Below are 72,089 nucleotides of genomic sequence, written 5' to 3'. Positions count from 1 at the left end.
ATTCTTTTCCATCCCACATTCCTTTACATGTTCCATTCCATTCCATTCCACATTCCATTCCACGATCCATTGCTCTTTCCATTCCACATTACTTTCCACGTTCCATTCCACATTCCATTCCATTCTATTCCATATTGCATACCATTCCATTCCATTCCTTTCTACAATCCATTACATTCCATTCCACATTCTATTACACACTCCATTCCACATTCCATTCCACATTCCATTCCGTTCCATTCCACATTCCATTTCTTTCCATTAAACATTCCTTTCCGCATTCCAATCCATTCCATTCCACATTATATTCCATTCAATTCCACATTCCATTCCACATTCTATTCTACATTCCATTCCATTCCATTCCATTCCACATTCTAATCCACATTCCATTCCACATTCCATTCCTTTCAATGCCATGTTCCCTTCCACATTCCATTCCACATTACATTTCACATTCCATTCCACAATCCATTACATTACATTCCACATTCTATTCCGTTCCATTCCACATTCCATTCCACATTCCCTTCCACTTTCCATTCCAATGCATTCCACATTCCATTCCACATTCCATTCCACATTGCATTTCAGGTTACATTCCACGTTGCATTCCACGTTTCATTCCACGTTGCATTCCATTACTTTCCACGTTCCATTCCATTCTGAATTAAATTCCAGTTTCCAGTACACATTACATTCGGCATTCCATTTACATTCCACTCGATTCCATTACCCATTCCATTCCACATTGCATTACAGATTCCATTGCATTCCTTTCCACATTCCATTTCACATTCCCTTTCACGTTCCATTCCATTCCATTACACTTTCCATTCCACGTTCCATTCCACGTCCCTTTCCATTCCATTCCACGTTCCATTCCACATTCAATTCCATTACAATACACGTTCCATACTACATTCCATTGCACATTCGATTCCGTTCCATTGTACATTCCATTCCACACTCCATTCCACATTCCATTCCACTTTCCATTCCACATTTTATTAAAGGTTCCATTCCATTCCATTCTCCATTCCATTCCACACTCAATTCCACATTCCTTTCCACATTCCATTAAGTTGCATTCCACATTCCTTTCTGCTTTCCATTCCTCATTCCATTCCACATTTCATTCAATTCAATTGCGCATTACAATCCACACTTCATTTCATTCCATTCCATTCCTCATTCCCTTCCACATTCCATTCCACGTTCCATACCATTCCATGTTCCATTCCATTCCATTCCAGATTCCATTCCACATTACATTCCACATTGTATTTCACGTTCAATTCGACATTCCATTTCGTTCTGTTCCACATTTCTTTCCACATTCCATTCCACATTCCATTCCATTCCAATCAACATTCCATTCCACAAACCATTCCTTTGCATTCCACATTCCATTCCATTTTTCCACTTTGTATTCCACATTCCGTTCCACATTCCATTCCATTCCATTCCACATTCCTTTCCACATTCCCTTCCAAGATCCATTCCACGATCCATTTCATTCCATTCCACGTTCCATTCCATTCCATTCCACATTCCATGTCATGTCGTTGCACGTTCCATTCCACATTCCATTTCACATTCCATTCCACATTCCATTCCATTCTATTCCACATTCCATGTCATGTCGTTCCCCATTCCATTCCACATTCCATTTCACATTCCTTTCCACATTCTATTTCACATTCTATTCCATTCCATTCCATTACACATTCCATTCCATTCCATTCCACATTCCATTCCATTCCATTCCACATTCCATTCCACGTACCATTCCATTCCATTCCACATTTAATTGCGCATTGCATTCCATTCCATTCCACATTCCAATCAACATACAATTCCACATTTCATTCCACATTCCATTCCACATTTCATTCCACTTTCCTTTCCGCATTATTTCCTTCCATTCCTCATTCAAGACCACATTCCATTCCACGTTCCATTCCACTTTCCATTCCATTCCATTCCATTTTCCTTTCCACGTTCGATTCCATTCCGTTCGACTTTCCTTTCCACATTACATTCTACATTCCATTCCACATTCCATTCCATTCCATTCCATTCCACGTTCCATTCCACATTCCTATCCTTTCCATTCCACTTTCCTTTCAACATTACATTCCACATTCAATTCTGTTCCATTTCACATTTCATTCCACATTCCATTCAACATTCCATTCCACATTCCCTTCCATTCAATTCCATACCATTCCACATTCCATTCCACACTCTATTCCACTGCATTCCATTCCAGATTCCTTTCCACATTCCATTCCATTGCATTCCACATTCCATTCCACATTCCATTCCATTCTGTTCCACATTCCATGACACGTTCCATCCCATTCCATTCCACATTCCATTCCACATTACATTAAACATTTCATTTCACATTCCGTTTCACAGTCCATTCCTTTCTATTTCACATTCCAGTCCACATTCCATTCCAATCTATTCCACTTTCCATTCCACTTTCCATTTCACATTCCATTCCACATTCCACTCCATTCCGTCCCACATTCCATTCCACCTTCCATTCCATTCCATTCCACATTACATTCCACATTCCATTCCATTCCTTTCCACGTTACATTCCACGTTCCATTCCATGTACCATTCCATGTTCCATTCCACATTCCATTATATTCCATTCCACATTCCATACCATTCCATTACATTCCATTCCACTATCCATTACATTTCCTTGCACATTCCATTCCACATTCCTTTACACATTCCATTCCAAAGTCCATTCCACGTTCCATTCCAAATTCCATGCAGTTCCATTCCACATTCCATTCCGTTCCATTCCATATTCCATTGCCTTCCATTCCACATTCGTTTCGACATTCCAATATATTCCATTTCACTTTCCATTCCATTTCATTCCACTTTCAATTCAAACTTCTTTTCCACATTCCATTCCACATTTCATTCCATTGCATTCCACATTCCATTAAACGTTCCATTTCACATTTATTCCACATTCCATTCCATTTCATTCCACACTCCATTCCACATTTCCTTCCATTCCATTCCACATTCCATTCCATTCCATTCCACTTTCTATTCCACGTAGCATTCCACGTTCCATTGCACGTTCCTTTCCAGGTTGAATTCCACATTCCATTCCATACCATTGCATATTCCATTTCACATTCCATTCCACAATCCATTCCACATTATATTCCGTTATATTCCGCATTCCATTCCATATACCTTTCCATTCCATTCAACATTCCATTCCACCTTCCATTCCACATTCCATTCCTTTCCACGTTCCATTCCACGTTCCACTCTATTCCTTTCCACATTAAATTCCACGTTTCATTCCATTCCATTAAACGTTCCATTCCACATTCTATTCCACATTCCAATCCACATTCCATTACACGTTCCATTCCATTCCATTCCACGATCCATTCCGCGTTCCATTCCATTCCATTCCACTTCCCATACCTTTCCATTCCACGTTCCATTCCGTTCCATTCCACGTTCCATTTCATTCCATTCCACATTCCATTATACCTTCCATTTCACATTCCACTACACATTCCACTCCACATTCCATTCCACATTGCATTCTACATTGCCGTACATTTCATTCCACATTCCATTCCACATTCCATTCCATTCCATTCCACATTCCATACCATTTAATTCCATTCCATTCAACAATACAGTCCATTCCTTTCCACATTCCATTCCACATTTTATTCCACATTCCATTCCGTTCCATTCCACATTCCATTCCACATTCCATTCCACATTGCATTGTCCATTGCATTCCATTCCATTCCACCTTAAATTCTATTGCATTCCTTTCCACAATGCATTCCATTCCATTCCACGCTCCATTCCAGTCCATTCCACATTCCATTCCACACTAAATTCCATTCTATTCCACACTCCATTCCGTTCTATTCCTTTCCATTCTACATTCCATACCATTTCATTCCATTCCACATACAATTCTTTCCATTCCACATTCCATTCCATTCGTCTCCACGTTCCATACCATTCCATGCGATTCCACGTTCCATTCCACATTACTTTCCCTTTCATTCCACATTCCATTCCATTCCACCTTCCATTCCACGATCCATTCCACATTCCATTCCATTGCATTCCACATTCTATTCCACATTCCATTCCATTCCATTAATCTTTCTATTCCACATTGCATTCCATTCCATTCCACATTCCAATCCATTCCATTTCACATTCCAATCCACTCTATTCCGCATTCCATTCCATTCCATTCCACATTCCATTCCACATTCCCTTACACATTCCATGCCATTCCATTCTATTCCACATTCCATTCCATTCCATTCCATTCAACGTTCTGTTTTACTCCATTGCACATTCCATTCCACATAGCATTCCACATTCCATTCCACATTCCATTCCAAACATTCCACATTCCATTCCATTCAATTTCACATTTCATTCCATTCCATTGCAATCCACATTTCACACCATTCCATTCCTCATTGCATTTCACTCCATTCCACTCCATTCGATCCCATTCCACATTCCATTCCGCATTCCTTTCCATTGCACGTTCAGTTCCACGTTCCATTCCATTCCATTCCACGTTCCATTCCGCCTTCCATTCCACATTCCATTCCATTCCACATTCCATACCATTCCTTTCCATTTCATTCCACAATCCATTCCATTCCATTCCACATTCCATTCCACATCCCATTCCACATTCCATTCCACTTTCCTTTCCTTTCCATTCTACTTTGCATTGCACATTCCATTCCATTCCATTCCACATTCCAATCCACGTTCCAATCCGTTAAATTCCACATTCCATTCCACATCCCATTCCACATTCCAATTCGCTTAATTCCACATTCTTTTCCATTCCAATCCACATTCCATTTCACATTTCATTCCATATTACATTCCACATTCCATTCCGCATACAAATCGTTTCCATTCCACATTCCATTGCATTCCATTGCACTTTCCATTCCTCATTCCATTAAACATTCTATTCCACTTTCCAATCCATTTCCTTCCACATTCGATTCCAGTTCATTCCACATTCCATTCCAAGTTCTATTCCATTCCATTACACATTCCTTTCCATTGCATTCCACATTCCATTCCACATTCCATTCCACATTAATGTCCTTTACATTCCACTTTCCATTCCACATTCCATTCCACATTCCATTCCATTCCATTCCACTCCATTCCACATTCCATTCCTTTCCACTCCAAATTACGTTCCGCATGCCATTTCATTCTATTCCACATTCCATTCCACATTCCATTCCACATTCCATTCCATTCCATGTCGCATTGCTTTCCACTTTCCATTCCATTCCATTCCACTTTTCATTCCACATTCCATTCCATATTGCATTCCACATTCCAATCCGTTCAATTCCACATTCCAATAAGTTCCATTCCACATTCCATCTCACATTACATTCCATATTCCATTCCACATTGAATTCCAATTTCCATTCTACATTCCAATCGTTTCTATTCCACATTCCATTCCACAATTCATTCCACATTCCATTACATATTCCGTTCCACATTCCATTCCACATTCCATTCCACATTCCATTCCATTCTATTTCACATTCCATTCCATTCCATTCCACATTTCATTCCATTCCTTTCCGCAATTCATTCCATTCCATTCCATTCTATTACACATTCCATTCCATTCCATTCCACATTCCGTTCCACATTCTATTCTAAGTTCCATTCCATTGCGTTCCACATTCCATTCCATTCCATTCCACATTCCAATCCATTCCATTCCACATTGCATTCCCCATTCCATTGCACATTGCATTCCACATTTCATTCCATTCCATTACACATTCCATTCCATTCCACATTCCATTCCACAGTGCCTTCCACATTCCATGACATTCCATTCTATTCCACATTCCATTCCATTCCATTCACCATTGCATTCCATTACATTCCACATTCCATTCCACATACCATTCCATATTCCGTTCCACATTCCATTCCACCTTCCATTCCACTCCATTCCACATTCCATTCAATTCCATTCCACATTACATTCCATTCAATTCCGCATTTCATTCCATTCCATTGCAATCCACATTCCATTCAATTCCATTCAACATTTCATTGCACATTCCATTCCACATTCCATTCCATTAAATTCCACAATACATTCCGCATTCCATTCCATTCCAGGTTCCATTCCACGTTCCATGCTGTCTCTCATTCCACATTCCATTCCACATTCCATTCCACACTCCATTCCGTTCCATTACACATTCCATTCCACATTTCATTCCACAATCCATTCCACATTTCATTCCTAATTCCAAACACGTTCCATTCCATTCCTTTCCATTCAATTCTACATTCCATTCCATTCCATTTCACATTCCATTGCACATTCCATTCCATTCCATTACAAATTCCATTCCATTACGATCCACATTCCATTCCATTCCACATTCCATTCCATTCCATTCCATATTCCATTCGATTCCATTACATGTTCCTTTCCATTCCACATTCCATTCCATTCCACATTCTATTCAACGTTGCATTCCATTTCATTGCACATTCCATTCCAGTCCATTCCACCTTCCATTCCACGTTCTATTCCATTCCTTTCCACATTCCATTCCATTCCATTCCACATTCCATTCCATTCAATTCCTCATTTCATTCCATTCCATTGCATTACACCTTCCATTCCACTCCATTCCACATTCCACTCTATTCAATTCCTCATTTCATTCAATTCCATTGCATTCCTCATTCTATTCCATTCCATTCCCATTCCATTCCATTGAATTCCTCATTTCATTACATTCGATTGCATTCCACATTCCATTCCATTCCATTCCACATTCCATTCCATTCCATTCCACACTCCATTACATTGACTTCCTCATTTCATTCCATTCCACTGCATTCCGCATTCCATTTCATTCCATTCCCATTCCATTCCTTTCAATTTCATTCTATTCCACATTTCATTCCATTCCATTCCACATTCCATTCCATTCCATTCCAAATTACATTGCACATACCATTCCGTTCTATTGCACAATCCATTACACCTTCCATTCCACATTCCATACCATTACATGCCGCTTTGCATTCCACTTTCCATTCCTTTCCATTCCACGTTCCATTCCACACTTCATTTCACATTCCATTCCACATTCCATTCCACATTCCAATCCGTTCAATTCCACATTCTATTCCGTTCCCTTCCACATTCCGTTTCAGATTTCATTCCATATTCCATTCCACATTCCATTCCACATTCCATTCAAAATTCCAAGCCATTCTATTCCACATTCCTTTCCTTTCCATTCCACGTTGCATTCCACATTCCATTCCATTCCATTCCATTCCACTTTCCATTCCACATTCCATTCCTTTCCATTCTACTCCTCATTCCATTCCACATTCTATTCCACATTCCATTCCATTCTATTCCATTCCGCATTCCATTCCATCCCATTCCACATTCCATTCCACATTACTTTCCACATTACTTTCCATTCCATTTCTCGTTCCATTCCATATTCCATTCTACAATCCATTCTGCATTCCATTCCACATTCTATTCCACATTCCATTCCACATTCCATTCCACATTCCATTCCATTCCATTCCACATTCCATACCACATTCCTTTCCACATTCCATACCATTCCATTCCATTACATTCCACATTCCATTAAATATTCCATTCCGTGTTCCAGTCCAATACATTCCACGTTCCGTTCCACGTTCCATTCCACGTTCCATTCCACGTTCCATTCATGTTCTCGTCCATTAAATTCCACATTCCACACCATTGCATTCCATTCCATTCCGGATTCTAATCCATTCCACATTCTATTCCATAATAAATTCCTTTCCATTCCACATTGCATTCCACATTACATTCCACGTTCCTTTCTACATTCCATTCCACATTCCATGCCACATTCCATTCCATTCCATTCCACTTTCCATTACACGTTCCATTCCATATTCTGTTCCATATTCCATTCCATGTTAAATTCCATTCCATTCCACATTCCGTTCCATGTTCCATTCCATTCCATTCCACGTTCCATTCCACATTCAATTACACGCTACATTCCACATTCCATTCCATGTTCCATTCCGCGTTTCATTCCAATTTCCATTTCACGTTCCATTCGATTCCATTCCACGATCCTTTCAACATTCCATGCCATTCAATTCCATTTTCCCTTCTACATTCTGTTCCACATTCCATTCCACATTCCTTCCCATTCCTTTCCACATTCTATTCCACATTCCATTCCAAATTTCATTCCACATACCATTACAATCCATTCCACATTCCATTCCACATTGTATTTCATTCCAGTCCACATTCCATTTCGTATTCCATCTCATACCATTCCACATTCCATTCCATTACATTTCACATTCCATTCCATTCCATTAAAAATTCCATTCCATATTCCATTAAACATTCCATTCCACATTCCATTCCGTGCCATTCCACGTTCCATTCCACATTCTATTCCAGATTCCATTCCACGTTCCATTAAATTACCTTCCACGTGTCATTCCAATTTCCATTCCATTCCATTCCAAATTCCATTCCACATTCCTGTGCCCATTGCATTCCTTGTTCCATTCCTCGTTCCATTCCATGTTCCATACCACGTTCCATTACACATTCCATTCCTAGTTCCATTACATGTACCATTCCATTCCCTCCATGTTCCATTCCACATTCCCTTCGATACAATTCTCCATTCCATTACACATTCCATTCCGTTCCTTTCCACTTTCATTTGCACATTCCATTCCAGATTCCATTCCACATTGTATTCTGTTCCATTCCACATTCCATTCCATATTCCATTCCACATTCCTTTCCACATTCAACTGCATTCCATTCCACATTCCATTCAACACTCCATACCATATTCCATTCCATTCCATACCACACGCCTTTCCACATTACATTTCATTCCATTCCACATTGCTTTCAACATTCCATTCCACATACCATTCCATTCCTTTGCACAATTAATTCCACATTCTAATATATTCCTTTCTGCATTCCATTCCACATTCCATTTCACATTTCTGTTGACATTCAATTCAATTACATTTCACGTTCCATTCCATATACCATTCCACATAACATTCCACGTTCCATTCCAAGTTCCATTCCACGATGCATTCCACGTTCCATTCCACGTTCGATTCCATTCCATTCCATTCCGTATTCCATTCCAAATTCCATTCCATTCCACTCCACTTTCCATTCCATTCCATTGCATGTTCCATTCCACATTCCATTCCACATTCCATTACAAGTTCCATTCCACGTTCCATTCCATATCATTCCATGTTCCATTCCACATTCCATTCCATTCCTTTCCAGTTTCCATTCCACATTCCATTCCACATTCCATTCCACATTCCATTCCACGTTTCATTCCGTTCCATTCTACGTTCCATTCCACATTCCATTGCACATTCCAGTTCATTCCATTTCACATTCCATTCCACATTTCACTGAGCATTCTATTACACAGTCCATTCCATTCCGTTCCACATTCCATTCCACAGTGCATTCCATTCCAGACCACATACCATTCCACATTCCTTTCCATTCCATTTAAACATTCCATTCCATTGCATTTCACATTCCATTCCACATTGCATTGCATTCCACATTCGATTCCACATTCCATTCCAAATTCCATTCCATTCCATTCCACATTCCATTCCATTCCATTACACGTTCCATTCCACCTTCCCTTCCACATTCCATTTCTCATTCCACTGCATTGCATTCCACTTTCCATTCCTCTTTCCGTTGAATTGCATTCCACATTCCATTCCACATTCCATTCCACATTCCATTCCATATTCCATTCATCATTCCGTTACTCATTCCATTCCATATTCCATTTCATTCCATTCCATATTCCATTCCACATTTCATTCCATTCCACATTCCATTCCATTCCATTCTACTTTCCATTCCACCTACTATTACGTTCCATTATACATTCCATTCCGCTTTCCATTCCACATTTCATGCCATTCCAATCCACATTCCAAGCCTTCCATTCCACATTCCTTTCCACATTCCATTCCATGCAATTGCACATTCCATTCCATTAAACATTCTATTCCATTCCATTAAACATTCCATTCCACTCCATTCCACATTCCATTCCACATTCCATTCCACGTTCCACTCCATGATACATTTCATTCCATTCCACATTCCATTCCATTCCATTCCACATTTCATTCCACATTCAATTCCACTTTCCATTGCATTCCACATTCCGTTCCTCATTCCATTCCATTCCATTCCACTTTCCATTCCAGTTTCCATTCCATTCCATTCCTCATTCCATTCCATTCCATTCCATATTCCACGTTGCATTCCACGTTCCATTCCACTCAATTCCACGTTATATTCCACAATCCATTCCATTCCATTTCACTTTCAATTCCACATTCCATTCCACATTCCATTCCACATTCCATTGATCATTCCATTCCACATTCCATTGATCATTCCATTCCTCGTTCCATTCCATAATCCTTTTCGTTCCATTCCATAATCCATTCCACATTCCATTCCATTCCATTCCACATTCCATTCCACACTGTATAACACATTCCATTCCAAATTCCATTCCCTTAAATTCCACATTCCATTCCCCATTGCATCGCTCGTTCAATTACACATTCCATTCCACGATCCTTTCTACGTTAGATTCCACGTTCAATTCCATTCCATTTCACGTTCCATTCCACATTCCATTCCACGTTCCGTTCCACATTCCATTGCATTCCATTCCATTCCATTCCACAGTCCATTCCACATTCCTTTCCATTCCATTCCATTCCATTCCGCGTTCCATTCCACTTTCCATTAAATTCTGTTCCACATTCCATTCCATTCCACGTTCCATTCCACTTTCCATTAAATTCTGTTCCACATTCCATTGCATTCCATTCCACATTCCATTCCATTCCAATCCACATTTCATTCCACATTTCACTGCATTCTATTCCACATTCCATTCCATCCTATTAAAAATTCCATTCCATTCCATTCCATTCCACGTTCCATTCCACATTCCATTCCATTACATTCCATGTTCCATTCCACACTCAATTCCACATTCCATTCCACATTCCATTCCGTTGCGTTCCACATTCCATTCCACACTCCATCCTACGTTCATTTCCACATTCCATTCCACGTTGCATTCCATGTTCCATTCCAAACTCAATTCCACAATCCGTTCCACATTCCTTTCCGTTAATTCCAGTTTCCATTACACATTCCATCTCACATTCAATTCCACATTCCATTCCATGTTGCATTCCACTACATTCCATTTCACGTTGAATTCCACATTCTATTCCATTCCATTCAAAGTTATATTCCACATTCCATTCCATTCTATTCCACATCCCATTCTAAATTCCATTCTTTCCATTCAGCATTCCATTCAATTGTTTTCCACATTCCATTCCATTCCATTCCACATTCCATTCCACGTTCCATTCCATTCCAATCCACATTCCATTCCATTCCATTCCACATTCCATTCCTTTCTATTCCTTTCCACTTTCCATTCCACATTCTATTCCACATTCCGTTCCACATTCCATTGCATTCCATTCCACATTCCATACCACATTCCATTCCATTCCATTCCACATTCCAGCAGATTATATTCCACATTCAGTTCCACATTCCATTCTATGTTCCATTCCATGTTCCATTCAATGTTCCACTTCATGTTCCATTACATTTGATTCCACGATCCATTCCACGTTCCACTCCATATTCCATTCCATTCAGTTCCATCTCACATTCAACATTCCTTTCCATTCCATTACACGTTCCATTCCAATCCATTCCATGTTAAATTCACATTCCATTTCACATTCCACACCACTTTGCATTACATTCCATTCTTTTCCATTCCACATTCCATTCCATTCCACTCCACATTCTATTCCATTCCATGCCTCTTCCACTGCCTTTCAATTCCACATTCCATTCCATTCCATTCCATTCCATTCCACATTCCATACCATTCTATTGCATTCCACATCCCATTACTTTCCATTCCACGTTCTATTCCATTCCATTCCACCTTCCATTCAACATTCATTTCCCTTCCATTACACATTCCTTTCCATTCCATTCAACTTTCCATTCCTCGATCCATTCCTCGTTCCATTCCATGTTCCATTCCATTCCATTCGACATTCCATACCATTTCATTTCATTCCATTCTGGGATCCATTTCATTGCATTCTACATTCTATTCCACATTCCATTCAATTCCATTCCACATTCCATTACGTTCCATTCCATATTCCGTTCAACATTCCATTCCACATTCCATTCCTCATTGCATTCAATTCCATTAAAAATTCCATTCCATTGCATTCCACATTCCATTTCTTTCCATTCCACATTTCATTCCACATTCCATTCCACATTCCATTCCATTCCACTCCACATTTCATTCCACATTCCATTCCATTACTTTCCACGTTCCATACCACTTTACATTCCACATTCCATTCCACATTCCATTTCACGTTCCATTACATTCCATTCCATTCCTCATTCCGATCCACATTCTTTTCCACATTCCATTCGACGTTCCATTTCACGTTCCATTCCATGTTCCATTCCTTTCCATTCCAAGTTCCATTGCACATTCCATTCCATTCCATTCCACGTTGCATTACACATGGCTTTCCACATTCCATACCACATTCCATTCCGCATTCCATTCCACATTCAATTCCACATTCCATTCCATATTCCATCCTCATTCCATTCCACATTCCATTCCACTTTCCATTCTACTCTACTCCATTCCACATTCCATTCCACTTTCCATTGCACATTCCATTCCTTTCCATTCCACATTCCATACCTTTCCATTTCACATTCCATTCCATTCCATTAAAAGTTACATTTCACATTTCATTCCACATTCCATTAGGTTCCATTCCACATACCATTACACATTCCTTTCCACATTCCATTCCACAATCCATTACATTCCATTGCACATTCCATTCCATATTCCATACCATTACCTTTAACATTCTATTCCACATTGCATTCCATTCCAATCCACATTCCATTCCACATTCCACTGCATTCAATTCCACGTTCCATTGCATTCCATTACACATTCCATTCCACATTCCATTCCTCATTACATTCCATTCTGTTCCACGTTCCATTCCATGTTCCAATCCATGTTCCATTCCACATTCCATTCCACGATCCATGCCATTGAACTCCACGTTTCATTCCATTGTATTCCAGGTTCTGTTCCACATTCCATTCCACATTCGATTCCCCATTCCTTTCCACTCCATTCCGCTTTCCATTCAGCATTCCATTCCATTCCATTACAAATTTCATTCCACATTCCATTCAATTCCCTTCCACATTCCATACCATTCAATACCACGTATCATTCCATATCATATTCCATACCATTACCTTTAACATTCTATTCCACATTGCATTCCATTCCAATCCACATTCCATTCCACATTCCACTGCATTCAATTCCACGTTCCATTGCATTCCATTACACATTCCATTCCACATTCCATTCCTCATTACATTCCATTCTGTTCCACGTTCCATTCCATGTTCCAATCCATGTTCCATTCCACATTCCATTCCACGATCCATGCCATTGAACTCCACGTTTCATTCCATTGTATTCCAGGTTCTGTTCCACATTCCATTCCACATTCGATTCCCCATTCCTTTCCACTCCATTCCGCTTTCCATTCAGCATTCCATTCCATTCCATTACAAATTTCATTCCACATTCCATTCAATTCCCTTCCACATTCCATACCATTCAATACCACGTATCATTCCACGTTCCATTCTACATTCCATTCCACCTTCCTTTCCACTTTCCATTCCATTCCATTCCACGTTCCATTCCACTTTCCATTCCACATTCCTTTGCCCATTCTATTCTACGTTCCATTCCACATTGAATTCCATGTTCCATTCCACGTTCCATTTCATGTTCCATTTCATTCTATTCCACGTTCCATTCCACATTCCATTCCATTCCTTTCCACTTTCCATTTCACAATGCTTTCCACATTCCATTCCTTTCCATTCCACATTCCATTTCACTTTCCATTCTTCGTTTCATTTCACAATCCATTCCGCAATCCATTCCATTCCACTCCATTCCACATTCCATTCCGCATTTCATTCCGTATTCCATTCCTCATTCTATTCCATTGTATTCCACTATCCATTCCACATTCCGTTCCATTCCATTCCATTCCACATTCCAATCCACTTTGTATTCCACATTCCATTCCACATTCCTTTCCATTCTATTCCACATTCCTTTCCTCATTCCATTCAGTTGCGTTCCACATTCCTTTCCATTCCTTTTCACATTCCATTCCATATTCCATTCCATATTCCAATCCACATTAAATTCCATTCCATTCCACGTTGAATTCCACATTCCATTGCACATTCCATTCCATTCCACTCCATTCCACATTCCACTCCACATTTCATTCCACATTCCATACATCATTCCATTCCACATTCATTTCACATTCCATTCGTTTCCACTCCATTCCACTTTCCATTCCACATATCATTCCACATCACATTCCTCTTTCCATTCCATTCCATTCCACATTCCATTCCAGATTTCATTCCCTTCCATTCTACATTCCATCCCATTCCATTCCATATCCCATTCCATTCCGTTCCACATTCCATTCCACATTCCATTCCATTCCATTCCACATTACATTCCACATTCTATTCCATTCCATTCCATGCTCCATTCCACTTTCCATTCCATTCCATTCCACGCTACATTCCACGTTCCATTCCACTTTTCATTCCCCATTCCGTTCCACATTCTATTCCACATTCCATTCCATTCCATTACACATACAATTCCACCATCCATTCCATTGCATTCCAGATTACATTCCATTAAATTCCACATTCCATTATCTGTTCTATTCCACATTCCATTCCACGTTCCATTCCACATTCCATAGCACATTCCACTCCACGTTCCTTTCCACGTTCCATTCCACTTTACATTCCACTGTCCATTCCACTTTGCATTCCATTCCATTCCATGCTCCATTCCACATTCCATTCCATAACATTTCATTCCATTCCATTCCATTCCACATTCCATTCCATTCCATTCCACTTACCGTTCCATGCTATTCCACATTCCATTGCATTCCACTACAGATTCCTTTCCACTTTCCATTAACTTCCATTCCACATTCCATTCCATTCCATGTTTCCTTACACATTCCATTGCACATTCCATTGCTCATTCCATTTCATTCCATTTCACCTTGCATTCCACTTTCCATTTCACATTCCATTCCATCTTCCATTCAATTCCATTCCACATTCCATTCAATTCTATTCCACATTCCATTAAACATTACATTCCACGTTCCATTAAACTTTCCGTTCCATTCCATTCTATGTTTCATTCTACATTCCATTCCATTCCTTTCCATATTCCATTCCACATTCCAGTCCAAATTCAATTACACATTACACTTTATTCCATTCCATTTCACATTCCGCTCTAATCCACACTCCATTCACTTCCATTCTACTCCACATTCCATTACATTTCACATTCCATTCCACATTCCTTTAATTCCACATTCCATTGCATTCCATTGCACATATCATTCCAAAGCATTCCACATTCCATTCCATTCCATACCATTGCATTCCATTCCATTCCATTTCATTCCACATTCCATTCCAATCCATTCCATTCCAGATTCCATTCCATTCCATTCCACATTCAATTCCATGCCACATTCCATTCCATTCCATTCCATTCCCCTTTCCATTACATTACATTCAAGATTGCATTCCATTACACAATCCATTCCACTCCACATTCAATTAAACATTCCATACCATTCCATTGCATTGTACTCCACATTCCATTCCATTACATTTCACTGGAATGTGGAATGGACGGTGGAAAGGAATGGAATGGAATGTGGAATATAATGCAATCGAATGGAATGTGGAATGGAATGGAATGGAATGGAATGTGGAGTGGAATGAAATGGAATGTGGAAAGGAATGGAATGGAAACTGGAATGTAGTGGAATGTAATGTGGAATGGAATGTAATATGGATTGTAATGTGGAATGGAATGTTGATTGGAACGTGGAAAGAAATGGAATGTGGAATGGAATGGAATCGAATTGAATATGGATTGCAAAGAATGGAATGGAATGTGCAATGCAAAGCAGAATGGAATGGTAAGTTGAATGGAATGTGGAATGAAATGGAATGGAATGTGGAATGGAACGTGGAATGGAACATTGAAAGTAATGGAATATGGAATGCAATGGAATGAAACTGCAATGGAATGGAATGGAAAGTGGAATGGTATGCAATGGAACGTGAAATGGAATGGAAACGAAGGTGGAATAGAATTAAAAGGAATTGAATGGAATGGGAATGCAATGGAATGGAATGTGGAATGCAATGAAATGGAAAGAAATGATGAATTGAACAGAAAGGAATTTGGAATGGAAAGGAATGTGGAATGGAACGGAATGGAATGGGGAATGGAATGTCGAATGGAATGGAATGGAATGAGGAATGAAATGGAATGGAACGTGGAATAAATTGAGGAATGGAAAGTGGAATGGAATGTGGAATGGAATGGAATGGAATTTGTGATGGAATGGAATGGAATGTGGAATACAATGGAATGGAAGTGAACGGAATTCTGAATGCAATGGAGTGTAATGTGGAATGCAATGCATTAGAATTGAAAGTGGAATTGAATGGAATGGAAAGTGAAATGGAATGGGAAGTGGAAAGGAATGGAATGAAATGTGGAATCGAGTGGAATAGAATGGTAAATGGATTGTGGAATTGAATGTGGCATGGAATGTGGAATGGAAAGCAATGGAATGTGGAATTGAAAGGAATGCAACCGGAATGTAATGTGGAATGGAATGTGGAATGCAATATAGAATGGAATGGAATGGAATGTGGAATTGAATGGAATGGAACTGGAATGGAATATGGAATGGAATGCGGAATGGAATGGAATGGAAATTGGAATGGAATGGAATGGAATGTGGAATAGAATGTAAAGCAATGGAATGTTGAATTGAATGTGGAATAGAATGTGTAATATAAAGGAATGGAATGTGGAATGGAATGGAATGGAATGTGGAATGGAATGTGGAATGGAATGTGGGATGGAACTTTGAATGGAATGGACTGTGGAATGGAGTGAGAAATGGAAAGAATGGAATGTGGAATGGAATGTGGAATGGATTGTGGAATGCAATGTGGAAGAGAATGGAATGGATACTGGAATGGAATGTAGAATGGTACGTGGAATGGAAAGTGGAATGGAGTGGAATGGAACATGGAATGGAATATGGAAAGGAATGGAACGGAATGTGGGATGGAAAATGGAATGCAATGGATCGGAAGTGGAATGTAACGTGGAATGGAATGGAACGGAAAGTGGAATGGAACGTGGAATGGAATGGAATGGAACGTGGAATGGAATGTGGAATGGACAGTGGCATGGAATGGAATGGAATGGAATTTGGAATGGAATGAAATGGAATGGAATGGAAAGTGGAACTCAATGGAATGGAATATGGAATGGAATGGAAAGGAATGGAATGGATAGTGTAATGGAATGGAGTGAAAAGTGGAATGCAATGGAGTGGAATGGAATTTGGAATGGAAAGGGAAGGAATGAAATGTGGAATAGAATTTAATGGAATGGAATGTGGAATGGAAGGGAATGGAATGTGGAATGGAATGTGGAAAGCAATGGAATGGAAGGGAATGTTATGTGGAATGGAATGTGGAATGCAAAGGAATGGAATGTAGAATGGAATGTGGCATGGTATGTGGAATGGAATGGAAAGAAATGTGGAATGGAATCTGGAATGGAATCTGGAATGGAATGGAATGGAATGTGGAATGGAAAGGAATTGAATGTGGAATGGAATGGAAAGGAATGGAATGTGGAAAGGAACTTAAAGGAATGGAATGTGGAATGGAAGGGAATGGAATGTGGAATGGAATGTGGAATTGAATGCAATGGAATGTAACGGAATGTGGAATGGAATGGAATGAGGAATGGAATGGAATGGAATGCAATGCAAAGTGGAATGGAATGGAGTGGAATGTGCAGTGGAATGCAATGGAAGGCGGAACGGAATGGAATGGAATGTGGAATGGAAAGCGGAATGGAATAGAATCGAAGGTGGAAAGGATTGTGGAATGGAATGGATTGGAATATGGAATGAAATGTGGAAAGGAATCTGGAATGGAATGGAATGGAATGTGGAATGTAATGGAATGGAATGTGGAATGGAATATGGAATGAAATGTGGAACGGAATGGAATGGAAAATGGAATGGAATGTGGAATGGAATGTGGAATGGAACACATTGCCATGTGGAATGGAATGTGGAAAGTAATGTAGAATGAATCGTGGAATGGAATGGAATGGAATGTGGAATGGAATGTGGAACGGTATGGAATGGAACTTGGAATGGAACGTCGAATGGAATGAAATGGAATGTGGAATGAAATGGAATGGAACATGGAATAGAATGTGGAATGGAAAGTGGAATGGAAAGGAATGCGATGTGGAATGGAATGTAATGGAATGTGTTATAGAATGGAATCTAACGGAACGAAATGTGGAATGCAATGGAGTGGAATGTTGAATTCAAAGCAATGGAAAGAAATGTGGAATTGAATGGAATGGAATGTGCAATGGAATGGAATGTGGAATGGAATGTGGAATGGAATGTTGAATGGAATGGAATGGAATGTGGTATGGAATGGAATGTGGAATGCAATGTGGAATGGAATGTGGAATGGAATGGAAAGGAATGTGGAATGGAATAGAATGCAATGTGAATGGAATAGAAGGTGGATTGGAATGGAAAGGAATGTGGAATGGAATGAAAACTGAAGTGAAATGTGGAATGGAATAGAATGTGGATTGGAATGGAATGGAATTTGGAATGGAATGGAAAGTGAAGTGGAATGTGGAATGGAATGTGAAAAGTAATGTGGAATGAAATCTGGAATGGACTGTGGCATGGAGTGAAATGAAAGGTTGAAAGGAATGGAATGGAACGTAGAATGGAAGAGAATGGAACTTGGAATGGAACATGCAATAGAGCATGGAATGGAATGTGGAATGCAATGTGCAATTTAATGGAACGGAAAGTTGAATGGAATGGAATGGAATGTGGAAAGGAATGTGGAATGGATTGCAATGGAAGGTGGAATGGAATGGAATGGAGTGTTAAATGGAATGAGGAATGGAATGTGGAATGGAACGTGTAATGGAATGTGGATTGGATTGGAATTGAATGTCGAAAGGAAAGTGGGATTGAATGGAATGTGGAATGGAATGGAATGTGGAATGGAATGGATTGGAATGTGGAATGGAATGGAATGGAATGTGGAATGGAATCAGATAGAATTGAATGTGAAAAGGAATGTGGAATGGAATGGAATGGAACTTGGAATGCAATGTGGAATGGAAAGGAATGGAATTTGGAATGGAAAGGAATGGAATATGGAATGGAAGGGAATGGAATCTGGAATGGAAATTAAATGAACGTGGAATGGGATGTAGAATGGAACATGGAATTCAACGTGGAATGGATCGTGGAATGGAATGTGGAATGAAATGGAATGGAATGTGGAATGAAAGGCAATGGAATGTGGAATTGAAAGGAATGCAATGTGGAATGGAATGTGGAATGGAATGGAATGGAAAGTGGAATGTAACGTTTAATGGAATGGAATTAAAAGTGGAATGGAATGGAATGTGGAATGGAATGCAATGGAACATGGAAAAGAATGGAATGCTTCCTGGAATGGAAAGCAAGGGAATGTGGAATGGAATGGAATGGAATGTGGAATGTAATGGAATTTGGAATGGAATGTAGAATGAAATGGAATGGAATGTCGAATGTAAAGTGGAATGGAATGGAGTGGAATGTGGAATGGAATAGAATGGAATGGGATGTGGAATGGATTTGGAATTTAATGTCGAATGGAAAGGATTGGAATGTGGTATGGAACGGAATGAAATATGGAATGGAATATAGAATGGAATGTGGAATGGAATGTGGAATGGAAAGTGGAATGGAATGTGGAATTCAATGGAGCAGAAAGGAATGTGGAATGGAATTAAATGGAAAGAGGAATGGAATGGAATGGAATGGAATGTGGAATTCAATGGAATGGAATGTGTAATTCAATGGAATGGAACGGGAAGCAGAATGGAATGGAATGGAATGGCATGGAAAGCAATGCGGGATGGAATTCAATGGAATGAGGAATGAAATATGGAATGGAATGGGATGCAGTGTTGAATGGAATGTGGAATGGAATGGGATGTAATGTGGAATTGAATGTGGAATGCAATGGAATGTGGAATGGAATGGAATGGAATGTGGAATGGAATGGAACAGAATGCAGTGTGGATTGGAATAGAATGGAATTTAATGGAATGTGGAATGGAATGGAATAGAATGGAATGGAATGGAATGGAAAGGAATGTGTAATGGAATGGAATGGAATGTGCAATAGAATGTGGAATGGAATGGGATGGAATGTGGAATGGAATGGGATGGAATGGAATGTGGAATGCAATGGAGCTGAATATGGAATGGAATGTGGAACAGAATCTAATGGAAAGTGGAATCAAAAGTGGAATGGAACGTGGAGTGGAATGGAATGGAATGTGGAATGGAAGGTGGAATGCAATGGATTGGAATGTAGAATGCAATCTGGAAAGGCATGGAATGTTAAATGGAGTGAAATGGAGTGTGGAATGCAATGTGGAATGCAATGGGATTGAAAGTGGAATGGAATGTGGAAGGGAATGTGGAATGGAATAGAATGTGGAATGCAATGGAATGGAATGTGGATTCAAATGGAATGCAACGAAATATGGAAGGGAATGTAATGGATCGCAATGTGGATTCGAATGGAATGTGCAATGGAATGGAATTGAATGTGTAATGAAATCGAAAGTAATGGAATTTGGAAAGGAATGTGGAAAGGAATGGAATGGATTGTGAAATGGAATGGAATGGAAGGTGGAATAGAACGTGGAATGGAGTGGAATGTGGATTGGAATGGAATGGAATGTAGAATGAAATGGAATGGAATGTGCAAGGGAATGGAAAGAAATGTGGATTGTAATGGAATGAAATGGAAAGTGGAATGGAAACTGGACTGGATTGGAATGCAATGTGGAATGGAATGTGGAATGGAATGGAATGGAATGGAAGGTGGAATGGTATGGAATTTAATATAGAATGAAACTGAATGGAATGTTGAACGGATTGTGGAATGGATTGGAATGGAATGTGGAATGGAATATGAAATGGAATGGAATGGAAAGGAATGAAATGTGGATTGGAATAGAATGGAATGAGGAATGGAATGGAATACAATGTTGAATGAAATGGAATGGAATTTGTAATAAAGTGTGTAAAGGAATGGAATGGAAAGTGGAATGCAATGTGGAATGGAATGTGGATTGGAATGTGGAATTGTATGGAATGGAATGGAATGGAATTTCGGATGGAATGGAATGGAATAGAAAGGAAGGTGGAATGGAATGGAATGTGGAATGGAATGGAATTTGGAATAAAGTGTGTAAAGGAATGGAATGGAAATTGGAATGCAATGTGGAATGGAATGTGGATTGGAATGTGGAATTGTATGGAATGGAATGGAATGGAATTTCGGATGGAATGGAATTTAATAGAAAGGAAGGTGGAATGGAATGGAATGTGGAATGGAATGGAATGCAATGTGGAATGGAATGGAATGGAATGTGAAATGCAATGTGGAATGGAATGTGGAATGCAATGGAAAGAGGAGTGGAATGGAAAGGAATGTGGAACGGAAAATAGAATGGAATGGAATGGAAGGCGGAATTGAATGGAATGGTATGTGGAATGGAATTGAATTGAAAGTAGAATGGAATGGAATGGAATATGGAATGGAATGGAATGGAATAGAATGTGGAACGAAAAGGAATGGAATGTGGAATTCAATGGAAATCATAGTGGAATGGAAAGTGGAATGGAACGTGGAATGGAACGTGGAATGTAACGGAACGGAACGTGAAATGGAACACGGAATGGAAAGTAGGTAAGAATAGAAGGGAATGGAATGGAATGTGGAATGGTATGGAATGGAATGTAGAGTGGAATGGGATGGAATGTGCAATGGAATTTGGAAGGGAATGGTATGGAATGGAATGGAATGTGTAATGGAATGGAATGTGGAATGGAATGGAATGCAATGTGGAATGGAAGCAATTGGAATATAATGGAATGTGGAATAGAATGGAATAGAATATGAAATGGATTGTGGAATGGATTGGAATGGAATAGAATGCAATGGGGAATGAATTGTGGAGTAGATTGGAATGGAATGTGGAATGCAAAGTGAAATGGAATGGAATTCAATGGAATGGAATGTTGAGTGGATTGGAACGGAATGGAATGGAATGGGAAGTGGAATGGAATGGAATGGGAAGTGGAATGAAATGTAATGGAATGCGGAATGAAATGGAATGGAATGCAGAATGGAATTGAATGGATTGCGGAATTGAATGGAATGGAATGTGGAATGGAATGGAATGGAATATGGAATGGAATGTAATGGAATGGAGTGGAATGCAATGTGGAATGTAATGAAATGGAATGTAGAAAGAAATGTGGAATAGAATGGAATGGAAATTTAAATGGAATTTGGAATGGGGTAGAATTGAATGTGGAATGGAATGGAATGGAGTGTGGAATGGAAAGGAATTGAATGAGGAATGGAATGGAATGGAATGTGGAATGGAATAGAATGAAATCAAATGTGGAATGGAATGGAATGGAATGCAATGTGGAATGAAATGGAATGGAATGTTGAATGGAATGGAATGGAATGTGGAGTGGAATGGAATGTGGAATGTGGAATGGAATGGAAAGGAACATTGAATGGAATGGAATGGAATGGAATGGAACGGAATGTGGAATGGAATGGAATGGAATATGGAATGGAATGGAATGGAATGGAATGGATTGTGGAATGGAATGGAATTGAATATGCAGTGGAATGCAATGGAATGTGGAATGGAATGGAATGAAATGCGGAATGGAATTTGTATTCGAATGGAAAGGAATAGAATAGAATGAGGAATGCAACTGAATTTGGAATTGAATGGAATGGGAAACGAAATGGAATAGAATGGAATGGAATGGAATGGAAAGGAATGTGGAATGGAAAGGAATGGAAAGTGTAATGAAACGGAATTGTATGGAATTTCGAATGGAATGGAATGTGGAATGGAATGTGGAGTGGAATGGAATGGATTGAGGAATGGATTGGAATGGAATTAAAAGGAATGGAATGGAATGTTTAATTGAATGGAAAGGAATGTGGAATGGAAAGGAATATTGAATGGAATGTGGAATGGAATAGAATGGAATGTGGAATGGAAAGGAATGGAATTGAATGGAATGGAATGGAATATTTAATGGAATGAAATGGAATGTGGAATGCTATTGAATGGAATGTGGAATGGACTGTGGAATGGATAAGAATGGAATGTCGAATGAAATGTGAAATGGAATGGAATGAAATGGAACGTGGAATGGAATGGAATGGAATACGGAATGGAATGGAATGGAATGGAATGTGGAATGGAATGGAATAGATTGTGGAACGGAATGGAATAAAATGTGGTACGGAACGGAATGTAATGTGAAATTCAATGGAAAGCATCGTGGAATGGAAAGTGGAATGGAACATGTTGCGGAACGTGGAATGGAATGGAATGGAACATGGAATGGAAAGTGGAATGGAAAGAAGAATGGAATGAAATAGAGAGGAATGCAAGGGAATGGAATGGAATGCAGAACGGAATGGAATGGAATGTGGACTGGAATGGAGTGGAAAGTGGAATGGAATTTGGAATGCAATGGAATGGAATGCAATGGAATGGAATGTGGAATGGAATGCAATGCAGAATGGAATGCAATGTAATGTGGAATGGAATGGAATGGAATGTGGGACGGATGTGGAATGGTTTGTAATGGAATGGAATGGAATGTGCATTGGATTGTTCAATGGATTGGAATGAAATGTGGAATGGAATGTGAAGTGGATTGCAATGGAAAGGAATGTAATGTAAATGGATTGTGCAATGGATTGGAATGTAATGTGGAATGGAATGTGAAATGGAAGGGAATGGAATGTGGAATGGAATGGAACTGAAAGTGGAATGGAATGGAATGGCATGCAAAGTGGAATCGAACGGAATGTAATGGAATGGAATGTAATGTGGAATGGAATGGAATGGAATGCAATGTGAAATGGATTGGAATGGAATGGAGTGGAATGGAATGAGGAATGGAATGGAATGGAATGGAATGGGAAATGGAATGGAACGGAATGGAATGGAATGGAATGTGGAATGGAATGGAATGGAATGTTGAATGAAATGTGGAATGGAAAGGAAAGGAAACTGAAATGGAATAAGGAATGGAATGGATTGGAATGGAAAATGGTATGGAATGGAAAGTGGTATGGAATGGAATTGAATGTGGAATGGAATCGAATCGAATGTGGAATGGAATGGAATGGAATGTGGAACGGAATGGAATGGAATGTGGAATGGAATTCAATGGAATGTGCAATGGAATGGATTGGAATATGAAATGTAATGGGATGGAATGGAAAGCGGAATGGAATGTCAGATGGATTGGAACACAATGTGGACTGGAATGTGGAATGGAGTGGAATGGAATGTGGAATTGAACGGAATTGAATGTAGCAGGGAATGGAATGCAATGGAATGTGGAATGGAATGGAACGGAATGCAGAATGGGATGGAATGCAACATGGAATGGAATGTAATGTAATGTGGAATGGAATGGAAAGGAATGTGGAATGGAAAGGAAGGTGAAATGAAATTGAATGGAATGTGGAATGGAATGAAGAATGGATTTGAAAGGAAAGTGTAATGCAATGTTGAACGCAAGGGAATGGAAAGTGGAAGGGAATGTGGAATGCAATTTAATGGAAAGTGGAATGCAATGTGGAAAGGAAAGTAAGGGAAAGTGGAATGGAATGTGGAATGCAATGGAATGGAATGAGTAACGGAATGGAATGGAATGTGGAATGGAATGGAATGGAATGTGGAACGGAATGGAAAGGAATGTGCAATAGAATGTGGAATGCAATATAATGGAATGTGTTTTGGAATGTGGAATGGAATTGAATGGAATGTGGAATGGAGTGTGGATTAGAATTTAATGGAATGTATAATGGAATGGATTGGAATGCAATGGAAAGTGAAATGCAATGTTTAATGGCATGTGAAATGGAATGTGGAATGGAATGTGGAATGGAATGGAATGCAATGAGGAATGGAATGTAATGGAATGTGGAATAGAATGGAATGGAATGGAATTTGGAATAGCATATCGAATGGAATGCTTAATGGAATGGAATGGAATGTGGAATGGAATGGATTGTAGTGTCGAAAGAAATGTGGAATGCAATGGAATAGAATGCGGAATGGAATGTGGAATGCAATGCGGAATGGAAAGCGGAATGGAATGGAGTGGAATGTGGATTGGATTGTGGAATGGAAAGGAAAGGAACGTGGAATGGATTATGGATTGGAACGTGGAATCGAATGTGGAATGGAACGTGGAATGGGATGTGCAATGGAATGTAGAAAGGAATGTGGAATGGAATGGAATGGAATGTATAACGGAATGTGGAATGGAATGTGGAATGGAATGTGGAATGGAATGTAATGGAATGGAATGGAATGTGGAATGGAATGTGGAAAGGAATATGCAATGGAATGTGGAAGGGAACTGAATGGAATGACGAATGGAATGTGGAATGGAACGTGAAATGTAATGAAATGGAACGGAATGGAATGTGGAATGGAATGTGGAATGGAACGTGCAATGGAAAGTGGAATGGAATGGAATGGAATGTGTAATGGAATGGAATGGAAAGTGGAATGGAGTGTGGAATGGTGTCTGGAATGGAATGGAATGGATAGGAATGGAATGTGGAATGGATTTGAATAGAAAGGAGTGGAATCTGGAATGGAATGGAGTGGAATGTGGAATGGAATAGAATGTAATGTGGAATTGAATGTGGAATGGAATGGAAAGGAATGTGAAATAGAATGTGTAATTTAGTGGAATGGAATCCAGAATGGAATGGAATGGAATGCAATGCAATGCGAAATGGAACGTGGAATGGAACGTGGAATGGAATGGAATGGAATGTGGAATGGAAAGTTGATTGGAATGTGGAATGAAACTTGAAATGGAATGGAATGGAACGTGAAATGGAATGGAAAGGAACGTGGAATGGAACCTGGAAAGGAATGAGGAATTGGAGGTGGCATGGAATGTGGAATGGAACGTGCAATGGAACAGAATGGAATGTGGAATGGAAAGTGCAATGGAACGTGGAATGGAATGGAATGGAATGTGGATTGGAAGGTGGAATGGAATGGAATTGAATGGAATGGAATTTGGAATGGAATGTGGAATGGAATGCGGAATGGAGTGGAATGAATTGTGGATTGAAATGTGGATTGGAATGGAATTTACTGTGCAATGGAATGGACTGGAATGTGGAATGGAATGTGGAATGAAATTTACTAGGAAGTGGAATGGAACGCTGAATGGACTGGAATAGAATGCAATGGAACGTGGAATGGAATGTGGAATGGAATGTGGCATGGAATGGAATGGAATGGATTGAAATGTGGAAAGGCATGTGAATTGGAATGCAGTGGAATGTGCAATGGAAAGTGAAAAGAAATGCAATGGTATGAAAATGGAATGTGGATTGGAATGACGAATGGAATTTGGAATGACCTGCGGAATGGAATGTGGTATGGAATGGAATGGAATGGAATGTGGAATCGATTGTGAAATGGAATGCAAAGGAATGTGGAATGGATTGTGGAATGACATGCAATCGAATGAGAATAGAATGTGGAATGTAATGTGGAATGGAATGTTGAATGGAGTGTGGAATGCAAAGTGGAATGGAACGGAATGGAATGTGGAATGGAACATGGAATGAAATCGAATGGAACGTGGAAAGGAAAGTGGAATGGAATGCGGAATGGAATGTGGAATGGAATGGAAGGGAATGGGGAAAGGAATGGAATGGAATGTGGAATGGGAGGTGGAATTGAATGGGATGGAATGTGGAATGGAATGTGGAATGGAATTGAAGGTGGAATGGAATGTTGAATTCAATGTGGAATGGAACGAGGAAAGTAAACTGGAAGGGAATGTGGAATGCAAAGTGGAATGGAATGGAAAGAAATCTGGAATGAAACGTGGATTGGACCGGAATGGAATTTGGACGGGAATAGATCGGAATGTGGAATGGAATTCAATGGAAATTGGAATGGAACGTGCATTTGAATGGAATGGAATGGAAAGGAATGTGGAATGGAATGGAATGGAATGTGGAATGGAATATGAATTGGAATGGAATGGAATGTGGAATGGAATGTGGAATAGAATGTGGAATGGAATGTGGAATGGAATGGAATGAAATGTGGAATGAAACGTGGATTGCAATGGAATGGAAAGTGGAATCGAATGGAATGGACTGCAGAATGGAATGTGGAATGGAATGTGTAATGTAATGTGGAATGGAATGGAATGGAATGTGGAATGGCATGTGAATTGCAATGCAATGGATTGTGGAATGGAACATGGAACGAAATGAAATGGAACGTGGAAAGAAATTCAATGGAATGAGAATGGAACATGGAATGGAAAGTGGAAAAGAATGTGGAACGGACTGCGGAATATACTGCAGAATGGAATGTGGAATGGAATGGAAAGGATTGGAAAGTGGAATGGAATGTGGAATTGAATGGAATGGAATGTGGAATGGAAAGAGAATTGGAAGGCAATGGAATGTGGAATGGAATGTGGAATGAAATTCAATGGAATGAGAATGGAATGTTGAATCGAATGTGGAATGCAATCTGGAAAGGAATGGAATGGAATGTGGAATGGAATCTGGAATGCAATGGAAAGGAATGTGGAATGGAATGTGGAATGTAATGTGGAATGGAATGGAATGGAATGTGGAAACGAATGTGGAATGGAATGTGGAATGGAATGGAATGGGATGAGGAATGAAATGTGGAATGGAATGTGTAATGGAATAGAAAGGAATGTGGAAAGGAATGGAATGGAACGTGGAATGAGATGTGGAATGGAATGGAATCAAATGTGGAATGGCATGTTGAATGGAATATAATGGAATGTAGAATGGAATGTGGAATGGAATGTGGAATGGAATGGAATGGAATGTGGAATGGAATGTGGAATGGAATGTAATGGAATGTAGAATGGAATGTGGAATGGAATGTGGAATGGAACGCAATGGAAGGATGAATGGAATGTTGAATGGAATTCGGAAAGGAATATGAAATCGAAAGCAAAGGAATGTGTAATACAATGTGAAATGGAATGAGGAATTGAACGTGGAATGTAATAGAAAGTAACCTGGAATGGAACGTGGAAAGGAATGGAATGGAAAGAGGAATGGAATGGAAAGCAATGTGGAATGGAATGTGGAATAGAATGTTGAATGGAAAGTGGGATTGAATGGAATGGAATGTGGAATGGAATGTGGAATGTAATGGAATGGTATGTGGAATGGAATGTGGAACGGAGTGCGGAATGGAATGTGGAAAGGAACAGAATGGAATGTGGAATGGAATGTGGAATCGAAACTGGAATGGAACTTCATGGATTGTGAAATGGAATGTGTGATTGAATGGAATGGACCATGGAATGGAATGTGTAATGGAATGTGGAATGGAATGGAATGGAATGTGGCATGCAATGTGGAATGGAATGTGGAATGGAATGTCAAATGGAATGTGGAATGGAATGTGGAATGGATTGTGGAATGTATCATGGAATGGAACGCGAAATAGAATAAAATGGAATGTTTAATGGAATGTGGAATGGAATGGAATGGAATGTGGAATAGATAGTGGAATGAAATCGAATCGAATGTGGAATGGAATGTGAATTGGAACGGAATGGAATGTGGAATGGAATGTGGAATTGAGTGTGGAATGGAATGTGGAATGGAAAGTGGAATGGAATGGAATGGAATGGAATCGAACGTGGAATGGAATGGAATGCAATTTGCAATGGAATGTGGAATGGAAAGTGGAAGGCAAAGTGAAATGGAATGTGGAAAGGAATGGAATGGAGTGTGGAATGGAATGTGGAATGGAGTGTGGGATGGAATGGAACGCAATGTGGAATGGAATATGGAAAGGAATTGAATGGAGTGTGGAATGGAATGTGAAATGGAGTGTGGAATGGAATGGAACGCAATGTGGAATGGACTTTAATGGAATGTGGATTGGAAAGTTGAGTGGAATGTGGAATGGACTGTGGAATGGAACGTGGAATGGGATGGAATGGAATGTGGAATGGAACGTGAAATGGAATGGAATGGAACATGGAATGTAACGTGGAATGCAAAGTGGAATGGAATGTGGCATTGAACGTGGCATACAATCTGGAATAGAATGTGGAATGGAATGGACTGGAAAGTGGAATTGAATGTGGAATTGAGTGTGGAATGGAATGTGGAATGGAATGGAATGCAATGTGGAATGGAACGTGGAATGGAATAGAATGGAATGGAATGGAATGTGGAAAGGAATGGAATGGAATGTCGAATTGAATGCGGAATGGCATGGAATGGAATGTGGAAGGGATTGTGGAATGGAATGTGGAATGGAACGGAATGAAAAGGGAAATGAAATGTGGATTTGAATGGAATGGAATGTGGAATGGAATGGACTGGAATGTGGAATGGAATGTGGAATAGAATTTAATTGATAGTGGAATGGAACGTGGAATGGAATGGAATGGAATGGAATGGAATGTGGAATGGAAGGGAATGGAATGTGGAATGAAATGTCGAATGGAATGAAATGGAAAGGAATGAGGAATGGAAAGGAATGGAATGCGGAATGGAAAGAATGGAATGCAGAATGGAATGGAATGGTACGGAATGTATAACAGAATGGAATGGAATAGAATGTGGAAAGAAATGGAATTGAATGGAATGGAATGGAATGTGAAATGGAATGTGGAATTGAATTTAAAATGCAATGTGGAATGGAATGCGAAACAGAATGAAAAGGAACGTGGCATGCAAAGGAATGGAACATGGAATGCAAAGGAATGTAACGTGGAATGAAATGTGGAATGGAAGGTATGATAAGGAAAGTGGAATGGAATGGAATGGAATGGAATGGAATTTGGAATGGAATGGAATGCAATGGAATGGAATGTGGAATTTAATGGAATGGAATGGAATGGAATGTGAAATGGAATGTGAAATGCAATGTCGATTGGAATGTGAAACGGAATAAAAAGGAACGAAGAATGGAATGGAATGGAAAATGGAATGCTATAGAATGGAACATGGAATGGAACGTGGAATGGAACTTGGAATGGAATGTGGAACGAAACGTGGAATGGAACGTGGACTGGAATGGAATGGAACGTGGAATGGAATGCTGAATGTAGCGGAATGGATTGTGGAATGGAACGTGGACTGGAATGGAATGGAACGTGGAATGGAATGCTGAATGTAACGGAATGGATTGTGGAATGGAATTTGGAATGGAATGGAATGGAATGTGGAATGGAATGTGGAATGGAATGGAATGGAATGTGGAATGGAAAGTGGAATGGAATGGAATGGAATGTGGAATGGAATGTGGAACGCAATGGAATGGAATGTGGAATGGAATGTGTTAAAATGTGGAATAGAATGCAATGGAATGGGATGGAATGGAATGGAACGCCAAATGGAACAGATTGGAATGTGGAATGCAATGCAATGGAATGAAATGTGGAATGGAGTGGAATGGAATGTGTAATGGAATGGAATGGATTGTGGAATGGATTGTGGAATTGAATGTGGAATGGAATGGAATGGAATGTGGAATGGAATGGAATGGAATGTGGAATGGAATGGGATGGAATGTGGAATGGAATGGAATAGAATGTGGAATGGAATGGAATGGAATGTGGAATGGAATGGAATAGAATGTGGAATAGAATGGAATGGAATGGAATGTAGAATGGAATGTGGAAAGGAATGGAATGTGGAATACAATGTGGAATGAAATGTGGAATGGAATGGAATGGAATGTGTACTGGAATGGAATGGAATGTGGAATGGAATGGAAAGTGAAGTGAAATGTGGACTGGAATGTGAAATGGAATGTGGAATGGAATGTGGACAGGAATGTTGAACGGAGTGAAATTAAACGTTGAAATAAATGGAATGGAACGTGGAATAGAATAGAATGGAAAGTGGAATGCAACGCGGAATAGAACGTGTAAAGGAAAGTGGAATGGAAATTGGAATTCAAAGGGAAAAAATATGGAATGGAATGTGGAATGGAATGTAAAGGAATTTGTAATGGATTGTGGAATGGAACGGAATGCATTGTGGAATTTAATGTGGAATGGAACGTGAAATTGAATGTGAAATGGAATGGAATGGAATGTGGAAAGGAATGCAAAATGGAACTCGGAATGGAACACGGAAACTAATGTGAAATAGAATGGGAGGGAATGTGCAATGGAATGTGGAATGGAATGGAATGGAATGCAATGGAACGTGGAATGGAATGGAACAGAATGTGCAATGCAATGTGGAATGGAATGGAATGGAATCTGGAATGGAATGTAGAATGGAATGGAAAGGAATGGAATGTGGAATGGAATGGAATGGAAGGTGCAATGGAAAGTTTAATGGAATGGAATGGAATGTGGAATGGAGTTGAATGGAATACGGAATGGAATGTGGAATTGAATGTGGAATGCAATGGAATGGATTCTGGAATGGAATGGAATGGAATGTGGAATGGAATGGAATGGAATGTGGAATGGAATGGAATGTGGAATGGAATGGAATGGAATGTGGAATGGAATGGAACTTAATGTGCAATGGAATGTGGAATGGAATGGAATGGAATGGCATGGAATGAAAAGTGGAATGGAATGGAATGGAATGTGCAACACAATATGGAATGCAATGGAGTGGAATGTGAAATGGAATGTGGAATGGAATGGAGTGGAATGGAATGGAATAGAATGTGCAATGCAATGTGGAATGGAATGGAATGGAATGGAATGGAATGTGGAATGAAATGTAATGTAATGTGGAATGGAAAGTGGAATGGAATGTGGAATGGAATGGAACGGATTGTGGAATGGAATGTGGAATGGAAAGGAACAGAATATGGAATGGAATGTGGAATGGAATGGAATGGAATGAAATGTGTAATGGAATGGAAAGAAATGTGGAATGGAATGGAATGGAATGTGGAACAGAACGGAATGGAATGGAATGCAATGTAATGTGGAAAGGAATGTACTGGAATGCAATGTAGAATTGAATGGAATGCAATGTGGAATGGTACGGAATGGAATGTGGAATGGAATGGAACAGAAAGTGGAATGGAATGTGGGATGGAATGGAATGGAATGTGGAATGGAATGTGGAATGGAATGTGCAAAGGAACGTGGAATGGAATGTGTAATGGAACGTGAAATGGAAAGAGGAATATTTAATGGAATGTGAAATGCAATGGAATGGAATGTGGTATGGAATGCGGAATGGAATGCAATGTGGAATGGTAAGTGGAATGGAAAAGAATGGAACGTGGAATGGAACATGGAAGGGAACGTGGAATGGAATGTGGAATGGAAAGTGAAATGGAATGGAATGGAATTTGGTATGGATCGTGGAATGGAATGGAATGAAACATGGAATGGAACGTAAAATGGAATGTGGAATGGAATGTGGAATGAAACGTGGAATGGAGTCTGCAATGCAATGTTGAAAGGAACGTGGAATGGAATGGAATGGAACGTGGAATGGAATGTGGAATAGAATGTGAAATGGAATGAAATGGAACGTAGAATGCAACGGAATAGAACGTAGTATGGAATGTGGAATGGAATGGAATGGAATGTGCAATGGAATGTGGTATGGGATATGGAATGGAATGGAATGGGATGTGGAATTGAATGTGGAATGGAATGGAATGGAATGTGCAAGGGAATGTGGAATGCAATGTGGAATGGAATGTGGAATGAAATGGAATGGAATGCCGAACAGAATGTGGAATGGAATGGAATGGAATGTGGAATTGACTGTGGAATGGAATGGAACGGAATGTGGAATGGAATGAGTAATGGAATGGAAAGGAATGTGGCAAGGAATGTGGAAAGGAATGTGGAATGGAATGGAATGGATTGTGGCATGGAATGTGGAACGGAATGTGGAATGGAATGGAATAGAATGTGGCATGGAATGTGGAATGGAATGTGGAATGGAAGGGAATGGGATGTGTAATAAAATGTGGAATGCAACGTAATGGAATGTTGAATGGAACGGAATGGAATGTGAAATGGAATGTGGAATTAAAAGCTAAATGAATTGGAATGGAACGTGAAATGGAATGGAATGGAATGTGGAATGGAACTTGGATTGGAAAGTGGAATGGACTGGAATCGAAGGTGGAATGGAACGTGGAAAGCAAAAGAGTGGAATGTGGAATTTAACTTGAATGGAATGGGACGTGGAATTGAACGTGGAATGGAACGTGGAATGGAACTTGAAATGGAATGTACAATGGAATGTGGAATGGAACGTGGAATGGAATGGAATGGAATGTAGAATGGAACGTGGAATGGAATGGAATGGAACTTGGAACGGAACGTGGAATGGATTGTTGAATGGAACGTGTAATGGAAAGTGGAATGTAATGTGGAATTGAAATGAATGAAATGTGCAATGGAATGGAATAGAAAGTGGAATGAAATGGAATGGAATGTGGAATGGAATGGAATGGAATGGAATGTCAAATATATTCTGGAATGGAATGCAAAGGAATCCAGAATGGAATGAAATGGAATGGAATGGAATGGAATGGAATGGAACGTGCAATTCAACGTGAAATGGAATGTGGAATGGAAAGTAAAATGGAACAGAATTGAATGTGGAATGGATCGTGGAATGGAATGGAATGGAACATGGAATGGAAGGTAGAATTGAAGTGAGTGGAACGAGGAATGGAATATGGAATGGAACATGGAATGGAATGTGGAATGTAATTGAATGGAATGTGGAACGGAATGGAATGGAATGTGTAACAAAATGGAATGGAATGTAATGTGCAATGGAATGTGGAATGGAATGTGTAATGGAATGAAATGGAATGTAGAATAGAAAAGAACGGAAAGCAAGGGAATGGGAATGGAATGTGGAATGCAATGGAATGGAATGATATGACGAATGGAATGGAATGGAATATAGAATGCAATGCCAAGGAAAGAAATGAGGAATTGAAAGGAATGGAATGTGGAATGGAGTGGAATGGAATGTGGGATGGAATGGAATAGAACGTGGAATGGAATGTCGAATTGAATGCAAAGGAACGTGGAATGAAATGGAACGGAAAGTAGAATAGAATGTGGAACGGAATGTGGAATGGAAAGTGAAATGGAATGGAATGGAATGAGGAATGGAATGGAATGCAAGGTGGAATAGAATGGAATGGAAAGGAAGGGAATGCAGAATGGAATGGAATAGAATGTGGAATGCAATGGACTTGAAAGAAATATGGAATTGAATGGAATGGAATGTCGAACGGAATGGAATGGAATGTGGAATGGAATGGAACATGGAATGGAATGTGGAATGGAATGTGGAAAGGTATGTGGAATGGAATGTGGAATGCAATGGAATGCAATTTTGAATGAAATGGAATGGAATAAGGAATAGAATGGAATATGGAATAGAATGGAATGGAATGCAATGTGGAACGGAATGTGGAATGGAATGTGGAAAGAAATAGAATGGAATGGAATGGAATGTGGAATGCAATGTGGAATGGAATGGAATTCGATGTAGAATGGAATGCAATGTGAAATGGAATGTTTAATGGAATGGAAGGTAGGAAGGAAAGGAATGGAATGTGGAATGGAAAGTTGAATAGAATGTGGAATGAAACGAGGAATGGAATGGAATGGAATGGAACTTGGAATGGAACGTGTAATGCAATGTGGAATGAAACGTGGAATGGAAAGTACAATGGATTGTTGAATGCAATGTGGAACTTAATGTAATGAAATGTGGAATGGATTGTGGAATGGACTGGAATGCAATGGGGAATGGAATGTGGAGTGCAATGGAATGGCATGTGGAATGGAATGTGGAATGGAATGTTGAATAGTATCTGGAATGGAATGGAATTTAATGAGGAATGGAAAGTGGAATGGAATGGAATGTTGAATATTATGTGGAATGGAATGGAATTTAATGTGGAATGGAAAGTGGAATGGAATGCAATGGAAAGTGGAATGCATCGCGGAATAGAACGTGTAAAGGAAAGTGGATTGAAATTTGGAATTCAATGGAATAGAATATGGAATAGAATGTTGAATGGAATGTAAAGGAATCTGTAATGGAATGTGGAATGGAACGGAATGCATTGTGGAATTTAATGTGGAATGGAACGTGAAATTGAATGTGAAATGCAATGGAATGGAATGTGGAACGGAATGCAGAATGGAACTCGGAATGGAACATGGAAAGCAATGTGAAATGGAATGGAATGGAATGTGCAATGGAATGTGGAATGGAATGGAATGGAATGGAATGGAAGCGAATGGAAAGTGGAATGGAATGGAATAGAATGTGCAATGCAATGTGGAATGGAATGGAATGCAATGTGGAATGGAATGTAGAATGGAATGGAATGGAATGGAATGTGGAATGGAATGGAATGGAATGTGCAATGGAAAGTGTAATGGAATGGAATGGAATGTGGAATGGAGTTGAATGGAATACGGAATGGAATGTGGAATTGAACGTGGAATGCAATGGAATGGATTCTGGAATGGAATGGAATGTGGAATGGAATGGAATGGAATTTGGAATGGAATGGAACTTAATGTGCAATGGAAAGTGGAATGGAATGGAATGGAGTGGCATGGAATGGAAAGTGGAATGGAATGGAATGGAATGTGCAATACAATGTGGAATGCAATGGAGTGGAATGTGAAATGGAATGTGGAATGGAATGGAGTGGAATGGAATATGGAATGGAATGGAATGGAATGTGCAATGCAATGTGGAATGGAATGGAATGGAATGTGGAATGAAATGTAATGGAATGTGGAATGTAATGTGGAATGGAAAGGAACAGAATGTGGAATGGAAAGTGGAATGGAATGGAATGGAATGAAATGTGTAATGGAATGGAAAGGAATGTGGAATGGAATGGAATGGAATGTGGAATGGAACGGAATGGAATGGAATGCAATGGAATTTGGAAAGGAATGTACTGGAATGCAATGTAGAATTGAATGGAATGCAATGTGGAATGGTACGGAATGGAATGTGGAATGGAAAGGAACAGAAAGTGGAATGGAATGTGGGATGGAATGGAATGGAATGTGGAATGGAATGTGGAATGGAATGTGCAAAGAACGTGGAATGGAATGTGGAATGGAACGTGAAATGGAAATTGGAATATTTAATGGAATGTGAAATGCAATGGAATGGAATGTGGTATGGAATGCGGAATGGAATGCAATGTGGAATGATAAGTGAAATGGAAAGGAAAGGAACGTGGAATGGAACATGGCATGGAACGTGGAATGGAATGTGGAATGGAAAGTGAAATGGAACGGAATGGAATGTGGTATGGATCGTGGAATGGAATGGAATGAAACATGGAATGGAACGCAGAACGGAATGTGGAATGGAATGTGGAATGAAACGTGGAATGGAGTCTGCAATGTAAAGTTGAAAGGAACGTGGAATGGAATGGAATGGAACGTGGAATGCAATGTGGAATAGAATGTGAAATGGAATGGAATGGAACGAGGAATGCAATGGAATAGAATGTAGTATGGAATGTGGAATGGATTGGAATGGAATGTGGAATGGAATGTCGTATGGGATATGGAATGGAATGGAATGGGATATGGAATGGAATGTGGAATGGAATGGAATGGAAAGTGAAAGGGAATGTGGAATGCAATGTGGAATGGAATGTGGAATGGAATGTGGAATGAAATGGAATGGAATGCGGAAAGGAATGTGGAATGGAAGGTGGAATGGAATGTGGAATGGAATGGAAAGGAATGTGGCATGGAATGTGGAAAGGAATGTGGAATGGAATGGAATGGAATGTGGCATGGAATGTGGAATGGAATGTGGAATGGAATGGAATGGAATGTGGCATGGAATGTGGAATGGAATGTGGAATGGAAGGGAGTGGAATGTGGAATAAAATGTGGAATGGAACGTAATGGAATGTGGAATGGAACGGAATGGAATGTGAAATGTAATGTGGAATTTAAAGCTAAAGGAATTCGAATGAAATGTGTAATAGAATGTGAATTGGAATGGAATGGAATGTGGAATGGAACTTGGATTGGAAAGTGGAATGGAATGGAATCGAAGGTGGAATGGAACCTTGGAAAGCAAAAGAATGGAATGTGGAATTTAACTTGAATGGAATGGAACATGGAAAGCAAAAGAGTGGAATGTGGAATTTAACTTGAATGGAATGGGACGTGGAATTCAACGTGGAATGGAACGTGGAATGGAATGTGGAATGGAACTTGAAATGGAATGTACAATGGAATGTGGAATGGAACGTGGAATGGAATGGAAAGGAATGTAGAATGGATCATGGAATGGAATGGAATGGAACCTGGAACGGAACGTGGAATGGAATGTTGAATGGAATGTGGAATGGAAAGTGGAATGTAATGTGGAATTGAAATGAATGAAATGTGCAATGGAATGGAATAGAAAGTGGAATGAAATGGAATGGAATGTGGAATGGAATCGAATGGAAAGTCAAATAAATTTTGGAATGGAATGAAAGGAATCCAGAATGGAATGAAATGGAATGGAATGGAACGTGGAATTCAACGTGAAATGGAATGTGGAATGGAAAGTAAAATGGAACAGAATTGAATGTGGAATGGATCGTGGAATGGACTGGAATGGAACATGGAATGGAAGGTAGAATTGAAGTGAGTGGAACGGGGAATGGAATATGGAATGGAACATGGAATGGAATGTGGAATGTAATTGAAAGGAATGTGGAACGGAATGGAATGGAATGTGTAACAAAATGGAATGGAATGGAATGTACAATGGAATATGGAATGGAATGTGCAATGGAATGAAATGGAATGTAGCATAGAACAGAACGGAAAGCAAGGGAATGGGAATGGAATGTGGAATGCAATGGAATGGAATGATATGACGAATGGAATGGAATGGAATATAGAATGCAATGCCATGGAATGAAATGAGGAATTGAATGGAATGGAATGTGGAATGGAGTGGAATGGAATGTGGGATGGAATGGAATAGAACGTGGAATGGAATGTCGAATTGAATGCAAAGGAATGTGGAATGAAATGGAACAGAAAGTGGAATAGAATGTGGAACAGAATGTGGAATGGAAAGTGAAATGGAATGGAATGGAATGAGGAAAGGAATGGAATGCAAGGTGGAATAGAATGGAATGGAAAGGAAGGGAATGCGGAATCGAATGGAATAGAATGTGGAATGCAATGGCCTTGAATGAAATATGGAATTGAATGGAATGGAATGTCGAACGGAATGGAATGGAATGTGGAATGGAATGGAATGGAACATGGAATGGAATGTGGAATGGAATGTGGAATGGTATGTGGAATGGAATGTGGAATGCAATGGAATGCAATTTTGAATGAAATGGAATGGAATAAGGAATAGAATGGAATATGGAATAGAATGGAATGGAATGCAATGTGGAACAGAATGTGGAATGGAATGTGGAAAGAAATGGAATGGAATGGAATGGAATGTGGCATGCAATGTGGAATGGAATGGAATTCGATGTAGAATGGAATGCAATGTGAAATGGAATGTTTAATGGAATGGAAGGTAGGAAGGAAAGGAATGGAATGTGGAATGGAAAGTTGAATAGAAAGTGGAATGAAACGAGGAATGGAATGGAATGGAATGGAACTTGGAATGGAACGTGTAATGCAATGTGGAATGAAACGTGGAATGGAAAGTACAATGGAATGTTGAATGCAATGTGGAACTTAATGTAATGAAATGTGGAATGGAATGTGGAATGGACTGGAATGCAATGGGGAATGGAATGTGGAGTGCAATGGAATGGCAAGTGGAATGGAATGTGGAATGCAATGTTGAATTGTATCTGGAATGGAATGGAATTTAATGAGGAATGGAAAGTGGAATGGAATGGAATGTTGAATATTATGTGGAATGGAATGGAATTTAATGTGGAATGGAAAGTGGAATGGAATGCAATGGAAAGTGGAATGGAACTTGGAATGGAACTTGTAATGCAACGTGCAATGGAATGTGGAATGGAACATGGAATGAAAGTGCAATGGTATGTGCAATGGAACGTGGAATGAAATGGAATGGAAGATGGAATGGAACGTCGAATTGAATGGAATGGAAGGTGGAACAGAACGTGGTGTGGAATGTGGAATGGAAGGTGGAATGGAACGGAGTAGGACGTCAAATGGAACGTGGAATGCAATGTTGATTGGAAAGGAAAGAACGTGGAATGAAATGGAATGGAATGTGGAATAGAATGTGGAATGGAATGTGGAATGGAAAGTGGAATGGAATGGATTGGAATGTGGAAAGGAATGTAATGAAAAGTGGAATGGAATGGAATGGAATGGCATGGAATGCGGAATGGAATGCAGGAGAATGTGGAATGCAATGCAATGGAATGAAATGTGGAATTGACTGGAATGGCATGTGAATTGGAATGCAATGGAATGTGGAATGGAAAGTAGAAACAAAGTCAATGGAATGAGAATGGAATGTGGAATGGAAAGTGGAATGGAATGTGGAATGGACTGAGGAATGGAAAGTGGAATGGAATGTTTAATGGAATGTGTAAAGGAATGGAATGGAATGGAATGTGGAATGGATTGTGAATTGGAATGCAAAGGAATGTGGAATGGAATGTGGAATGAAATACAATGGACTGTGGTATGGAATGTGGAATGGAATGGAATGGAATGTTGAATGGAATGTGGAATGAGATGTGGAATGGAAAGTGGAATGTAAAGGAATGTGGAATGGAATGTGGAATGGAATGTGGAATGGAATGTGGAATGGAACGGAATGTAATGTGGAATGGAATGTTGAATGGAAAGTGGAATGGAATGTAATAGAATGTGGAATGGAACATGGAATGGAAAGTGGAATGGAAAGTGGAATGGAACATGCAAAGGAACGTGGAATGGGATGTGCAATGGAATACGGAATGGAAAGTTGAATGGAATGGAATGGAACGTGGAATTGAAAGTGGAATGGAATGGAATGGAATGTGGAATGGAACGTAGCATGGAAAGGGGAAACGAATGTGGAATGGAAATTGGAATGGAATGTGGAATGAAATGTGGAAGGGAATGTAGAGTGGAATGGAATGGAATATAATGGAATGGAATGTGGAATGAAACGAGAAATGGAATGGAATGGAAGGTGGAATGGAACATGGAATGGAACGAGGAATGGAACATGTAATTGAAAGTGGAAATGAATGTTGAATGGAATGGACTGGAATCTGGAATGGAATGTGGAATACAGTGTGGAATGCAATGTGGAAAGAAATGTCGACTGGAGTGTGGAATGGAATGTGTTATGGAATGCAATGGAAAGTCGAAAGGAATGAGGAATGGAATGTCGAGTGGAGTGTGGAATGGAATTCGGAATGGAACGCAATGTATAGTCAAATGGAATGTTCAATGGAATGTTAAAGGGAACTTGAAATGCAATGGAATATAATTTGGAATGGAACGTGGAAAGGAATGGAGTGGATCATGGAATGGAACGTGTAATGGAACGTGGAATGGCATGGAATGGAACATGGGATGTAATGTGGAATGGAATGTGGAAATGAATGGAACGTGGAAAAGAATGGAATGGAATGAGGAATGCAATGCAGTGGAATGTGGAATGGAATGGAATAGTATGTGAAATGGAATGTGGAATGGAATGTGGAATGGAATGGAATGGAAAGTGGAATGGGATGGAATGAAACGTGGAATGGAATGTGGAATGGAATGGAATGGAATGTGGAATGGAATGTGGAATGGAATGTGGAATGGAATAGAATGGAATGTGTAATGAAATGTGGAATGGAATGTGGAATGGAAAAGAATATAATGTGGAATGGAATGTGGAATGGAATGTGGAAAGGTAAGTGGAATGGAATGAAATAGAAGGTGGAAGGCAACGTGGAATTCAATGGAATGGAATGTGGAATGGAATGGAATGGAGTGTGGAATGGAATGGAATGGAAATTGGAATGGAATCGAATGGAATGTGGAAAGGAACGTGGAATGGAATGGAATGGAAGATGGAATGGAATGTGGAATAGAATGATTAATGTAATGTGGAATGGAATGGAAAGGAACGTGGAAAGGAATGGAGTAGAATGTGGAAAGGAAAGTGGAATTGAACACAATGGAATGAGGAATGGAACAGAATGGAATGTGGAAAGGAATGTGGAATGGAATGTGGAATGGAACGGAATGGTTTGTGGAATGGAATGTTGAAAGGAAAGTGGAATGGAATGGAATGCAATGTGGAGTGGTATGTGGAATGCAAAGTGGAATGGAATGTGGAATGGAATGTGGAAAGGAATGTGGAATCGAATGGAAAGGCATGTGGAATGAAATGGAATGGAAAGTGGATTGAAATGGAATAGAACGTGGAATAGAATGTGGAATGGAATGTGGAATGGAACTTGGAATGGAACGGAAAGGAACGTAGAATGGAATGGAATGGAATGGAATTGGAATGGAATGGAATGGAAAGCGTTATACAATGGGATGTAAAGAAATAAGCAATAGAATAGAATGGAATGTGGAGTGGAATGCAATGGAATGTGGAATGGAATGGAATAGAACGTGGGATGGAATGTGGAAAGGAATGGAGTGGAGTGTGGAACGAAATGGAATAGAAAGAGGAATAGAATGTGGAATGGAAGTTGGAATGGAATGGAATGGAATGTGGAACGAAATGGAATGGAAAGCGGAATACAATGTGGAATAGAATGTGGAGTGGAATGTAATGGAATGTGGAATAGAATGGAATGGAGTGCAAATTAAGGCAAAATGGTATGGAATGGAATGTGGAATGCAATGGAATTGAATGATATGCGCAATTCAATGGAATGGAATGTGGAATGCAATGGAATGGAATGTGGAATGCAATGGAATGGAATGTGGAATGGAATGGAAAGGAATGTGGAATGGAATGGTATGGAACGTGGAAATGAATGTGGAAAGGAATGTGGAATGGAATCAGGAATGGAATGGAATGGAATGTGGAATGGAATGAAATGGAATGTGTAATAGAATGCAGGGGATGGAAATTTGGAATGGAATGTGGAACGGAATGTGGAATGGAATGGAATGGAATTTGGAATGGAATGGAATGGAATGTGGAATGGAATGGAAGGTTGGATGGAATGGAATGGAATGTGGATTGGAATGGAGTTGAATGTGGAATGGAATGTGAAATGGAATGGAATGGCATTTGGAATGGAATGTGGAATGGAATGGAATGGAAATTGGAATGGAATGTGGAATGGAATGGAATGGAATGTGGAACAGAATGCAATGGAACCGTGTGGAATGTGGAAAGGAATGGAACGGAATATGTAATGGAATGTGGGATGGAATGTGGAATGGAACGTAGAATGGAATGTGGAAAGAAATGGAATGGGACGTGGAATGGAATGCGGAACGAAAAGTAACGGAATGTGGAAACGAATGGAATGCAGAGGAATGTGGAATGGAATGCAATAGAATGAAATGGAATGTGGAATGGAATGCAAGGGAATTTGGCATGAAACAGAATGGAATGCGGAACGTAATGAAATTCAATTTGGAATAGAATGGAATGGAATGTAATGTGGAATGAAATGGAATGGAATGGAATGGAATGCAGAATTGAATGGAATGAAATGTGGAATGCAATGGAATGGAATGGAACGTGGAATGGAAAGGAAGGGAATGTGGAGTGGAATGGAATGTAATGTGCAATAGAATGGAACGGAATGTGGATTGGAATGTGGAATGCAATGGAATGGAATGTGGAATGGAATGAATTGGAATGTGGAACGGAATGTGGAATGGAATCTGAAATGGAATGGAATGGAATGTGAAATGAAATGTGGAATGGAATGTGAAATGTGAAATGAAATGTGGAATAGAATGTGAAATGGAATGTGGAATGGAATGGAATAGAATGTGGAATGGAAAGGAATGTGAAATGAAATGTGGAATGGAATGTGAAAAGCAATGTGGAATGGAAAGTGGAATGGAATGGAATGGAACGTGCATTGAAAAGGGGAAGGAATGTGGAATGGAACGTGTAACGTAATGTGGAGTGGAATGAATGGAATGTGAAATGGAATGGTATGGAATGGAATGGAAAGTGAAATGGAATGTGGAATGCATTGTGAAATGGAATATGGAATGGAATATGAAACGGAATGAAAAGGAACGTGGAATTGAATGGAATGGAACATGGAATGCAATGGAATAGAATGTGGAATGAAACGTAGAAAGAAACTTGGAATGGAACGTGGAATGAAATGTGGAGGGAATGTGGAATTGAATTTAATGGAAAGTGGAATGGAATGTGGAATGGAATGAAATGTGGAATGGAAAGTGGAATGGGACGTGGAATGGAATAGGCAAAGGAATGGGAAATGGAACGTGGAACGGAATGGAATATAATGTGGAAGGGAACGTGGAATTGAACGTGGAATGGAATGGAAAATGCAATGGAATGTGGAATGGAATGGAATGTGCAATGGAACGTGGAATGGAATAGAATGGAACGTGGAATGGAACTTGGAATGGAATGTGGAATAGAACGAGGTATGGAATGTGGAATGCAGCGTGGAATGTAATGTGCAATGGAATGTAGAATGGAACGGAATGGAATGTGGAGTGGAATGGAAAGAAATGAAATGGAATGTGGAATTGAAGGGAATGGAAAGCGGAATGGAAAGTGGAATGGAATGAAATGAAATGTGGAATGAAATGTGGATTGGAATGGACTGGAATGTGGAATGGAATGCAATGGAATGTGGATTAGAATTTAATGGAAAGTGGAATGGAACGTCGAAAGGAATGGAATGGAATGGAATGTGGTATAGAATGGAATGGAATGTGGAATGGAAAGGAGTGAAATGCGGAATAGAATTCAATGGAAAGTGGAATGGAGCGTGGAATGGAATGTAATGGAGTGGAAAGAATGGAATGTGGTATGGAATGGAATGGAATGTGGAATGGAATTTGGAATGGAATGTGGAATGGAATATGGAATGGAACGTGCAATGGAATGGAATGGAACATGGAATGGAATGTGCAAAGGAATGTGGAATGCAACGTGAAGTGGAAAGGAATTGATAGTGAAGTGGAACGTGCAATGGAATGGAATGGAATCTGGAATGTAATGTGGAGTGGACTGTGGAATGGAACGTGAAATGGAACGTGGAATGTATTGGAAAGGAAACTGGAATGGAGTGTGGAATGGAATGTGGAAATGAATGCAAGGCAAAGAGGAATGGAATGTGGAATGGAATGGAATGGAATGTGGAATGGAATGTGCTGGAATGTGGAATGAAATGTTTAATGGAATGTGGAATCGTACGGAAAGGAGTGTGGTATAGTTTATGGAAAGGAATATGGAATAGAAAGTGGAAAGAAATTCAATGGAATGAGAAATGGAAAGTGGAATGGAATGTAAAGGAACGTGGAATGGAAATTGTAATGGAAAGTGGAATGGAACGTGGAATGGAATGTGCTATGGAATGCAATGGAATGTGGAAAGGAAAGTGGAATGGAATTTAGTGAGGAATGGAATGGAATATAATGTGGAATGGAATGGAATGCAATGTGGAATGAAAAGTGGAAAGGAATGTAAAGGAATGTGGAAAGGAAAGGAAGGGATTGTCGAATGGAATGTGGAATGGAATGTGCAATGGAATCTAGAATGGAAAGGAATGCAATGTAGACTGGAATGTGGAATTTAATGGACTCGAATTCTATATGCCATGGGATGGAATGTGGAATGGAACAGAATGGAATCTAATGTGGAATGCAATGGAATGGAATGGAATGCAACGGAATGGAAAGCAATGTGGAATGAAATGGAATGGAATGTGGAACAGAATGTGGAATGCAATGGAATGGAATGTGGAATGGAATGTTTAATGGAATGCAATGGAATTTGAAATAGACTGTGGAATGAAATGGTATGGAACGAGGAATGGAATGTGTAATGGAATGGAATGGAATGTAGAATGGAATGTGGAATGGAATGGAATGTGGATTGGAATGTGGAATGGAATGGAAGGTAATTTGGAATGGAATGGGAAGTAATAGAACGTGGAATGGAATGTGGAATCGAATGTGGAATTGAATGGAATGGAAAGTGGTGTGGAATGGAATGGAATGTGGAATGGAATTTGGAAAGGAATGTGAAATGGAATGGAATTGAATGTGGAATGAAGTGGAAAGAAATGTGGAATGGAATTGAAAGGAATGCGGAATGCAATGGAATGGATTGTGGAAAGGAATGGAATGGAATGTGGAAAGGAATGGAATGGAATGGAATGCAATGTGGAATGGAATGGAATGAATTGCGGAATGAAAGCCAATGGAATGCAATGTGGAATGAAATGGAATCAAATGTGGAGGGAAATGTGGAATGGAGTGGAGTGGAAAGTGGAATGGAATGTGGAATGGAATGGACTGGAATGCGGAATGGAATGTGGAATGGAATGGAAAGTGGAATGGAATATGGATTGGAATGGAATTGAATGCAATGGAAGGTGGAATAGAATGGAAATGAATGTGGAATGGAATGGAATAGAATGTGGAATGGAATGGAACGGAACGTGGAATGGAATGGAATGGAACATGGAATGGAACTTCGAATGGAACCTAGTATGGAATGGAATGGAATTGAACGGAATGGAACGGAATGGAATGTGGAAAGCGATGGAATGGAATGTGGAGTGGAATTGAGTGGAATGTTGTCTGGAATTTGGAATTTAATGGAAAGGAATGGAATGGAATGTGGAATGGAATGGAATGTAGAACAGAATGGAATGCAATGTGGAATGGATTGGAATGGAATGGAATGGAATGTGGAATGAAATGGAAAGAAATGCATAATGGAATGTGGAATATGCAATATTCCACAATATTCCAGCAATATGGAATGGAATGGAATGTGTAATGGAATGAATAATGGAAAGGAATGGAATGTGGAATGGAATTGCATGGAATGTGGAATGGAATTGCATGGAATGTGAAATGGAATGAGGAATGGACGGTGGAATGGAAAGTGGAATGGAATGGAATGTGGAATGGAACATGGAATGGAATGGTATGGAATGTGGAATGGAATGGAAAGCAATGTGGAATGGAATGTGGAATGGAACGTGGAATGGAATATCGAAAGGAATCGCACGGAAGATGGACTGAAATGCAATAGAACGTGGAATGGAATGGAATGGAAGGTGAAATGGAACGTGCAATTGAATGTGGAATGGAACGTGGAATACAACGTGGAAGGGAATGGAATGGAATGCGGAATAGAAGGGAATATGATGTGGAATGGAATGTGGAATGGAATGGAATGGAATGTTTAATGGAATACAATGGAATGTGGAATGGAATGGAATCAAATGTGGAATGGAACGAAATGCAATACAATGTGGAATGAAATGGAAAGGAATGGAAAGGAATGTGGAATTCAATGGAATGGAATATGGAATAGATTGGAATTGGATGGGGAATGTGACGTGGAATGGAACATGGAATGGAAAGTGGAATGGAACGGGCAATGGAAACTGGTATGGAACGTGGAATGGAAAGTGGAATGGAAAAGGCAATGGAAAGTGGAATGGAACGTGGAATGGAATGTGGAATGGAATGGAATGGTATGGGAAATGGTATGGGACGAGGAATGGAAAGAGAAATGAAACGTGGAATCGAACGTGAAATGGAAACTTGAATGGAAAGTGGAATGGAAGTTGGAATGGCATGGAATGGAATGTGGAATGGAAAGTGGAATTGAAGGTGGAATGGAATGGAATGGAATGTGGAATGGAAATTGGAATGGAACGTGGAATGGAAAGTGAAATGGAACGTCGAATGGAACGTGGAATGGAACGTGGAATGGAATGTGGAATGGAATGGAATGAAAAGTTTAATGGAATGAAATGGAATGGAATGTGGAATGGAATGTAGAATGGAATGGAATGGAATGTGGAATTGAATGTGGAATGGAATGGAATAGAATGTGGAATGAAATGTGGAATGGAACGGACCGTGTAACGGAATGGAATGGAATGTGGAATGGAATGTGGAATGGAAGGGAATGGAATGTGGAATGGAAAGTGGAATGGAATGGAGTGTAATGTGGAATGGAAAGGAATGGAATATGGAATGGAATGGAATGGAATGTGGAACGAAATGGAAATGAATGTGGAATGGAATGGCATGGAATGTGGAATTCAATGTAAAGGATAGTAGAATGGAACACGCAATGGAACGTGGAATGGAATGGAAAGGAAAGTGGAATGGAACATGGATTGGAATGCGGAATAAAATGGAATGGAATGAAAGGTGGAATGGATTGGAATGGAATGTGGAATTCAATAGAATGGAATGTGGAATGCAATGGAATGTGGAATGGAATGGAAAGGAACGTGGAATGTATTGTGGAATGGAATGTGGAAAGGAAGGTGGAATGTAGTGGAATGGAATGTGGAATGGAAAGGAATGGAATGTGGAATGGAATGTAACGTGAAATGGAAAGGAATGGAATGTGGATTGGAATGGAATGGAATGTGGAATGTAATGGAATGTAATGGAATGGAATATGAAATGGCAGGCGACATGTACTTCGGAAAGGAATGTGAAACGGAATGTGAAATGCAATGTAGAATGGAATGAAATGCAATGTGGAATGGAATGGAATGGAATGGAACGTCATATGGAACGTGGAAAGGAACATGAAATGGAATGTTGAATGGAATGTGGAATGGAATGCGAAATGGAATCAAATGGAAAGTGGAAAGGTATGGAATGGAATGGAATTTAATGTGTAATGGAACGTGGAATGGAATGTGGAGTGGAATGGAATAGAATGTGAAATGGAATGTGGAAAGGAATGTGAAATGCAACGTGGAATGGAATGTGGAATTGAATTTGGAATGAAATGAATTGGAAAGTGGAATGGAATACAATGGAATAGAATTTAACGTGGAATGGAACATGGAATGGAACGTGGAATGCAATCGAAAGGAATGTGGAATGCAATGTGTAATGTAATGGAATGGATTGTGGAATGGAATGTGGAATGGAATGGAATGGAAAGTGGAAAAGAATGTGGAATGGAAAGTGGAATGGGACGTGGAATGGAATGGAATGGAATGGAAAGAGGAATGGAATATGTAATGGAATTTAATGGAATGTGGTATGGAATGAATAATGGAAAGGAATGGAATGTGGAATGGATTTGAATCGAATGTGAAATGGAAGGTGGAATGGAATGTGTAATGGAATGGAAAGGAACGTGGAATGGAATACGGAATGGAATGGTATGGAATGTGGAATTGAAATGAATTGAATGTGGAATGGAATGTGGAATAGAAGTGGAATGGAACGTCAAATGGAATGGCACAGAATATGGAATGGAATGCAATGGAACGTGGAATGGAATGGTATGCAACGGGCAATGGAACGTGCAATTGAACGTAGAATGGAACGGGGAATAGAAACTTGGTATGGAATGGAATGGAATGTGGAATAGAAGTGAATGTGATGTGGAATGGAATGTGCAATTGAACAGATTGGAATTTGTAATGGAATGCAATGGAATGTGGAATGACATGGAAACGAATGTGGAACGGAATGGAATGCAATACAATGTGGAAAGGAATGGAAAGAAATGGAAAGGAATGTGGAATTGAATGGAATGGAATATGGAATGGATTGGAATTGGACGTGGAATGGGACGCGGAATGGAAGGTGGAATGGAATGTGGAATGGAATGGTAAGGGACGTGGAATAGGACATGGAATGGAAATTGAAATGGAAGGTGAATCAAACGTGCAATGAAACGTGGAATGGAACGTGGAATGGAATGTGGAAGGGAATGAAATGGAATGTGGAATGGAATGAAATGCAATGTGGAATGGAAAGTGAAATGGAATGTCAAATGGGAAATCGAATGGAACGTGGAATGGAACCTGGAATGGAATGTTGAATGGAATCGAATGAAAAGTTTAATGGAATGAAATGGAATGGAACATGGAATGGAGTAGAATGGAATAGAATGGAATGCGGGATGGAATGTGGAATGGAACGTGGAATGGAACGGATTGGAATGTGGTATGGAATGTGGAATGGAATGTGGTATGGAACGAAATGGAACACGGATTGGAATGAAATGGCTAATGGAATGGAATGGAACATGGAATGGAAATTGGAATGGAATGGACTGGAATGTGAAATGGAATGTGGAGTGGAATGGAATGGCATGTTAAATGGAATGTGGAATGGAATGTGGAATGGAATGAACTGGAATGCGAAATGGAATGTGGAGTGAAATGGAATGGAATGTTAAATGGAATGTGGAGTGGAATGGAATGGAATGTTTAACGGAATGTGAAATGGAATGTGGAATGGATTGGAATGGAATGTGAAATGGAATGTTAAATGGAATGTGGAATGGAGTGTGGAATGGAACTCGGAATGGAATGGAGTGGAATGTGGAATGGAGCATGTAATGGTATGGAATGAAACGTGCAATGGAACTTGGAATGGAATGTGGAATGGAACATGGAATGGAAAGTGCAATGGATTTTGGAATGCGACGTGGAATGGAATGGAATAGATCGTGGAAAGGAACGTAGAATGTTAGGAATGGAACGTGGAATGGAATGTGGAATGGATTGTGGATTGGTATGTGGAATGGAACGTGGAATGTAATGTGGAAGGGAAAGTGCGACGGAAAGTAATGGAAAGTGGAGTTTAATGGAATGGAATGGAATGCGGAATGAAATGTGGAATGGAATGGAATGGAATGTGGAATGGAATGGAATTGAATGTGGAATTGAATGTGGAATAAAATGGAATGGAATGGTATGGAATGCAGAATGGAATGAAATGGAATGTGCAATGAAGTTGAATGCAATGGTATGGAAAGTGAAATCGAATGGAAAGGAATGTGGAATAGAAAATGGAATGGAACATGGAATGGAATGTTGAATATAACGTGGAATGGAATGTGGAATGGAATGGAATGGAACGGAATGTGGAATGGAATGGAATGGAATGTGAAATGGAATGGAATGGAATGTGGAATGGAATGGAATGGAACGTAGAAAGGAAAGCGGAATGGAATGTGGAATGGAATGTGGAATGGAATGGAATGGAATGTGGAATGGAATGGAAGAGAATGTGGAATAGAATGGAATGGAAAGGAATGTGGAATTCAATGTGGAGAGTCATGGAATGGAATGTGTAATGGAATGGAATGGAATGTGGAATGCAATAGAATGGAATGTGGAATGGAATGGAACATGGAATGGAATGGAATCGATGTTGATTGGAATACAACGGAATATGGAATGGAACGGAACGGAATGGAATGTGGAACGGAATGTGGAATGGAATGAAATGGAACATGGAATGGAATGGAATGGATAGTCGAATGGAATGGAATGGAACATGGAATGGAACGTGGAATGGAATGGTCTGGAATGTGAAATGGAATGTGGAGTGGAATGGAATGCAATGTTAAATGGAATGTGAAATGGAATGTGGAATGGAATGGACTGGAATATGAAATGGAATATGGAGTGGAATAGAATGGAAGGTTAAATGAAATTTGCAGTGGAATGGAACGGAATGTGGAATGGAATGTGGAATGGAATGTAATGTGAAATGTAATGTTGAATGGAATGTGGAATGGAGTGTGGAATGGAATGTGTAACGGAATGGAATGGAATGTGAAATGGAATGTGGAATGGAATGTGTAATGGAATGTCAAATGTAATGCAATGGAATGTGGAATGGAGGGGAAAGTAATGGAATGGAAAATGGAGTGGAATGGAATGGAATGGAATGTGGAATGGAATGGAATGGAATGGAATGGAATGTGAAATGGAATGGAATGGAATATAGAATGGAATATTGAATGGAATGGGATGGAATGTGGAACGAAATGTGGATGTAATGTAATGGAATGGAATGTGAAATGGAATGGAATGGAATGGAATTGAATGTGGGTCGGAATGGAATGGAATGTGGAACGGAATGGAATGGAATGTGTAATGGAATGGGATGTGGTATGGAATGTGCAATGGAATGTGGAATGGAATGGAATGGAATGTGGAAAGTAATGGAATTGAATGTAGAATGGAATGGAATGGAAAGTGGAATGGAAAGGAATGGAATATTGAATGGAATGGAATGGAATATGGAATGGAATGTAGAATGGAATGGAATGGAATGTGGAATAAAACCTGGAATGGTATGGAAAGGAACTTGGAATAGAATGAAGAATGGAACGTGGAATGGAAAGCGGAATGGAATGGATTGGAATGTGGAATGGAATGGAATGGGAAGTGGAATGGAACGGCATGGAATATGCAACGGAATGTGAAATGGAACGTGCAGTGGAAAGGTATGGAATGTGGAATGAAATGAGGAGTGGATTGTGGAATGGAATGTGGAATGCAAAGGAATGGGAAGTGTAAAAGAATGTGGAACGGATTGTGGAATGCAACGTAAAATGGAATGGAAAGGAATGTGGAATGGAATGTGGAATGGAATGTGGAAAGGATTGGAATGTGTAAAGTAATGGAATGGAAAGTGGAATGGAATGGAATGGAATGTGGAATGGAATGTGGAAGGGAATGGAATGCAATGTGCAAAGGAATGTGAAATGCAATCTGGAATGTAATGTGGAATGGAATGTGGAATGGAATGTGAAATGGAATGCAATGCAATTTGGAATGAAATGTGGAATGGAATGGAACTGAATGTGGAATCTGGAATATAATGGAATGTGGAATATAGTGTATTGGAATGGAATTTAATGTACAATGGAATGTTGAATGGAGCAGAAAGGAATGGGAATGGAATGTGGAATGGAATGTGGAATAGAATGGAATGGAATGGAATGTGGAATTAAATGGGTTGGAACAGAATGGAATGCAGAATGGAATGTAATGGCATGTGGAATGCATTGTAATGTAATGGAATGTGAAATTGAATGGAATGGAATGTGGAATGGAAAGGCATGGAATGCGGAAAGGAATGGAATGGAATGTGTAATGGAATGGAAAGGAAAGTGGAAAGGAACGTGGAATGGAATGTGGAATGGAATGTGCAACGGAATGGAATGGAATGTGGAATGGAATGGAATTCAATGTGGAATAGAATGGAATGGAATGAAATGTGGAATGGAACGTGGAATGGAATGGAATGGAATGTGGAATGGAATGTGGAATGGATTATGAAATGGAATGTGGAATGAAATACGATACGGAAAGGAAGGGATCGTGGAATGGATTAGAATGGAAGGTGGGATGGAACGTGGAATGGAACGTGGACAGGAACGTTGAATGCGGAATGGAATGGAATGGAATGTGGAACGGAATGAAACGTGGAATGGAATGGAATGGAAGGTGGAATGGAATGGAATGTAATGTGGTATGGAATGTGGAAAGGAATGTGTAATGGAACAGACAATAGTGTGGTATGTAATGGAATACAATATGGAATGGAATGGAATCGAACGTGGAAGAGAATGTGAAATGGAATGTGGAAAGTAATTGAATGGAATGTGGAATGGAATGGAGTGGAAAGTGGAATAATATGAAATGGAATGGAATGTGGAATAGAATGGAATGGAATTGAATGGAATGTGGAATCTAATGGAATGGAATTTGGAATGCAATGTAATGGAATGGAAAGTGAAATTGAATGGAATGTAATGTGGAATGGAATGGAATGGAATGTGGAATGGAAAGGAATGGAATGAGGAATGGAAAGGAATGGAATGCGGAATGGAATGGAATGGAATGGAATGTGAAACGGAATGGAACGTGGAATGGAATGGAATGTTGATTGCAATGCAATGGAATGTGTAATGGAATGGAATGGAAAGGAAATTGAAAGGAAATATGGAATGGATTGTGAAATAATGGAAAGTGGAATGGAATGTGAAATTGAAAGTGGAATGGAAGGAAATGGATCGTGGAATGTAATGGAATGGAATGTGGAATGGAATGAGGAAAGGAATGGTATGGAATATCGTTGGAATGTGGAATGGAATGTGGAATGTATAGTGGAATGAAATGAGGAATTAAATCTGTAATGGAATGTAGTGCAATGTGGAATGGAACGTGGAATGGAAAGTGGAATGGAATGTTGAAAGTACGGTTATGGGATATGGAATGGAATGTAATGGAATGTGGAATAGAATGGAATGGAATGCGGAATGGAATGTGGAATGGAAAGCAACTGAATGTGGAATGGAATTTTTAATGCAAAGGAATGGAATATGGAATGGAATGGAATTTACAGGTATGGAATGTGGAATAGAATGGAATGTAATTTGGAATGGAATGTGGAATGGAATGCAATGGCACGTGGAATGGAACGTGGAATAGAACGTGGAATGGGACACAGAATGGAACAAAAAATGCAACATGGAATGATATGTGGAATGGAATGGAATGGAATGTGGAATGGAAGGGATTGGAATGGAATGGAGTGTGGAATGGAATGCAATGAAATGTGTAAAGGAAAGAATGGAATATGGAATGGAATGGAAAGGAATGGAAACTGGAATGTAATGGATTGGAAAGGAATGTGAAATGGAATGGAAAGGAACTTGGATTGGAATGGAATGGAATGTGGAATGAAATGGAATGGAAAGTGAAATTGAATGTAATGGAATGTGCAATGGAATGCAACAGAATATGGAATGGAATGTAACGGAACGTGTAATGGAAGGTGGAATGGAATGGAATAGAAGGTGGAATGGAATGTGGAATGAAATGTGGAAAGGAATGGAATGAAATGGGGAATGGCATGTGGAATGGAATGGAATGGAAAGTGGAATGGAATGTGGAATGGAATGCAATGGAATGCAATGTGGAATGGAATGAAATACAATGAGGAATGGAACATGGAATGGAATGAAATGGAATGGAATGTGGAATGGAATGTGAAATAGAATGGAATGACATCTGTCTGGAATGTAAAGTAATTGAAAGTGGAATGGAATGTGGAATGGTATGGAATGGAATGTGGAATGGAATGTGGACTGGAATGCAATGGAATGTGTAATGGAAAGTGGAATTGAATAGAAAGGAATGTGTAATTGGATGGACGGGATTGTGGAATGGAATGTGGAATAGAATGTGTAACAGAATCTGGAATGGAATGCAATCCAATGTGTAATGGAATGTGGAATGGAATGGAATGGAATATGGAATGGAATGTGGAATGCAATGGTATTGAATGTGGAATGGAATGCAATGGAATTTCAAATGGACTGTGGAATGAAATGGAATGGAACGAGGAATGGAAAGTGGAATGCAATGGAATTGAATGTGGACTGGAATGCAATGGAATTTGAAATGGACTGTGGAATGAAATGGAATGGAATGCGGAATGGAATGTGTAATGGAATGGTATGGAACGTAGAATGGAATGTTCAATGGAATAGAATGTGAAATGGAATGGAATGGAATTTGTAATGTAATGGAAAGTAATAGAAAGTGGAATGGAATGTGGAATCGAATGTCGAATGGAATGGAATGTAATGTGGAATGGAATGGAATGTAATGTGGAATGTAATGTGGAATGGAATGTGAAATGGAATGGAATTGAATGTGGAATTCAAGGTAATAGAATGTGGAATGGAATTTGGAATGGGATGGAATATAATGGCATGGGATGTGGGATGGAATGGAATTGAATGGAATGTGGAATGGAATGCAATGGAATGTGAAATGGAAGGGAATAGAATGTGGTGTGGAATATGGAATGGAATGGAAAGGAAAGGAATAAAATGCGCAATGGAATGGAATGGAATGTGGAATGGACAGGAATGGGATGTGGAATGGAATGGACGGTTATGGAATGCGGAATGAAAAGGAATGAAATGGAATGGAATGGACGGTTATGGAATGCAGAATGAAAAGGAATGAAATGGAATGGAATGTGGAATGGAATAGAATGGAATGTGGAATTGTATGGAATGGAATCTGGAATGGAATGTCATGGAATGGAATGAGGAATTGAATGGAATGGAGGCGGAATGCAATGGCATGGAATGTGGAATCGAATGGAATGGAACGGGGAATGGAAAGTGAAATGAAATGTGGAATGCAACTTGCCATGGAAAGAAATGGAAGGTGGAATGGAATGGAATCGAAAGTGGAATGGAATAGAATGGAACGTGCGATGGAATGTGCAATGCAAAGTGGAAGGGAAGGTGAATGGAATGGAATGGAAGGTGGAAAGGAGTGGAATGGAATGTGAAATGGAATGGAATGGAATGTGGAATGGAATGGAATGGACCATGGAATTCAACGTGGAATGGAATGGAAAGGAACGTGGAATGGAACGTGGAATGGAATGACCAAAGGAACGTGGATTGTAACGTGGAATGGAATGGAATGGAAAGTGGAATGGAATGTGGAATGGACTGTGGAATGTAATGGAATGGAATGTGGAATTGAATGTAATGGAATGTGGTATGGAATGTGGATTGGAATTTCGAATTGAATGGAATGGAATGTGGAAAGAATTGTGCAATAGAATGGAATTGGAAGTGGAATGAAATGTGTAGTGGAATGTGGAATGGAATGGAATGGAATGGAACATGGAATTCAACGTGGAATGGAATGGAATGGAACGTGGAATGGAACGTGGAATGGAATGACCAAAGAACGTGGATTGTAACGTGGAATGGAACGGAATGGAAAGTGGAATGGAATGTGGAATGGACTGTGGAATGTAATGGAATGGAATGTGGAATTGAATGGAATGGAATGTGTTGTGGAATGTGGATTGGAATGTGGAATGGAATGGAATGGAATGTGCAAAGGATTGTGCAATAGAATGGAATGGAAAGTGGAATGGAATGTGTAGTGGAATGTGGAATGGAATGGAATGGAATGTGAAATGGAATGTGGAATGGTATGGAATGGAATGTGGTACGTAATGGAAAGGAACGAAATGTGGAATGGAATGTAATGGAATGGAAAGTGGAATGGAATGGTATGGAATGTAATGGAATGGAAAGTGGAAAGGAATGGAATGGAATGCGGAATGGAATGGAATATGGAATAGAATATGGAATGGAATGAAATGTAGAATGGAATGGAAATGGATGCAATGTGGTATGGAATGGATAGGAATGGAATGGAATGTGGAATTGGAGGGAATTGAAAGTGGAATGGCAAGTGTAATGTAATGGAATGGAATGTGGATTGGATTGTGCATCTGAATGGAATGGAATGGAATGGAATGTGGAATGGAATGTAATTGAATATGCAGTGGAATGTGAAATGGAATGTGGAATGGAACGTGGAATGGAAAGAAATGGAATGTGGAATGGAACGGAATGGAAAATGTAAAGGAATGGAATGGAACGTGGAATGGAACTTGTATTGCAATGTGGAAGAGAACGTGGAATGGAATTTAATGGAACGTGGAAAGGAATGGAATGGAATGTGGAATGGAATGGAATGCAGCATGGAATACATCGTGGATGGAATGGAATGGAACTTGGAAAGGAACGTCCAATGGAAGGTGGAATGGAACTTGGAATGGAATGGAATGGAAAGTGGAATGGAATGTGGAATTTAATGGAAAGGAAAGTGGAATTGAAAGGAATGGAAAGTGGTATGGACGGTGGAATGTAATGGAATGGAATGTGGAATTGAATGTAATGGAATGTGGTATAGAATGTGGATTGGAATGTCGAATGGAATGGAATGGAATGTGGAAAGGATTGTGCAATAGAATGGAATGGAAAGTGGAATGAAATGTGTAGTGGAATGTGGAATGGAATGGAATGGAATGGAACATGGAATTCAACGTGGAATGGAATGGAATGGAACGTGGAATGGAACGTGGAATGGAATGACCAAAGGAACGTGGATTGTAACGTGGAATGGAACGTGGAATGGACTGTGGAATGTAATGGAATGGAATGTGGAATTGAATGGAATGGAATGTGGTATGGAATGTGGATTGGAATGTGGAATGGAATGGAATGGAATGTGCAAAGGATTGTGCAATAGAATGGAATGGAAAGTGGAATGGAATGTGTAGTGGAATGTGGAATGGAATGGAACGGAATGTGAAATGGAATGTGGAATGGAATGGAATGGAATGTGGAACGTAATGGAAAGGAACGAAATGTGGAATGGAATGTAATGGAATGGAAAGTGGAATGGAATGGTATGGAATGTAATGGAATGGAAAGTGGAAAGGAATGGAATGGAATGCAGAATGGAATGGAATGTGGAATAGAATATGGAATGGAATGAAATGTAGAATGGAATGGAATAGGATGCAATGTGGTATGGAATGGATAGGAATGGAATGGAATGTGGAATGGGAGCGAATTGAAAGTGGAAAGGCAAGTGTAATGGAATGGAATGGAATTTGGATTGGATTGTGCATCTGAATGGAATGGAATGGAATGGAATGTGGAATGGAATGTAATTGAATATGCAGTGGAATGTGAAATGGAATGTGGAATGGAACATGGAATGGAAAGAAATGGAATGTGGAATGGAACGGAATGGAAAATGTAAAGGAATGGAATGGAACGTGGAATGGAACTTGTATTGCAATGTGGAAGAGAACGTGGAATGGAATTTAATGGAACGTAGAAAGGAATGGAATGGAATGTGGAATGGAATGGAATGGAGCATGGAATACAACGTGGAATGGAATGGAATGGAACTTGGAATGGAACGTCCAATGGAAGGTGGAATGGAACGTGGAATGGAATGGAATGGAAAGTGGAATGGAATGTGGAATTTAATGGAAAGGAAAGTGGAATTGAAAGGAATGGAATGTGGTATGGAATGTGGAATGGAATGTGGAATGGAATGGAATCGAATGGAATTTGGTATGGAATGTAGAACGGAACGAAATGGAATATGGAATGGAATGAGTAATGGAATGAGGAATGGAACGTGGAATGGAATGTGGAATGGAATATGGAATGGAACGTGAAAAAGAATGGAATGGATTGTGGAATGGAACGTGGAGTTGAATGGAATGGAAAGTGGAATGGAACGTGGAATGGAACGAGGAATGTGGAACGGAATGTAATGGAATGAAGAAAGGAATGGAAGGGAAAGTGGAATGGATTATGGAATGGAATGGAATGGAATGTGGAATGGAATGGAAAGGAATGTCGAATGGAATGGAATGGAATATGGAATGGAACGGGGAATGGAATGAAATGGAATGTGGAATGGAAAGCAATGGATCATGGAGAAGAACGTGGAATGGAATGTGGAATGGAAAATGGAATAGAATGGAATGGAATGCCTAATGGATTGGAATGGAATGTGGAATAGAATGGAGTGGAATGGAAATTGGAATAGAATGGAATGGAATAGAAAGTGGAATGGAATGTGGAATGGAATGTTGTGGAATGTGGAACGGAATGGAATGTGGAACGGAATGGAATGGAATGTGGAATGGAGTGTGGAATGGAACGTGGAATGGAATGGAATGCAAATTGTGGTGGACCGTGGAATGGAATGGAAAGGAACATGGAAAGGAATGTGGAATGGAATGTGGAACGTAACGTGGAATGAAATGGAAAGGAACGTGGAACGGAACGTGGAATGTAATGTGGAATGGAACACGGAATGGAATGGAATGGAATGTGGAATGCAATGTGGAATGAAACGTGGAATGGAATGGAATGGAATGGAATGGAATGTGGAAAGGAATGTGCAAAGGAATGTGGAATGGAATGTGGAATAGATCGTAATTTAATGTTTAATGGAATGTGGAATAGAATATGAAATGGAATGTGGAATGGAATGTGGAATGGAACGTAATGGAATGTGGAAAGAAATGTGGTATGGAATGTGGAATGGAAAGTGTAATGGAATGCAATGGAATGTGGAATGGAAGGTGGAATGGAATGGAATGGAACTTGGAATGAAACATGTAATGGAAAGTGGAATGGAATGTGGAATGGAACGTGGAATGGAAAGTGGAATAGATTGTGGAATGGAACGTGGAATGGAATGGAATGGATCGCTGAAAGGAACTTGGAAAGGAATGGAATGGAAAGTGGAATGGAATGTGGAATGGATCGTTGAATAGAAAGTGGACTGGAACGTGGATTTCAATGTGGAACGGAATGTGGAATAGAAAGTGAAATCGAATGTGGAATGGAATGTTAAAAGGAATGGAATGGAATATGGAAAGGAATGGAATGGAATGTGGAATCGAATGGAATGTGGACTGGAATGGTATGGAAACGAACGGAATGTGGAATGGTATTCGGAATGGAAAGTGGAATGGAATGGAATGGAACATTGAATGGAAAGTGAAATGGAACGTGGAATGGAAAGTGGAATGATAAGTGGAATGGAATGGACTAGAAGGTGGAATGGAATGTGGAATTGAATGGAATGCAATGTGGATAGGAATGTAATCGAATGTGGAATGGAATGTGGAATGGAATGGATTGGAATGTCAAATGGAATGTGGAATGAAATAGCATGGAATGGATTGGAATGTGGAGTGGAATGTGGAATGGAATGGAATGTTGAAGGGATTGTGGAATGGAATTTGGAATGTAATGAGGAATGAAATGGAATGGAATGTGGAACGGGATGGGGAATGGAATGGAATGTGAAAGGGAAAGTGGAATGGAATGGGAAATGAAATGTGGAATGGAATGTTTAATGGAATGTGGAATGGAATGGAATGGAATGTGGAATGTAATGTGGATTGGAATGCAATGGAATGTGGAATGGAATGTGGTATTGAAAGGAATGGAATGAGGAATGGAATGGAATTGAATGTGGAATGGAATGGAATCGAATGTGGAACTGAATGTGGAATGGAATGGAATGGAATGAGGAATAGAATGTGGAATGGAATAGAATGGAAAGAGGAATAGAATGTGGAATGCAATGGAAGGGAATGCAGAATGGAAAGGAATGGAATGGAATGTGGAAAGGAATGCAATGGAATGCGGAATTTAATGTGGAGTGGAATGGAATGGAATCTGGAACAGAATGCGGAATGCAATAGAAGGGAATGAGGAATGGAATGATATCGAAAGTGTAAAGGAATGGAATGCAAAGTGGAATGGAAAGCAATGGAACATGGAATGGAACGTGGAATGGAATATGGAATGTGGAATTTAACGTGGAATGGACAGTGATGGAATGGAATGGAAATGAATGGAATGTGGAATGAATTGGAATGGAATGGAATGTGGAATGCAATGGAGTGGAATGGAATGGAATGTGGAATGGAATGTGGAATGGAATGTGGAATGAAGTATGGAATGGAATGGAATGGAATGTGGAATACAAGTTGGAATGGAACGTGGAATGGAATGGAATGGAATGTGGAAGGCTATGTGCAATGGAATGTGGAATGAAATGTGGAATGGAAAGGAATGGAATGTGGAATGGAATGGAACGCGGAAAGGAATGTGGAATGGAATCTGGAATGGAATGGAATGGAATGTGGAATGGAATGTGGAATGGAATGGGGAATGGAATGGAAAAGAATCTGGAATGTAATGTGGACTGGAATGCAATGGAATGTGGAATGGAATGGAATGGAATGTGGTATGAAATGGAATGGAATATGGAAAGGAATGGAATGGACTGTGGAATGGAATATGGAATAGAATGTGCAATGGAATGGAATGGAATGTGGAATGGAAAGTGGAATAGAATGGAATGGAATGTGGAAAGGAATGTGTAATGGAATGTGGAATGGAAAGTGGAATGGAATGGAATGAAATGGAGTGTGGAATGCGATGGAATGGAATATGGAATGTGGAATGGAATGGAATGGAATGTGCAAAGGAATCTGGAATGGAATGGAATGGCATGTGGTATGGAATGTGGAAAAGAATGTGGAATGGAAAGAATGTAATGTGGAATGGAATATGGAATGGAATTGAATGGAATGGAATGTAGCCTGGAATGTGGAATGGAATGTGGAATGCAATTTGCAGTGTCAGGTGGAATTCAACGGAATGGATCGTGCAATGGAATGCGGAATGGAACGTGCAATGGAATGTGGAATGGAAAGGAATGGAATGTGGAATGGAACGTGGAATGGAAAGTGGAATGTAACGTGGAATGGAATGGAATGGAACGTGGAATGGAATGTGGAATGGAATGTTGAATGGAATGGAATGGAATGCGGAATGGAATGTGGAATGGAATGTGGAGTGGAATGAGGGATGGAATGTGGAGTGAAACGTGGATAGGAATTGAATGGAATGTGGAATGGAATGTGGAATGGAAATGAATGGAATGTTCAATTCTATGGAATGGAATGTGGAAGGGAAAGGAATGGAATGTGGAATTGAATGTGGAAAGGAATGGAATGGAATAAAGAATAGAATGTGGAATGCAATGGAATGGAATGCGGAATGGAAAGGAATGGAATTGAATGTGGAAAGGAATGGAAAGGAGTTTGGAGAAAAATATGGAGTGGGATGGAAACTGGAATACAATGTGGAATGGAATGGAATGGAATGCGGAGTGGAATGGTATGGAATATGGAAAGCAAGGTAATGTAATGTGGAATGGAATGGGATAGAACATGGATTGGAACGTGGAATGGAATGTGGAATGTGGAATGGACAGGAATGGAATCCAATGGAATGGGGAAAGGAATGTGGAATGGAGTGGAATGGAATGTGGAATGGAATGGAATGGAAGATGGAATAGAAAGGAATGGAATGTGTAATGGAAAGGAATGGAATGTTTCATGCAATGGAATGGTATGGAATGTGGAATCGAATGGAAAGAAATGGAATGGAATGGAATGGAATGGAATGTGCAATTGAATAGAATGGAAAGTGGAATGGAACAGAATGGAATGTCGAATGGAATCAAATGGAATGTGGAATGGAATGGAATGGAATGTGGATTGGAATGAAATGGAATAGAATGGAATATACAGGAATTTGGAATGGAACGTGGATTTGAATGGAATGGAATGTGGAATGAAAGTTGGAATTGAAAGTGGAATGGAACGTGGTATGGAACGTGGAATGGAACGTGTAATGGAATGTGAAATGGAATGTGGAATGGAACATAGAATGGAACCTGGAATGGAAGGTGGAATGGAATGTGGAATGGAATGTGGAATGGAACGTGGAATGCTATGGAATGGAATGTGGAATGGAATGTGAAGTGGAATTTAATGGAATGTGGAATGGAATTTGTAATAGAATGGGCAATAGAATGGAATGGATTGTGGAATGGAATGTGGATTGGAATGTAATGGAAAGGTAAATGGAATGCAATGGAATGTGGAACGGAATGCAGACTGGAATTCAATGGAATGTGGAATGGAATGTGGAAAGGAATGGAATGGAATGCAGAATGGAATGATATGGAAGGTGGAATGGAATTAAATGGAATGGAATAGAATATAGAATGGAACAGAATGGAATGTGGAATAGAATGGCATGGAACTTGGAACGGAATGTGAAATGGAATTTGAAATGGAACATGGAATGGAATCTGGAATGAAATGTTGAAAGGAAATTTATGGGATGTGCAATTGAATTGAATGGAATGTGGAATAGAAGGGAATGGAATGCAGAATGGAATGTGGAATGCAATGCAACGGAATGTGGAATGCAATGTGGAATGGAATTCAATGGAAAGTGGAATGGAATGGAATTTAATGGTATGGAATGTGGAATGGAATGGAATGGAATGTGGAATGTTATGTGGAATGGAATGCAATGGAATGTGGAACGGAAATTTTAATTGAATGTGGAATGGAACATGGAGTGGAACGTATTATGGAACATTTAATGACATGTGGAAAGGAATGGAAAGGAACGTGGAATGGAAGGAAATTGAATGGAATGGAATTTGGAAAGGAATGTAATGGAATGTGTAACGGAAAGAATGGAATTTGGAATGGAATGGAAAGGTATGGAAACAGGAATGGAATGGAATGCAATGGAATGTGGAATGGAATGGAACGGAATGTGGAATGGAATGGAATGGAATGTGGAATGGAGTGGAATGGAATGTGGAACGGAATGGAATGGAATGTGGATTGGAATGGAATTGAATGTGGAATGAAATGATATGGAATGGAATGGAATGTGGAATTGAATGGAATGGAATGATGAATGGAATGGAACGGAATGCGGAATTTAGTTGAATGGAACGTGGAATGGAATGTGGAATAGAATGGAATGGAACGTCGAATGTAACGTGAACTGGAATGGAAGAGAATCTGGAATGGAATGTGGAATGGAAAGGAATGGAATGTGGAATGGAACGTGAAATGGAATGTGGAATGGAACGTGCAATGGAATGTGGAATGGAATGGGTTGGAATGTGGAATGATTTGTGGAATGTAATGGAATGGAACGTGGAATGGAATGGGGAATGCAACGTGGAATGGAAGGTGGAATAGAATGTGGAATGGAATGGAATGGAACGTTTAATGGAAAGTGGAATAGAATCTGGAAAGGAACATGGAATGGAATGTGGAATATAATGTGGAATGTAAAAGATAGGAATGTGGAAACGAACGGAAAGGAATGTGGAATGGAATGGAATGGAATCTGGAATGGAATGGAATGGAATCTGGAATAGAATCTGGATAGGAATGGAATGAAATACGGAATGGAATGGAATGGTATGTTATGGAATGAGGAATGGAATTCAAAGGAATCCAGAATGGAATGTGGAATTGAATAGAAGGGAAAGAGGAATGGAACGTGGAATGGAACGTGGAATGGAATGAGGAAGGGAAGGGACTGGAATCTGGAATGGAAGGGCATGGATTTGGAATGGAATGTGGAATGGAATGGAATTGAATGTGGCATGGAAAGGAATAGTGTGTGCAACGGAAGGGAATGGTATGGAATGTTTAATGGAGTTGAATGGAATGGAAAGGAATCTGGAATGGAATGCAATATAATGTGGAATGGAATGGAATCTGGAACAGAATGGAATGTGGAATGGTATGGAATGGAAAGTGGAATGCAACGGAATGGAATGTGGAATGCAATGTGGAATGGAGTGGAATGGAATGTAGAGTGGAATGTGCAATGGAATGCAATGGAATGTGGAATGGAATGGGTTGGAATGTGGAATGGAAGGTGGAATGGAATGTGGAATTGTATGGAATGGAACGTGGAATGGACTGTGCAAAGGAATGTGGATTGGAAAGTGGAATGGAACGTGGGATGGAATGGATAGGAACGTGGAATGGAAAGTGGAATGGAATGTGGAATTGAAGGTTTAGTGGAATATGGAATGTATTGTGGAATGGAAAGGAATGGAATGTGGAATGGAATGAAATCGAATGTGGAATGGAATGGAACGGAATGTGGAATGGAATGGAAGGGAATGTGGAATACAATCTGGAATGGAATGGAAAGGAACACGGAATGGAATGGAATGGCATGTTATGGAATGCGGAATGGAATGGAATGGGGAATGGAATGTGATAGAACGTGGAATGGAATGGAACGGATTGGTACGGAATTTGGAATAGAATGGAATGGAATGGAATGGAATGCAATGTGTCATTGAATGGAATGGAACGTGGAATGGAATGGAATGTTGAATGGAAAGGAATGGAACGGTTAATGGAATGTAATGGCATGGAATTTGGAAAGGAATGGAATGGAATGTGGAATGGAATGTGGAATGGAATGGAATTTTCAATGGAATGGAATGGAATGTGGAATGGAATGGAATGTGGAATGCGGAATATAATGGAATGGAATGTGTAATGGAATGGAATGGAATGCAACGTGGAATGGAATATGGAATGGAATGTGGAATGGAATGTGGAACGGAAAGGAATGGAACGCTTAATGGAATGTAATGGCATGGAATTTGGAAAGGAATGGAATGGAATGTGGAATGGAATCTGGAATGGAATGGAATTTTCAATGGAATGGAATGGAATGTGGAATGGAATGGAATGTGGAATGCGGAATATAATGGAATGGAATGTGTAATGGAATGGAATGGAATGCAACATGGAATGGAATATGGAATGGAATGTGGAATGGAATGTGGAATAGAATGTGGAATAGAATGGAGTGGAATGGAATGTGGAATGGAATGTGGAATGGAATGGAATGGAATGTGGAATGGAATGGAATGGGATGTGGAATGCAATGGGATGTGAAATTCAATGGAATGTGGAATGGAATGCAACTTGGAATGGAATGGAAGGGAAAATGGATTGGAATGGAATGGAATGTGGAATGGAATGGAATTGAATGGAATGCAAAAGGGAATGTGGAATGGTACGTTAAATGGAATGTGGAATGGTATGTGGAATGGAATGAAATGGAATGTGGAAACCAAAGGAGTGGAACGTGGAACGGAATGGAATGGAACGTCAAATGGAAACAGCAATGGAACGTGGAATGGAAAGTGGAATGGAACGTGGAAAGGAATGTGGAATGGAATGGAATGGAACGTGGAATGGAAAGGAAGGGAATGTGGATTGGAATGTGCAGTGGAATCGAATGGAATGTGAAATGGAAAGGAAGGGAATGTGGAATGGAAAGGAAGGGAATACTGAACAGAATGTGGAATGGAATTGAATGGAACGTGGAATGCAAAGGAAGGGAATGTGGAATGGAATGGAATGGATTGTGGTATGGAAACGAACGTGGAATGGAATGGAATGGATTGTGGTATGGAAAGGAAAGTGTAATGGAATGGAATGGAATGGAATGTGGATTGTAATGGAATGGAATGTGTAATGGAAAGGAATGGAATGCAATGCAATCCGAGAAAGAATGCGAAGAGGAATGCGGAATGGAATGTGGAATGGAATGTGGAATGGAATGGAACGGAATGCAATGGAACACGAAATGGAATGCGAATTGGGTTGTGGAATTGAATGTGGAATGCAACGTTGAATAGAATGAAATGGAACGTGGAAGTGAAAGGAATGGAAAGTAGAATGTTATGGAACAGAATGTGGAATGGAATGTGGAAGGTAATGTGGAATGAAAGGCAATGGAACGTGGAATGGATTGTGGAATGTAATAAAATGGAATGTGGAATGGAATGTGGAAAGGAATGTTGAATGGAATATAGAATGGAATTCAGTGGAATGTGGAATGGAACATGGTTTAGAATGGAATGGAACGTGGAATGGAACGTGTAATGGAAAGTGGAATGGAACATGGAATGGAATGTGCAATGGAATCAGGAATGGAACATGGAATGGAACATGAATGGAAAGCGATATGGAACATGGAATGGAATGTGCAATGGAATGTGGAATGGAACGTGGAATGGAATGGAATTGAATGGAACGTGGAATTGAACGTGGAATAGAATGTGGAATGGAAAGTTGAATGGAACACGGAATGGAATGTGCAATGGAATGTTGAGAGGAACGTAGAATGCAATGTAATGGAATGTTGAATGGAATCTGGAGGTGAATGGAATGAAACGTGGAATGGAACACGAAATGGAAAGTCGAATGGAATGTGGAATGGAATGAGGAATACAATGGAATGGAACATGGAATGGAAGTGGAATGGAATGGAATGGAACGTGGAATGGAATGTGGAATGGAATGTGAAATGCAAAGTGGAATGCAAAGTGGAATGGAATAGAATGGAAGGAGGAATGGAATGGAGTGGAACTTGGAAAGGTATGTGGAATGGAACGTTTAATAGAATGTGGAATCCAATGTGGAATGGAAAGGAATGGAATGTGGAATATAATTGAATGAACGAGGGATGGAATGGAATGGAATGTGGAAAAGAATTTAATGGAATTTGGAATGGAATGTGGAACGGAATTAACGGAACGTGGAATAGAATGTAATGGAATTGTATGGAAAGTGGAAAGTAAAGGAGTGGAATATGAAATGGAATGTGGAATGGAATTGAATGGAAAGTTGAATGGAATATGAAATGGAATGGATCGTGGAATGGAATGTACAATTGAATGGAATACAATGTGGAATGGAATGTGGAATGTAATTTGGAATGGAATGGAATGGAATGTTTAAAGGGATGGAATGGAATACAATATGGAATTGAATGGAAATCAATGTGGAATGGAATGAAATGGAATGTGGAATGGAATGGAATGGAATGTGGAATCGAATGTGGAATGGAATAGAATGGAATTAAATGGAATGTGGAATACGATGAAATGGAATATCGAACGGAATGGAATGGAATGGACTGTGGAATGGAATGGAATTGAATGTGGAATGGAATGGAATTGAATGTGGAATGGAATGGAATGGAATGCAATGTGGATTGGAATGGAATGAGATGTGGAATGGAATGGAATGGAATTAAGTGTGGAATGGAATGGAATGGAATGCAATGTGGAATGGAGTGGAATGGAAAGTGGAATTGAATGAAATTGAATGTGCAACGGAATGGAATGTAATGTAGAATGGAATGAAGTGGAATGGAATGTGGAATGGAATGGAATGGAATATCTAATGGAATGGAATGTGTTCTGGAATGGAATTGAATGTTTAATGGAATGGAATGGAATTTGGAATGGAATGGAATTGAATGTGGAATGGGATTTAGAATAGAATGGAAAGGAATGGAATGAAATGTGGAAAGGAATGGAAGGGAATGTGGAATGGAATTTGGATTTGAATGGAAAGGAATGGAATTGAATGAGGAATGGAATGGAATGTATAATGGAAAGGAATGGAATGTGAAATGCAATGGAATGGAATGTGGAATGCAATGGAAAGGAATGTGGATTTGATTGTAATGGAATGTGGAATGGAATGTTCAATGGAATGGAATGGAATGGAATGGAATGTGGAATGGAATGGAATGCAATGGAATATGGAAAGGAATGCAATTGAATGGAATGTTGAATAGAATGGAATGAATTGCAATGTGGAATGGGATGGAATGTAATGTGGAATGGAATGTGGAATGGCATGTGGAATGGAATGGAATGGAGTGTGGAATGAAATGGAATGTAATACGGAATGGAATGGAATTTAATGGAATGTGGAATGGAATGAAATTGAATGCAGAATGGAATGGAAAGGAATGTGTAATGGAATGGAATGTGGAATGGAATGTGGAATGGAATGGAATGGAACGTGGAATGGAACGTGAAATGGAATGGAATGGATTGTGGAATGGAATGTGGAATGGAATGTGGAGTGGAAAATTATGTAAAGTGGAATGGAATGTGGAATGGAATGTAGAAAGGAAAGTGGAATGGAATGGCAGGTGGAAAGGAACTTGGAATTGAATGGAATGGCATGTAGAATGTATAGTGGAATAGAATGTGCAATGGAACGAGAAATGGAATGTGGAATGTATCATGCAAAGGAATGTGGAATGGAATGGAATGGATTCTGTAAAGGAATGGAATGGAATGATATGGAATGTGGAATGGAATGAAATTGAATGTGAAATGGAATGGAAAGGAAAGTGTAATGGAATGGAATTTGGAATGGAATGTGGAATGGAATGGAATGCATTATGTAATGGAATCTGGAAAGGAATGGAATGGATTCTGGAATGGAATGGAATGGAATGGTATGGAAAGTGGAATGGAAATGAATGGAATGTGGAATGGAATGTGGAATGGAAAGTGGAATGTAATGGAATAGAATGTGGAATGGAACAGGCAGTGGAATGGAATCGAATGTGGAATGGAATGTGGAGTGGATTGTGGAATGGAACGTGTAATGGAACGTGGAATGGAATGGATTATAATATAGAATGGAATCTGTAAAGGAATGGAATGGAATGTGGAATGGAATGTGGAATGGAACGTGAAATGGAAATGATTGGAAGGTGGAATGGAATTAAATGGAATGTGGAGTGGAAAGTGGAATGGAACGTGGAATGGAACGTGGAAAGGAATGGAACGTGGAATGGATCATTTAATGGAATGTGGAATTGAACACGGAATGATATGTGGAATGTAATGTGGATTGGAAAGGAACGGAAATTGGAGTGGAATGGAATGGAATGGAATGGTATGTGGAGTAGAATGTGGAACGGAATGGAATGGAAGGTGGAATGAAATGGAATGCGATGGTATGGAATGTGGAATGGAATGGAATAGAATGTGGAATGGAACGTGTAATGGAACGTGGAATGGAATGTGGAATGGAAAGGAATGGAATGGGAAATGGCAGAGTATGGAATGTGGAATGGAATGTGGAATTGAATGGAGTGGATTGGAATGGAATGGAACGTGGAATGGAATGGAATAGAATGTGGAATTGAATGGAATGGAATGGAATGTATAATGGAATGGAATGGAATGTGGAATCAAACTTAATGGAATGTGGTATGGAAAGGAATGGCATAGAATGGAATGGAATGGAATGTGGTATGGAATGTAATGGAAAGGAAAGTAATGTGGAATTGAATGGAATGGGAATTGGAAAGGAATGGAATGGTCTGTTGAATAGAATGGGGACTGGAAAGGAATGGAAGGTGAAAAGGAATGTGAAATGGAAGGTGGAATGGAACATGGAATGGAATGAAAAGGAACGTGGAATGCAATGGAATGCAATGGAATGGAACTTCGAATGGAATTTGGAATGGAAGGTGGAATGGAATGTGGAATGAAAAGTGGAATGCAACGGAATGGATTGTGAAATGGAATGTGGAGTGGAATGGAATGCAATGTCATGTACAATGGAATATGGAATGGAATGGAATGGAATGCAGACTGGAAAGTTACGGAAAGCGGAATGGAATGAAATCGAATGGAAGGTGGAATGGAATGTGGAATAGAATGTGGAAAGGAAAGTGGAATGGAATGGAAAGGAATGTGGAACGGAATGTGGAACGGAATGGAATGGAAAGTAATGTGGAATGGAATGGAAAGTAATATGGAATGGAACATGGAATGGAATGTGGAATGGAATGGAATGGAATGTGGAATGGATTGTGAAATGGAACTTGGAATGTAATTTGGAATGGAAGGAAATGGAAATTGGAATGGAACGTAGAATGGAATGTGGAATGAAATGGTATGAAATATGGAATGGAATGTGGAATGAAATGTGGAATGGAATGGATTGGAACGTGGAATGGAATGTGGAAGGGAATATAACGGTATGTGAAATATACGTTGGAATAGAATGTAAACTGGAATTTGGAAATCAATGTCGAAAGGAATGGAATTTAACATGGAACGTAATGGAAGGGAACGTGGAACGGAATGTGGAAGGGAACGTGGAAAGCAACGTGGAATGGAACGTGGAAAGGAACGTGGAATGGAATGGAATGGAATTTAGAATGGAATGTGGAATGGAATGGAATGAAATGTGGAATGGAATGTGAAATGGAATGTGGAATGGAACGTAGAATGGAATGGGAAATGGAATATAGAATGGAACTGAATGCAATGCGGAAGGGAAAGTGGAATGGAATGGAATGGAGGTGGAATGAAATGAAATGGAAAGAGGAAAGGGATGTGAAATTTAATATAATATGGAATGTGGAATGGAATGGGATGGAATGTGGAAAGGAATGTGGAATGGAATGGAATGGAATGGAATGGGGAATGGTATGGAATAAATGTGAAATGTAATGTGGAATGGAATGTGAAATGGAAAGTGAAATGGAATGTGGAGTCAAATGTGGAATGGAATGGTATGGTATGTGGAATAGAATGGATTGGAATGTGGAATGGAATATGGAACGGAATGTGAAATGCAATGGAATGGAAAGAGGAATGTAATATGGAATGGAATGTGGAATGGAATTGAATCGTATGTGGAATGGAATGTGGAATGGAATATGGAATGGAATGGAATGCAATGTGGAATGGAATGTAGTAAGGAATGTGAAATGGAATGTGGAATGGCATGTGGAATGGAATGGAATGGAATTTGGATTGGAATGGAATGGAATGTGGATTGGAATAGAATGCGAAATGGAATGTGGAAAGGAAGGTGGAACGGCATGAAATGGATCTTGGAATGGAATGGTATGTAACGTGGAATGGAAAGTGGAATGCAACGTGGAATGGAATGTGGAATGGAATGTGGAATGGAAAGTGGAATGGAATGGAATGGAATGTGGAACGGAATGTGGAATTGAATGGAATGGAATGGAAAGTAATGTGGAATGGAATGGAAAGTAATATGGAAGGGAATGTGGATTGGAATGTGGAATGGAATGGAATGGAATGTGAAATGGAATGTGGAATAAAATGTGAAATGGAACGTGGAATGTAATTTGGAATGGAATGAAATGGAAAGTGGAATGGAACGTAGAATGGAATGTGGAATGGAATGGTATGAAATATGGAATGGAATGTGGAATGAAATGTGGAATGGAATGATATGGAATGTGAAATGGAATGTGGAAGGGAATCTAACGGTATGTGAAATGTAAATTGGAATGGAATGTGAACTGGAATGCGGAAAGC

Source organism: Pongo pygmaeus, chromosome 22, assembly GCF_028885625.2.
Source record: "Pongo pygmaeus isolate AG05252 chromosome 22, NHGRI_mPonPyg2-v2.0_pri, whole genome shotgun sequence".
Classification (NCBI taxonomy): domain Eukaryota; kingdom Metazoa; phylum Chordata; class Mammalia; order Primates; family Hominidae; genus Pongo; species Pongo pygmaeus.
This window is presented reverse-complemented; position numbering follows the sequence as displayed.